This window comes from Vombatus ursinus, unplaced genomic scaffold (genome assembly GCF_900497805.2).
Source record: "Vombatus ursinus unplaced genomic scaffold, bare-nosed wombat genome assembly UNPS02014830.1, whole genome shotgun sequence".
NCBI lineage: Eukaryota > Metazoa > Chordata > Mammalia > Diprotodontia > Vombatidae > Vombatus > Vombatus ursinus.
In genome coordinates this window covers 6,385,311-6,457,399 of record NW_020954608.1, presented here as the reverse complement: position 1 = coordinate 6,457,399, position 72,089 = coordinate 6,385,311, and the positions used below count along the sequence as shown (strand labels likewise).

The window sequence follows — 72,089 nt, the reverse complement described above, 5'->3', positions numbered from 1 at the left end:
TCTCCTTTTGTGGGTTCTGCTGCTCCATGAATTGTTTCATGGCATTATTTAAAGATGTTTGGAGAAGTTTTGGGGAGAGTTTGGGAAAGTTGCTTCCCTTTTCTCCATCTTGGCTCTCCCTTTCTGCTTTTTAAGTTGCTATTTTCTTCAGTATTTTTGTGACTCCTTGATTTTCTTGCATCACTTTTATTTGTTTTTTTTTTCCAATTTTCCCTCTACCTCTATAATTTGATTTTAACAATCCTTTTTGTGCTCTTTTAGAAATTATTTTTGACCTGTTTTCACTATACATTTTTCTTTGAGGCTTTGGATGTAGCTGTTTTGACTTTATTGTCTTCTGAGTTTGTGTTTGATCTTCCCTGTAGCCATAGTAACTTTCTATGGCCAGGTTTCTTTTGTTGTTGTTGTTGTTGTTAGCTCATTTTCTAGCTTATTTCATGGCTTTTAACTTTTTGTTGAAGTTGACCACTGCTCCTGGTGTGGAAGGGGCACTGTCTTAAGCTTCAGAAATTTCATGCTGTCATTTTTTAAGTCACTTCTGGGAGTCTGTAAGTTTTCAGTTCTTCCAAGATGGTAAAATCTAAAGAGGGGTATGATCACTGCTCTTCTGACCTGTACTCTGGAGTGTAAGGGACCATAAGCATTCTTTTCGACCCTAGAATTGTGACCAGGGTCCCTGCTCCTACTAGTCCTTCTAACACTGAGACTGTGACCTGAACCTGCATATGGACAATTCAGCAGTGCCAATGTCAGTAATCTCTTTTCTTCCCAGTTGTCCAAACCCCTTACCCACTATGGTCTGAGACCTCTGGGAGCTACTGATTTTGCAGCCACCTCTAAGGCCTGCTCCTGGTGCCACAGTGTGACCTGTACTGAGCTCCATCCTGATGTGACAGAAATTTTCTGCCAACCTCCTATGTTGTCTCAGGCTGGAAAATTCTTTCATTCTATTCCTTTGTTGGTTCTGCTGCTCCAGAATTCATTGTGAGGTATTATTTTAAAGTTGCTGGTAAGCAAATTTGGGAGAGCTCAGGCTAGTGACTTCCTTTACTCCTCCATCTTCACTATCTGTTTTTATGTTTAATTTTTTTTAAATAATGTGGCCACCATATGAATTGTCGCAAAAATGCCTAGACTAGATCATCTGAACTTTCGAAGACTAAGTAAATATAGTGTGTTATAGTATGAACAGTGATAAACATGAGAAATTTTCCTTTAGGTTGCTTTTCTAACAATAAAGGCCACTAGCAAGTAAAAATCTACTTCCTTTTAGAAAATAAAGGAGAAAGAAATAAAAAATTTTTATTTACTTTTCAAAATATCATCATCATCATTATTTTTGACAATAACTTGCATTTATTTGACATTTAAGATATTTAACACTATACAATATGTTTATAGAGAACATGAAAATATATTCAATATGAAAACAAATGAAAAGTATTTTTACATATTTATATTATGGCCACTTAAGAGCAGAAAGAGAGAGAAAGACAGAGACAGAGGTAGAAACATAGAGAGATGGAGAGATAGACATAGATAGAGACAGAACCAGAGACAGACAAGACAGAAAGATGGAGACCAGAGATGCAGACAAAGAAACAATCAAAGAAATAGAGAATAAGAGGCAGAAGAAGATTCAGAAAGGATTGGTGATAACTATAACCAAATATATGAGGGAAAATGAGACCAAGATAGAATGAAAGACTCTGCCATTCAACACGCCACTGAATTCCCCAGACATTCCCCGACCGGGTCTTTGCTTCATTTAAGTAGGACCAAATTTATACTCAACCTATTTCACAGTACCCTATTTTTATTCCTTTTCGAGTCCTTAACTATATTGTTATTAAGCAGTAACTAGCAACATGTTAATATTTATGTAATTATTTTATTATTGAAGAATGCAAATTCCCTTGCACCATCCTGATTTTTTTTTATTGTCATGATGGATTTTGCAATAATTCCTTGATATATTTGATTTTCCCTATAACCAAGCATAAGATAATAAAAAATGCAAATGGACCTACAAGATAATTTCACCATTCTGGATGTCCCCTTCAATAATGAATTTTGCAACACAACAGTACCTACCTATCTGAAAAGATTCTTGTCTATATGCTTCCATAATTTTGCTAATCATATAATGTGCTGGAGAGGTACTCCACTTTTTCCTGATCTTACAAAAATACCTGTGTGGCCATATGTGGTACCTATTGGTTTTCCCCTCAATCCTGAAACAAACAGACAAAAAATATTTTAAAACCATTGCTCTTTCTATCTAATGTCACATCATAGTCTGGACAATAGTTGTTCTTCCTAAATTTTTATTTTCTCCAAGGAAGGAAGGAAGGACTGCTTATAAAATTTTTCTGAGGCTCAGGTAAGATAATATCTACAAAATGCTTAGCAGAGTACCTGGCACATAGCAGGGACCAGTCACTGTGCTAAGCAATTTATAAATATCTCCTTTAATCCTCACAGAAAGTTTTGATATAAGTACTACTATTATACCAAATTTTGCAGTTATGGAAACTGTGGCAAGCAGAGGTTAAGTCACTTGTCCAAAGTCCCACAGCTAGTTGGTATATGACATTGGATTTGAATTCAGATCTTCCTGACTAGAGGCCCAGTGCTCTATCTATTGCTAGATATCTACTCAAACATTTCATTTCTCACCTGGCTGCACTACTCTGAGAAGTTTCTGACTGACTTCACCATGCTCTAGAAATCTTATTATTGGGATAACCTTATTAACTTGTAAGATCTCATCAGTCTTAGTACTCTACCTCAACACTACCTTCAGCCTTTCTAATTGGAGGGTGGGTCCATGAACTCCATTTAAGGAGAGAACTTACCTCAAACAACTCTTCGTGTCTCTCTTGGCTGTAAAAAATTTTGGGAGTTCTCTGACTGGTTTCTTTACCATACCACTCCTATTACGTATCTTCTCACCCATCCCCCACACTTTTGGACCTCCCTTTGTATATTGTCTTTTCCTATTATATTATAAGTTTCTTGAGGGTAGGGGCTATCCTTTTTCATATTTTTATCCTCAGTGCTTAGCACAGTGCCTGACACAAAGTACTTTCTTAATAACTGTTCACTGATTGGTTTTTAGCATACAAGTAATTTGTTGATTCCATATTCTTTGATAGTGAAGATAATTTGTTATAAAATTTTCCATCTTTCATGTATTAACTTTACCATATCAGACACAACCATAAAGTCTTAGGTCTCTCACTAAGTTTTCTTTAAACCACTTTACCATTTTATTGCTTCCAGAGGTGATACTGCTCATAATATTCCATTACTTTTCTCCTTAGGATATTATACATCCATTCATCTTGTAAACTGGTTTTGTCCTTCACTTGCCATATCACTCTACTTGGTCAGAAAATTGGTAAGTAAAGTTTTTACTGATAATAATACTTTTAATCTCCTTCAAACAGCAATATTATACAGGTTAAACTTCTGTGTGAAATTATAATAATCAATTTCTATGTTATACTTTCTACCCACATCCCCTTTTCCATAATTAACACTTTAGTTAAACTGATTAGGATAATGTTGTTTTGATTGCATACCATACACACAAAAAACATACACAGAAATATATATGTATTTTTTCTTTTTTTAGTCTTTCTTGTAACTTTGTGCTAATTTTGACCTTTGTTCTAACAATCCTGCAGTGTAAGAGGACATGATATTGCTGTTACTATGTATAATGTTCTCCTAGTTCTGCTCACTTCACTTTGTATCAGTTTGTAAAAGTCATCACAGGTTTTTTGACCCAGAAATAATCTTAACAGTGATTTCTTTTAAATATAATCAATTATATCTTTCTGATATTATTCATTGCTCTTTATATTCAGTACCCTCTAATCATTCAGTTTAAGAAAATATTTATTACATAAAGTTGTAAGCTTCTGTATAGTTAACAACTCTTTGGCTTCTTTCATTTTTATTTATGATCCACATTTTCCAGCACATTTTTTTTCTGTTTATGTATTTTCCACCTTTGCAATGAAGTCATCAAGTATAACAGCACAAGTTGATTTAATTCAGAGCCTTATATAGCTCTTCTTCTCTCTTTTGAAGATTATTATTCTTAGAAAAACCTGTTTTTTATGTTGGTGGAGTTGTGAACTGATACAACCATTCTGGAGAGCAATTTGGAACTATGCCTAAAGGGCTATAAAAACTGTGCATAGCTTTTGCCCCAGAAATACCAGTAGTGGGTCTGTATCCCAAAGAAATAAAAACAAGATAAATGACCTATTTGTATAAAAACATTTATAGCAACTCTTTTTGTGGTGGTAAAGAATTGGAAATTGAGGAGACATCCATCAATTGGGGAATGGCTGAAGAAGTTGTGATATGTAAGTATAATGGAATATTGTTGTGCTATGTGAAGTAATGAGCAAGATACCTTCAGAAAACCTGGAAGGTCTTATACGAACTTATACAAAGTGAAATGAGCAGAACCAGGAGAACAGTATAAACAGTACACAGTAACAGCAATATTGTATGGTGATCAACTGTGAATGACTTAGCTATTCTCAGCAATACAGTGATCCAAGACAATTCTAAAGGATTAATGATGAAAAATGCTCACCTCAGAGAAAGAACTGATGGAGTCTGAATGCACATCAAAGCATACTATTTTTCACTTTATTTCTTTTTTCATTTTTTTTGTTTTCTGTGTTTTCTTTCACAACATGACTAATATGGAAATATGTTTAGAATGACAGCATATGTATAATATGTGTCAAATTGCTTATCTCAGAGAGGTGGGAGAGTGGGGATAAAGGGTGAAAATTTGGAACTCAAGATTTTTAACAATTAATGTTAAAATTAGTTTATATATATTTGGGAAAAAATAAAATTAAAAATATTAATCGAATAAGTAACTGCTTCCTTCTCATACCATTGATTATCATGAATATCCTCAATGTATATTTAGATTATTCTTAGAATGTGGATAAAGTGCTTGAGCTAAGTCCAAATCTGGCCTCAGATACTTACTTATCATTGAACAAGTGAACATTCCATGAGAATTGTTCTCAATATATTCATGTAATTTTTATACCTCCTAGTCTTTTTGCAACAAATTTTAATCAATAAGCAGCAATGATTGATTTTTTATGGTGGAATTAACAAAATAATCCCCATGAGCACTGCAACATGAACTGATCAAATGTCCCATGAAATGGTGTTTCTTTTTGTGTTTGGAGATAATAAAACTAATATCACTACCTCCATTATTGGTTTCTCCAAGGAGAACTTATGAGCTACTCTTTCATTTAGCTTCAATTTCCCTGTATTCTATATTTTATACAGAGACTCATTCACTTCTTGGCCTATTAAAGTGATCATGAATAGAGAATGTTAAGATTGATACAATTTAATTCTTCCACATACATTTTCTTCCTTTTGTCAATGAATAAAGATAGCACATCAAGAGTACCAACTACTGTGTTAAAGTATATATGTGGTTTAAAAACTGAGTGATTCTTAGCACCTTCTACCAATTTTTCTGCCACCATCATTGTAGAAGTAGAAGAGGGACTGTGGACTCAGGAACATTTTGTATTCACTTAGAGTCACAGTATCTCACGGCTAAGGAATTCATCAAGAAGTGATAAGACTACTTAGTGATGATGAACCTCTCTCTATTTAGCCAGAGTGCTCCTCAGAAAACAGATAGTCTATTTCTGGGATGGTACTTGAGAGTTTGTTAGCTTGGTAGGACTTGCCCTAGATTATATTTCACTGATGTAGTCTTTGAGAAATGAGAGTCACATCTCCACCTTGACAAGGCAGCCCAACAGAATGAAGGATTTAATTAAGTTGTGATCATGGGGGGAAACTTACAGTTATAACCTATAAAGTAATGATGAGCTTTCAGAATGATAGGAATTCATGGCGTGTGTGTGTGTGTGTGTGTGTGTGTGTGTGTGTTTGGTGGGGAGGGAGGGCATCATTCCTAATATATAATAAATTTAGAAAACAAAATATCCAGGGAATTGAAAAAAATAAGTTCAAGGCTAGATCCCCTCTGAGTTGTATGTTCTTACTTCTTATCTAAGAGAAAATATAATATTAGAATAGGCTATGATGTGTTATATCTATCAATGCCTATAAAAATAGAGATTAATACATTCCCATTCATTTTACTCTCCACTTAAACCCTAATCTGATTGCTCATCACAGCATGGTAGGTTTTGATTGCTATGTTAGCAGAGTCAACTACTACTTAGCTGGGATATCTAAGTCAAAGTCTGTACTCCTGGTGATGGATTATATATCTGGTATCCTTGGAAGAAATGAATTGAGCTGAGATAGACTCATCATCAGATCGGCTAAAGAGTCATGAATTTTTCAGACCGAGCAATTCTCAAATATCATCCATTAATTTGAATGGGGTTTGTAATCTGCATTGGTGAAGAGAACTTCCACAAAATAATAACCAGGCAAGTAATTTTCTCACATCATTTGACAATAAAATTGATGGGGAAAATTAAAAAAAAATAGTTCACAAGTCAAATTTCATACATGCAGGCAGTTATCTATATAGTAAAGTCACATACTCTGAACCTAGTTTAATTTATTCAGAGCACTAGAATTTTAGTTCATTTGTTTCTTCAACAAACATATATCACCTACTATGTGAAAATAAAACTAATGCTTTCATCTGGGTATACAAAAATTCATTTCACATAATCTCTACACTCAATGAGTTTACAAAAGAATACAATATGTGATATGCTGTCATAGAGACAAAGAAAAAAAAAGCCAGATTTAAGTATTCTTAAAAAATACTTGAGAAAAGAGAGACAACTTACATGTGGAGAGGAGCAGTGAAGACTTCATAAAGTGAGTGGCACCTGAGAGAGAGAGATCTATACAATTGCTCTCATGCCCCCAAATCAGAAAGGCAAAAAAAAAAATCATACATTAGCTAAAATCTATACAGTGCTGGGTCTACTTCAGACAACCAGATGGAAAACCACTAGCCACATTTGAGGTTAAGTAGGACTTCCAGATGGTGTAGGTTGTGTTATTTGTAATATTGCTCATAAAAGCTATAATTAACAATTCTACTGCCTGTTTTCATGAAGGTGAGGAATAAAAGAAATTGTAGAGACAAGCTAGGAAGAAAACACGCCAGGAAATGTGAATCCAATAGGTTAGGGCATAAATACCCAGAGGCAGCTGTTGAGAAGACCAAGAGTTGGCTTCGTGTTTGTGCTGCATCCCCTCCTTAGCATCTTGCCTCAGTAGGGGCCAGGCCTGCCTCCCTGAGGCCTCAAAGTCTTCCCTTAGAAAAGGGGAAAGGAGCCTTCAGGGAATGCCCTAACACCCTTTGTGCCAGAGGCTGTCAGAACATGTATATGCCTTCCCTTTGTCATGTCTACCTGTCAGATATCACTTGAGGGGAAAGAAGGGCCTTGGGGCCAAATGATGGAGAGAAGGGGAAGAGACTTTCTCCTTCCCCTCCTTGTTGCTGCTGCTACAAATGCACTATTTATTGTAATGTAAAGTTATTCTGGGGGTGGGGAGGAGGAAGATTAATACATATTGTCATTGTGTCTTAAAAGAAAAAGAAAATACCAGGAGTAGGGGCAGGAAGGGATAGGCCAGGCAGGAACTAATCATCAGTGTACATAGACCTTGGGGACCCTTCATCATGGTCAGTCTACAGAGTTCAATTTTCATCACTCAGGTTCAGCCACATGAACTGAGATGTAGGTAGCCCTTTCTCTCAGAGACTTTGACCCATGCCTCTAGACCTTCCACAATCAGGAGAAGGCAAGAATGGATGTAAACACATCTTGCAAATGATTTGTGGCAGTAGGACAGTTTCCAAGTTGTGCTTATTCCCCTCAATATCAAGATACATGGAAATACTAGTAGTTCTGTGGGTCATTCACTGCTGGAAAAAGAAGAGGACCACAGAAACCATAGAGCAATAGGGGATCTTAATGAAGGGCTAAGCAAAGGAGCTGAAGTACTTGTGTCTTATGGGCAGGTCTATAGGGTAAGACAAGTGGAATACCACAAAGCACAGAAGGACTGGAAAGAGGAAGAAGAGTCTAATTTGAATATTCAGTGGCCCAGCAACAAAACAGTTAACACTCCACCATAGATGTACAGTAATTCACCAGGCACAACTTAAGCTTTGAATAGAAACAAATAAATGAAAACCAGAACACTTGGGTGCCTCACTGAGATTTTTGCTTTTGCCCTATAGATATTCCATGTTCAGATTCACCCTAAATATAAGTGGAGATTTCAAATGGTGTGGGGGAAAGGTGTTACCTAAATACAAAGTACAGGTATTCAATCATTCTCAGAAAAAGGCCAGAGAGCTTTGATTAATCACACTGAATAGCTAAAGTCTTACTGGCAGTCCCATTTTGCATGTGGATTATTTTTTGGGTGAGGCAATCAGGTTAGGCATGTGGATATTTTAAAATATAAGTTATTTATATTAAGTTCCAAGCTGGAGACAAATGTGCTATGTTATGAAGATGAGCTTATGCTTAAACCTTCAATGGTTTTAATGTATTTAATAAATGTTTGTGGAAATAATAGTGTAGCATCTACTCCTCTCTATTGATGCTTCAGAAACTGTCTCTAGTGTCTAAGAAAACAGAGTCTCTGTTCAGTACAGATGTTAATAATTATATTCATGGAAGAAACATATTTTGGAGAACTGTTTAAACTTTAACTTTAGGTAAGATAATAAGAAAATAATAATCAAATTATAAGTACCGTGGAGATCATACTGTGTGCTAGGCACTGAAAATAATAAAGAATAAAATGAAAGTGTTCTTGTCTTCAAGGCCCTTACATTCTCAAAGGGGAGACATTTACATGCAAATTTATACAAAATAAACATGTAAACATAAATTTATATGAAATAAATGCATGACCATTTTGGGGGGAAGGCACCAATAACTTGGAAACACATCATCATAATTAGAGTCTGCTTTTATGACAATAGTATCAATATAGAGCCTTAAGGTTTGCAAACTACTTTGCAAATATTAATTGATTTTATCCTTACCACAGCTCTGGGAAGTCGATGCTATTATTTTTCCCATTTACAAAAGAGGAAACTGAGGCAGACACAGGTTTAATTACTTTCCCAGGGTCATGTAAGTTTATAGTCAGTTTATGAGACCAGTTTCAAACTCAAGTTTTCTGAGCTCCATGTCCAGCAATCTATCCTCAATTCGAAGAATTATCAGAACACAAAAATTAAGGCCATTCTTTACAATCAATCGCATGAGAAAGGAGCAGTCAATTAATCAATCAACAAGCAATCTTTTAAGAATGATATTCTACATTAGTCTGCACTTTTACAAACATGCAATTAAAAGAAAACAAAAATGAATGTAAAGTTCTACTGTGTTATTATTTGTTGACTATGACAAAGAAAAACTATTTTATTCAGTAAGCAAAATGTCACCCCAAAAGCTTTTTTCCAACAAGGTATTTAGAATGCACATGTAAAAATGGCAGAAGATTCTTTGAAAGATATAACAGAGACTTTTTTTTTTTGTAAATATCTGATAGTTAATATCCAGGGAATGGTAAAACAGGAAGATCTGTTTGCTAAAGGTGTTTATGGAGCATGTCTAAAACAAAGTTCAAGAGGAAGAGGAATTTTGTAAAGATGATAAAGTCCCAGGTGCTTTTGTTTGTGGATGGCATTGTCTACATTGCATCAAGATTTGAGAAGTGAGGAGGCAGAGCCAAGATGGCAGAGGGAAAGCAGTGACTTGTTTGAGCTCTCCCCCAAACCTGCCAAATACCTATAAAAAAATGGCTCTAAACAAATTCTAAAGTGTCAGAAAGCACAAAAAGACAGAGTGAAACAAATTTCCAGCCCAAGACAGCCTGGATGGTCGATCAGAAATGCATATCATGCTGGGCAGGGAGAGAAGCACAGTTCAGAATGGGCGCCCAGGCCACAGTGAACTTGAAGCAGGCCTCAGAGGACTGAATCTCAGGCAGCTGTGGTGGTTTCCAGACTTCTCAACCCAGAAGCGCTGAAGACAACTTAGAAGGTTAGTGGGAAAAGTCTGTGACTGCAGTGAAAGAAGGAGGTAGGTCTCAGCTGCAAGTCCTGAACGAGGGCTGCAGCTGCCTCCTGAGCTTCCAGCCCACAGACTGAGGGGGAATCAAGTGGCTGATCAGAGGGGGATTGCAGGGATCTCTTTGCCTGTGCTGAGGCAGGAATCTCTTGCTTTGCCCATGCTTGGATCTGGGTCACAGTTCTGAGGGGCGATCCTGGGCAAGGAGGAATGCTGGTGTGGTAAAACTTCTTGTGGCGGTGGAGAGAAAACACCTCGCCCCTTATCATAGCACCTTGGAAGAACTGAAAATTTACAGGTCCCTAGAAGTAGCTCTGAAAACAGCTGTGCAAACCCCTGAAGATTGGGACAGTACATTCTTCACATTGGAGGCAGACTCTTACCTTAACAAAGAGTTTAAAACTCAAGTAATTGACGGAGATCATGAGCAAACCTCGCAAAAAGAGTCAGACTATATTATCTTACTTTGGTGACAAAGAAAATCAATACAACCAGAAGAAGACAACAAAGTCAAAGCTCCTACATCCAAAGCCTCCAAGAAAAATATGAATCAGTGCCAGACCTTGGAAGAGCTCAAAAAGGATTTTGAGAAGAAAGAAAGACAAGTAGAGGAAAAACTGGGAAGAGGAATGAGAGTGATGCATGAAAATCATAAAAAACAAGTCAACAGCTTGCTAAAGGAGACCCAAAAAAATACTGAAGAAAATAACACCTTAAAATATAGCCTAACCCAAATGGCAAAAGAGGCCCAAAAAGCCAATGAGGAAAAGAATGTCCTAAAAAGCAAAATTGGCCAAATGGAAAAGGAAGTCCAAAAGCTTACTGAAGAAAATACTTCCTTAAAAATTAGAATAGAGCAATTGGAAGCTAATGACTTTATGAGAAATCAAGACACTGTAAAACAAATCCAAGAGAATGAAAAATTAGAAAACAATGTGAAGTATCTCATTGGAAAAACAACTAACCTGGAAAATAGATCCAGGAGAGAGAATTTAAAAATTATTGAACTATCTGAAAGCCATGATCAAAAAAAGAGCCTAGACCTCATCTTTCAAGAAATTATTGAGGAAAACTGCCTTGATATATTAGAACCAAAGGGCAAAATAGAAAATTGAAAGAATCCACTGAACACCTCCTGAAAGAGATCCCCAAAGGAAAACTCCTAGGAATATTGTAGCCAAATTCCAGAGTTCCCAGGTCAAGGAGAAAATATTACAAGCATCCAGAAAGAAATAATTCAAGGATTGTGGAAACACAATCAGGATAACACAAGATTTAGCTGCTTCTACATTAAGGGACCACAGGGCATGGCATATAATATTCCAGAGGGCAAAGGAGATAGGATTACAACCAAGAATCACCAGCAAAACTGAGTATAATTTTTCAGGGTAAAAAAATGGTCATTCAGTGAAAGAGGGGACTTTCAAGCATTCTTAATGAAAAGACCAGGGTTGAATAGAAAATTTGCATTTCAAATACATGACTCAAGTGGAACCTGAAGAGGTGAACAGGAAAGGGAAATCATAAGAGATTTATTAAGGTTGAACTGTTTATATTCCTGCATGGAAAGATATTTGTAACTCATGAGACCTTTGTCAGTATTAGGGTAGTTGAAGGGAAAAAATTTTATATGTGTATATGGATAGATAGATAGATAGAGGGCACAGGGTGAGTTGAAGTTGAAGGGGTGTTGTCTGGAGAATAAAATTAAGGGTTGAGAGAGGATTATACTAGGAGAAGGAGAAAGGGAGAGGTAGAATGGGGCAAATTATCTCACATAAAACAGACAAGAAAAGGCTTTTACAGTGGAGGGGAAACAGGAGAAGGTGAGAGGGAATGAGTGAATCTTATTCTCATAGGTTTTGACTTAAGGAGGGAATAACATACACACTCAATTGGGTATGGAAATCTGTCTTACCCTACAGGATAATAGGGAGGGGAAGGGGACAAAAGACTATGGGGATGATAGAGAGGAAGGCAGATTGGGAAAGGGGGTAATCAGAAGCAAATATTTCTGAGGAGGGACAGGGTCAAAAGAAAGCATAGAATAAATTGGGGGGGTGGGATAGGATTAAGGGAAATAGATAGTTTTTCACAGCATGTCTACTATGGAAGTGTTTTTACATAACTGCACATGTATAACCTATATTGAGCTGCTTGCCTTTTCAATGAGGGTGGGTGGGGAGGGAGGAAGGGAGAAAATTTGGAACCCAAAGTTTTAAAAACACATGCTTAAAAAATGTTTTCACATGCAACTGGGAAATAAGAAATACAGGAAATGGGGTACATAAATCTATCCTGCCCTATAGGAAAATTGAAGGGGAAGGGGATAAGAGAAGGGAGAGATAGAAGGGAAGGCAGACTTGGGGAAGGAGTATTCAGAATGCATGCCATCTTGGGGTGGGTGGAGGGGCAAGGTGGGGTGAAAATTTGGAACTCAAAATCTTGTGGAAGTAAATGTTGAAAACAAAAAATAAATAAATTTGTTATTAAAAAAAGAAAATAAAACAAGAAAACCATGCCAGGAACTAATAAAAAAATTGTTCAAGCAGTTTAATTAATTCTAATTTAAAAAGAAGCAAGCAAGTAACCAAACAAAAACAAATGGTGACTTCAGAAGGATCTAGCAGCTAGAGAACTTATTAATAATTTATTTATAATACTGCTTAAACTTCTTTAAGTTGGAAGAACAGCAATAAGAAATGGTGTGTCTGTGTTTTAACCACGAACTGTGGTGATGAAAGAAGTACTTACAATGGGCAAGATAGTGAATACACTGACTGAAGTACTTAAAATGAGATATGTGTGTATATATATATATATAATATATATGTACATGTATATATGTATACATATTCATATGTATATATATGTACATTTCATATATATGTGTGTGTGTATATATATACATGGAATGTTGTTTTAGTTTTGAAACTCACTTTTTTCATTCAAAGATATTCCAAAGCTATTGCCACATGAATTCGAGATAAGATTAAGATATCTAAAGATGCATTAGACCACAAAACATCCATCCTAGAATATTTTTAATTGTTTACTTATAATATTTCTAGAAATTTTATTCTTGTCACAGGAGCTATGAACCCTTATGTTATTAGTGTACCAAGAAGTAGAATTGTTTTATGATTATGTAAATTTTAACATGGATTTGAAATGTTTCAAAATGATCTTTTATCATACATCATCATAAGTATTAAGAAATATATTGAAGTAATTGAGGTAAACATGCAACAAAGGCCTGTAGACTCATGTCATTTATCTTTACTGAAACCCATGGATTCTAATAAAGGTTGAATGTGGATAAATTAAACTATCAGTCAAATTCATGTTTTATCACATGACTCCATCTCATAAAAATGTTTTTATAATTGAAAAACTTAGAAACATGCATTAAAATCTTATGTGATCAGTGATAAATCATCTATATCAAGTGAGTGGAGCAAAATGATGACATATTGCATGTAGACATATTTTAAAACAACATAAAATTTCTAAGATTTATATGTCAATAAATTCATAAAAAAAAAAAAGGATTTGAGAAGTGAACCAGAATGACGTGCTGGGCCTACCTTTCCTCCTTGCCTTCTCTTCACCTCCTTCCCTATCTTCTGTGCTGCCATAATCCATCCTAGGCACCAGGGGTACCCTTTTCATTTGTCTTCTCTTCACATTCTTCCCTTGACTCCCGTGCCACCTAGGCTCCATGAGACAACTGAGCAGGAATAATGACATAGCTGCTCACACCAGTTGGTTGTGCTGGGATTCACCAACTCTATTTCTATTGGTGAGATGGAAGATCAGGAAGGCCTAAAATTTGCCCTATTTCTATACTCTCCAAAATCTGGAGCTCTATCATTATGTGGGCTGATAGACATTAACCCTGGACTTTACCATCCAGTCTCTCATTGCACTCCTGGACTTATCCAGCTTTTCTATCTTCCCTACAGATGAACTATTTTACAACAGAGTATGAACTCCTTGAAAGTAGGGAATGTATTACTTTTTCTATTCATTTCCTTGGTGCTTGGCATAGTTGTGACCAAGTGTTAAACACTTATGAAATGATTTTTCACTAATTCTTTAATTCTCAGACTAGTGAAGAACTTCCTGAATGAGATACAAATCATTCAAAAGGGCTCTAGTTCTAGGACAGGTATTTTAACATGTGTGTGTGTGTGTGTGTGTGTGTGTGTGTGTGTGTGTGTGTGATGTACTGTATGTGTAACGGACCCTACTGACAGTCTGGGGAAAACTTAGTGTTTTCTCAGAATAATTTCTTTTTTTTTATATAAGAAGAGAAGGAAATCCTAAGTTTCCTTAGTTAGAAATTAATGAAAATAAAGATGAATTCTCCCATCCAAATTCTCAGACATTTTCCTCAAATCAATTCATTGATGGCTTGGGGATTAATGAATCCATGACCAAGATCCTTGGTCTAGGGAATGGTATGAATCATGGATGAACCTTTTTTTGGAGGAAGGATTTGCCAGGAGACACTAGCAAGGATTGCACAGAATGGGCAAGAATGGCTGGCATATTTACATCCAGAAAGTCACATATATATCAAAAAAGGGGGGAGGGGTTCCCTTATATAGGACATTAGAGTTTGCAAAGTGGTTTTATATTTATTAGACTTTTGGGAATGATATATTACATCCCCAAGATGTACTAAGATTTGAAAAACTGAAAAGCATGTGTCTCTGCTGACCTATACATCATGTGTATAATTAAAGAATACACAAATTATTCATCTAGTTATCCATCTCTCTCACCAGATGACCTGATCATCTTTTCTTTTTTTCCAGACATAGATTTCTCCAGTTACCTTTTTGTATACTCTCTTTTGCATAGTTCTTATGTATTGCAAATATGCCCTTCAAATACTTCTCTGGTTTTGTTTTGGTGATCATCACCCCTAATTCTTTAGACACTGTGATATTTTATGAATTTTAACCCTAACCCTTTTTTGAATAACAGGATAATATCACAATAATAAGTAACATTTACTTAGAGTTTCTTGAATTTTTGTAAGGAACTTCATAGAGGTTATGCCATACAATCCCTGTGTATGAAGAACATGTTATAATTATCTCTAATTTCCAGATAAGAAAACTAAGGTTGAGAAAGGTTGTGATTTGCCCAGGGTCACAAAGCTAGGTAGTGTCTGAAGAAGGATTTGAAATCTCATCCTCCTAACTCCAAGTCCTGCATTTTATGTATAGCATCACTTAGATGTCTATTGTTGAAAAAAATAATATATCTTTGCTTAAGGGAAAAGTTGGGGGGGTCACTAAAATTATAATTTCTCAAGTGTGTGAACTCTATCATCAATATGTTCTCAACTAGGTGGTCTTAACTTTGGCTGCCTTGACAAATAATTTTCATTAGAGAAATGAAGACCCAGGACAAGAAAAATTCACCCATTGTCCAGGGAATTCACACATTATTCCAAAGTTAAAATTTAACTTATCCAACTCTTAGATCTACTGGATGGAAAAAGATATTAAAAGTACCATTAAACTTATTTTACAAATTAGGGAATTGAGGTTCAGAAAGAGTAATCAATTTGCCCAAGATGACAAACTTAGAAAGTTCTAAAACCATGCTTCAAATTCAAATCTCTTGAATCAAGGTCAGCAGAGACCCATGCTTTACAATTGTTTAAATCTTAGCATGTCTTGGGGATGTACTATATCATTCCCAAATATCTAATAAATATAAAATCACTTTGGTTCCTGCCACTATACAACACTGCCCTCCCATATTTTCAGTCCTTTTTTGTGAGAGATAAGAATTCTTTTTCAAAGAAATCATACCAGAATTATGAGAATAAAATCATTCTGCCTAGGACTAGGAAAAACAAATAAATTTAGTTTAGTTATGCTAATTTATGTCAGTGTTTGTTCTGAGAAAACAAAGGAACTTTCAAATATGTATATGGACCCCATAGTACCCTGGTAAATTTGTGATAGCACAGGGAGGTAATGGTGTGAGGAAACTTGAGGCTTTCAGAAAAAAAAAATCTAGGGCAAAGAAAATAAGAAAGATTAAGTGGATTGAGATACAGAGAACCTGTTTTGAACCTGGGTTATATGCCAGGAAAGGAAAATGTCTACTTCAGGGAAATTCTGCTGGCAAAATCCCAGGGAGTCATAAAAATTGGAGTTTAGGTGATTGATCTAAAACAGAAAGCAAGGTATATTTCTTTTATCAGAATATCTATGAGAGAGACAAAATTTCACCAGGGACCCAGAAATAAAAATACAGTGCTAAACCATTGGAGATATCTGCAAAAGTCTAATTTACATGGATATTTGTGTCAGACTAAAGTAACTATTGAAATTGAAAAATCATTAGATATTGGGAGATGCCTTCTTCCATTCAGATGTAAAGCAAGGAAATTAAAGGTACCCAGGTACATTCATTTTTCACCCTTTCTTCAAAAGATCTTGTCACTATCACCACAAGTGAGAAAGGTAAATGTATTCATGGAATTATTAATTAGAACTTGGATTTTTTTTCTCCTTGGAAACAATATTTTATCACAAAATAATAGGATCTCAGATTTGGGGGGACTTCAGCGGTTATCTAGCCCAATCAATTAAATTCCAATGCTTTTTAGGATACAATAGTAGTGATGATGATGATGATGATAACTGACAGCAGTTACTTTAATAAAATGTTTTAAATATATTATCTCATTTGATCCCCATACCAATTCTATGAAATAAGTACAATTACTATCATTTTCATTTTACAAATGAAAAAAACTAAGGCTGAGAAAGGTTTAGTGACTTTGCCAATGTCACCAAGCTTATAAATGGGTGAGCCAGGATTGGAATTTAAGCCTTTCTGACAATGCCTCTAGGGTTCTATCCACCATGTAACAAGAAATAACTTAGCTTGAACTCCAATAGCTACATGTGCATATCAAATGTTATAGAAAACATTATTAGAAAGGGAATCAGAGAAGAGAGAATGGAAAGACAATGACCCATATCTCCAATGCCTAATCAACAGCAATATGCTGGGAAATCAACTCAGGGTCTTTATAGGGTCTTTGGCAGCCTTTGAATGAGGAAAAACCTTTTTCTTGGGTGAAGGTGGTAGAATATTTTCCTAATGGAAGCAGGATATTTGTAGTCATTTCTGCCTAAATAGTGCTATGTGATATTTTGGCTATATTGTATGATTGAATGAGTCTTTCAGTTTTCATCTGTTATTATTCAATCAACAAATATTTGTTAAATGACTTCTATATGCCAAGCATTATGTTAGACTTAAAGCTATAATGGGGAAAAAATGAAAAGCCCCTGTCCTCAGGGAATTTATTTTCTATCATAAGATATAAGAAGTTTACATGGAAGTATATACAAAATACATGCAAAATAATACCATCTAGACGTGTACGGATAGGTATGTGCAAAATGTAGAAAAATAAGTATTATGAACATAGCATAAATTAAATGGCAAGGAGTAGAATACAATCTGAACATCAGAAAAACATAAATGCCAAATAAAGTAATATTACAATGGTATTGTTGTATTATGTTTACAGTCATAATATCATACTATTTTGCTAATAGAAATTTTGTAGCACTTATTTTGCTGCTCTAATGAATCTATGATTTCATTAATAATATATATTTTCCCTCCATCAGAGCAGATGGCAACCCACTCTTTCCTTCTCATTCTGTATTTTCTTTTCCATGTCCTACCATAAATCCTCCATGGAGAATCCACCCATTGTGCTGGAATCTGCCTTCAAGGTTGTTTAATATTCCATGAGCACAAATTAACATTCTCACTGCCCATGTCTTATGCTGTACTATATGGAGAATACAATTTTTTAAACAATATAGGTCATAGGTTAAGAAAATAGTCTCTTTATTTCTCTTTCTTATAAAAAAATTATTCTGAAATTAATAAAAAAGTGTGTATGTATGTGTGTGTGCATGAAACCATTCTATATACACTCTCTCATTTTTTTCTCTGCAAGCAGATGGCATCTTCCTTCAAAAGTCCTTTGTAGTTAAATTGGGTGTAGTCAAAATGAGTTAGTCAGTAAAAGTCGTTCTTAAACTAATATTGTTGTTACTGTATATAATGTTCTCTTGATTATGCTCATTTTACTCTTCATTATTTCATGCATGTCTATCCATGTTTTTCTAAGATCATTGATCTCATCATTTCTTAGCACAGTAGTATTCCATCACAATCATATACCATATCTTGTTCAGTCATCCCCCAATTGAAGGACATCCCTGGAATTTCCAGTTCTTTGCCACCACAAACAAAGCTGCTATAAATACCTTAGAACATAAAGGTTCTTTTCTTTTTTCTCTAATCATATTGGGAAACAGACCAGTAATAGTATTACTGGGTCAAAGGGTATAGGTAGTTTAATAACTTTTGGAGCATAATTTCAGTTTGTTCTGCCAAATTGTTAGATCAGTTCACAGTTCCACTAAGTGAATTAGTGGCCCAATTTCTCCACATCCCCTCCAACATTTGTCACTTTCAATCGTTTTAGCCAATCTGATAGATATAAAATGATATCTCAAGGTTGTTTTAATTTATATTTCTCTAATTCATAAGGATTTAGAACATTTTTTCATATGAATATTAATAGTTTTGATTTCTTCATCTAAAAACTGACTGTTCATATCATTTGACCACTTAGCAGTTGGGGAATGACTTGTATTCCTATAGATTTGACAAAGTTCTTCACATATTTTTTATATGACATCTTTATTTGATAAACTGTCTATAAAATTTATTTCCCCAAATTTCTGCTTTCCTTCTGATCTTGGCTACATTTGGTTTATTTGTACAAAACCTTCTGAATTTAATGTAATCAAAATTATCTGTTTTATACCTCACACTTTCTGTCTCTTTTTCATTCATAATTTGTCTATGTGTGTCTTATAGGTAATATATCCCATGTTCTTCAAATTTTCTTGTAATATCGCTCTTCATATCTAGCTCATGTATCCCTTTCGATCTTATCTTGGTAAATGGTATATAAAACCGGTCTATGTCCAATTTCTGCCTTACAGCTTTTCAGTTTTCAGTTTTCCCAACTTTTTTTTAACTAAATAATGAATTTTTATCCCAAACCCTTAAGTTTTTATACTTGTCAAACACAAGGTTACTATATTTATTTGCTGCTATAAATTGTATTCCTCCTCCATTCTACTGATTTACCTTTCTATTTCTTAGCCAATACCAGTTAGTTTTGAAAATTATTGACTTATAATATAATTTAAGACCTGGTACTGCTAAACCTCCTTCCTTTAAAGGTTTTATTTTTTTTTTGGTTCCTTTGATATTCTTGACTTTTTGTCCTTCCAGATGAATTTTGTTACTATTGTTTTCTAATTCAGTAAAGCAATTCTTTGGTAATTTTGTTGGGATGGCATTGAATTTATAGATTAGTTTAGGTAAAATTTTCATTTTTATTATATTGGCCCTGCCTATATTTCTCAAATTGTTTAAATTTGATTTCATTTGTATAAATATTTTTTAAGAATTTTGTATATAGTCCCTGTGTATGATTTTGGCAGGTATACTCCTAGGTGATTTATGCTGCCTGGAGTTATTTTAAGTAGAATATCTTTTGCTATCTCTTCTTGAAGTATTTTGTGTGTGATAAATCTGATGACTTATGTGGATTTACTTTATATCCTGATATGTTGCTAAAATCATTAATTGTTTCAACTAACTTTTTAGTTGAGTCTTTAGGATTTTCCAAGTTTACCATCATAGTGTTTGCAAAAAGAGATAGTTTTATTACTTCATTCCCTATTCTGATTCCTTCTATTTCTTTTTTTTTTCTCTTAGTGCTATTGCTAGAATTTCAATTGGAATATTGAATAATATTTTGATAGTGGGCATCATTATTTGACACCTGATCTTACTGGATATGCTACTAGTTTATCTCCATTACACCTAACACTTACAAAAGGGTTCAGATAAATGCTTTTTTATCAATTTAAGGAAAAGTTATTTATACCTATACTTTCAAATGTTTTTAATAGAAATGAGTTCTGTAATTTATCAAAAGCTTTTTATTCATATATTAATTTAATCATTTGATTTTTTACTTTTATTATTAATATAAACAATTATATTAAGTTTCCTTATGTAAAACCACCCCTGCATTCCTGGTATAAATCCCACTTGGTCATAATGTATAATCTTTGTAATATATTGTTGTAATCCTTTAGCCAGTGTTTTATTTAGGGTTTTTTGCATCCATATTCATTAAGAAAATTGGTCTATAATTTTCTTTCTCTGTTTTTATTCTTCTTGGTTTAGGTATTAGTATCATGTTTGTTTCATAGAAGTAGTTTGGATACCTTTTTGTCCTATTATTCAAAATAATTTATTTAATATTTGAAGTAGTTGATTCTTAAGTGTTTGAAAAAAATTATGATAAATTTATCTTGTCCTGATGCTTTTTTCCCCTTAGGAAGCTCATTTATGGCTTTTTCAATTTCTTTTTCTTAAAGTATTTTACTTTTCCACCAGTTACATGTCAAGAAAAATTTTAGCATCTATTTTTATGAGATTTTGAGTTCCAGATTTTTCTCACTCCCTTCCTCCCCTCCCCTCTTCTGAAAATGGTAGACAGTTTTATATAGTTTATACATGTGCTATCATGTAAAAAATATTTCCATATTAGTCACAGTAGAGAAAGAAGAAAGAGATCAAAAGAAAAAAAGAAAAAAAACAGGAGAAAGAATAAAGCAAATAAAAAAATGCTCTGATCTGCTTTCAGAGTCCATCAGTTCTTTATCTGGATATGGATAGCATTTTCCTTCATGAGTCTTTTGTACTTGTCTTAGATCATTGTGTTGCTGAGAAAAGCTGAGTCATTCATAGCTGTTCATCACAGGATGTTTCTGATACTGTAAACAATGTTTTCCTGGTTCTCTTCATTTCATTTTGCATCAGTTTATACAAGTCTTTCCAGGTTTTTCTGAAATGTGCCTGTTCATCATTTCTTATAGCACAATAGCATTCCATTACATTCACATACCATAGCTTGTTTAGCCATTCCCCAATTGATGGGCATTCCCTCAGTTTCCAACATTTTGCCACCACAAAAAGGACTGCTATAAATTTTTTTGCACATATAGATCTTTTTCCTTTTTTATGATCTCTCTGGAGAACAGACCTAGTAGTGATATTGCTGGATCAAAAAATATGCACAGTTTGGTTACTCTTTGGACATAGTTCCAAATCACAACTCCACCAACAGTGCATTAGTGTCCCAATTTCCCCACAGCTTCACCAGTATTTATCATTTTCCTTTTCTGTCCTATTATCCAATCTGATAGGTATGAAGTGATACCTCAGAGTTGTTTTAATTTGCATTTCTCTAATCAGAAGTAATTTAGAACACTTCTACAAATGCCTACAGATACCCTTGATTTCTTCATCTGAAAACTCTGTTCATATGTTTCAACCATTTATCAATTGGAAAATGCCAATTTATTTTTCTCAAATAGGTCTACTTAGATATTCTATTTCCTCCTCTTAAGCTAACCTAGGTGATTTATACTTTTGTCAATATTCTTCTATTTCACTTAAATTGTTTAATTTATCATCATATAATTGGGCAAAATAACTCCTTATAATCACTTTAATTTCATCTAATAAGTGGTATATGCACTCTTTTCATTTTTAATACTAGTGATTTGGTTTTATTCTTTCTTTTCTAAAATCAAATTAACCACTGGTTTATCTATTTTATTGTTTTTATCGTAAAACCAACTCTTAGTTTATTAATTTATTGTTTTTTCCCACTCTGTTTTATTTATCTCATCTTTAATTTTTAGTGTTTAATTGGGGATTTTTTTAGTTTGTTCCTTTTCTAATTTATTTTTTTAATTGCATACCCAATTCATTGGTCTGCTTTTTCTCTAATTTATTGACATAAGCATTTAGGGATATAAATTTATCTCTGATTACTGCTTTTACTGTTTCCCATAGGTTTTGGTATGTTGGCCTCATTGTCATTCTCTTGAATGAAATTATTGATTGTTTCTATGATTTGTTCTTTAATACACCTATTCTCTAAGATTATGTTGTTTAATCTCCAATGACTTTGCACAGCATCCCCTCACTTAAATCCAATTCACTTGCAAATCATGGCATAATCTTCCTGACAACAACAATAACAAAAACAACATTTCTGTGATCCCTTTGTCTAACTGTGTCTCTGGGAAAATAGATCACCTCTACTTGCTATTTAGTCTCTCATAACCAGGGCCTAGATTATGCTGAGCAGAAACTCAATCAGATTCAAAGACTAATGCAATGAGGTTTTTTTTCTTCCACAATGTACATCTCAAGTAACCCATATGTCTCATCTGAAAACTGGCCCCTTACTGAGCAATCAGTTATTGTTTCTGTGTTATTTTTATTGTTTACAGATACCTGGGAAGTGGGACAACTCCTTTTCTGAAATTAGGGAATTCCATCTGTTTATTCTCCCCCTCCCAACTTGGAAAGTCCCTAATCTTTCATCCAATTAGAAATCAGATGTCCTAATATTGTATTATTTCATTTTAATTAATTGATGTTGTTTGTTTTTAATGTATAAAAATCTGTCTCACCCTGTAATAGAGTCCAGCCCTAAGCTGAGGAAGGGTCTGATCCCTATTTGTTAGGCAATTAGCATACATTGTTTAATAAATTGATATGCTTGGAAGATCAAATCTTTGTTTCCTCAGTCCATTCATCACTCATTCCCTACAATCTCCACATTAGTAATTTTGAATAGAATTTTTTTCATGTCTTGACAAGATTTCATTATAAAAGGAATAAAAACTGATTATTTTCTCAATTTGTTATATAGTTGGCTATTGTTGAAATTATTAATTATTTTTTTCTTAATTTTATTTGAGTTGCTACAGAATTTTCAAGGAAACTATTGTAGCATTCATAAAAAAGTAGTAATTTTCTTTCCTCTTTACTAATACTAAACTTCTCAATTATATTTTATGATATTTTTTCTAGAATTACTATTTCTAAAATTATATTAAATTATAGTAGTAAATAAATCAAAACATCTTTCCTTTACCCTTGATGTTATAATAAAGAACTGTAGTGTTTTACCATTAAAGATAATGCTAGATTTTGGTTTTAGTATGTACAGTTTAACATGTTAAGTATAGATCTATGATTTTTCTATTTTTAGTGTTGCATTTTGTTTAAAAATTCTTATTCAAAATTGATATAAACATAGTTTTTTTGTTAATTTGCAATCAATATGGTATATTCATATTTTAATGATATCAATTCTTAATATAATATTGATACAAACCTTTATTTCTGGTGTAACTGTAACACAATCATTAGATTGAGTTTAAACTCCTTAATACATTCTCATAGTCTCATTTCTAACATAGCATTTAGTATTTCTGCATCAATATTCATTAGCAATATTGGCCTATATTTTTATTCTTTTTTTTCTTATTGATGCTCCCTAATTTAAGTATCAGGACTAGATCTGTTTCATAGAAAGCATTTGGCAGCATGTCATCTTCCCATATTTTATATACAATTTATATAAAATTGTAATATTCCTTTGATGTTTTATAAAATTTAGTTATAAATTCATCTGTTCCCTTTGTTTTCATTTGAAAGTTTATTTATGGCTTATTCAAGTTTGTTTTGTGAGAATACATTATTTATTCATATTTATTTCTTATTTAGATAATCGTCTGTGTCATTTATATATTTGTAACTATTCATCTGTTTCATTTGTTCTAAGGTTTTCTGACATGCAATTGGGAAAATTAGTTTCTAATAATTTCCTTAGTTACCTCTTTATTTGTTCATATTTTTTTTCATTTTATTAAGGCAATTAACTTTTTTCTTAAAAAATCTGATTTGCTAATGGTTTACCTATTTTATTATTTTAAACTCCTTATAATAACTATATGTTTTATATATACATATGTATATGTGTGTGTGTGTGTGTGTGTGTGTGTGTGTGTGTGTGTGTATATATAATCTTTCTTTGTAGCTCAAAACTCAGAAATAAGAGGGTTCCTATCTCTTGAGTAATAACTAAAAAATTATAATATATAAATAGAATTCCATTTTACTGTCCTATGATTAATAGGGGAATTATTTCAGAAGAAACTGGAAAGAATTATATGAACTGATATTAAGTGAAGTAAGCAGAATTAGAATAAATTATATGATAAAAACATTAACAAAATTAAAGAAATTTGAAAGATTCTAGACTTTTAATCAGCATAATGATAAAACATGACTCTGAAGGACTGAAGATAAAATGACACTAATTTCAAGCCTGAGAGATGAATGTCCTCAAAATACAGAATAAGACATATATTTTTATACATAACCAATATGTAAATTTGCTTTGCTAGATGATTGATACTAATTTCAAGGATTTTTCTTTTTTGTTATTTAATTTAAGTGTTTATTTAAAGAGAGATAATAAATGCTGGAAAATAGATTTTTATATGATTTTAAAATCTACTTTTACTTTTCAATTAAACAGGGATTTTTGAATTTTTTTTAATCTCTTCTTTCACTTCCATATTTTTCTATTTTTTGTTGTATATGTGTTTAGTTACAGTTTTATTTGCTATTGTGTGTGGTGTTCAATTCATTGATTTTTTTTCTTTTGTTGCTATTTTTTTTTCGGCTAGGCAATTGAGGTTCAGTGACTTTCCCAAGGTCACGTAGCTAGTAAGTGTTAAGTGTCTGGTCTGAGACCAGTTTTGAACTCAGGTCCTCTTAACTCCAGGGCCAGTGCTCTATCCACTGTACCACCTAGCTGCCCCTGATTTTTTCCTTTTGTTGATGAAATTATTTAGAAATATATTTTCCTCTAAGGACTGCTTTTGATTCATCCCAAAATATTTGTCATGTTTGTTTCATTGTTGTCTTTTTCTTTGGGGAAATGATACATTCCTTTCTCTGATTAGTTCTTTGATTGATCTATCTATGAACTATTTAGTCCATATCATCAAGTATAATTTATTTATTATTGTATTTTATTGTGATTATTAAAGGATGTCCTTAACATTTTTCATTTTCTGCATTTGTTCATGAAATTTTTATGCCCCAGGCCATGGACAGTTTCTGTAAAGGTCCCATACATGTATAGCTGAAATACATACATATTCCTTTGTATTCCCATTTAGTAAACACCAGAGATCTATCTTTCATAACTTTTCTCAAATTTCATTCAAGCCTTTAACGTCTTTCTTACTTATATTTTTTTGATCTAGTTCCAATGGGCATATTGAAGTCTTCAAATATTATAGTTTTGTTCTCAATTTCTTCTTATACTTCAATTGATTTTCCTTTAAGTAATTATGTGATAAGGTAGTGTGTGTGTGTGTGTGTGTGTGTGTAGTGCTACTAATATTTTGAAAATCTACCTAAACTTTGAGCATAATGTAGTTTCTCTGCTTGTGTCTTTAAACGATGTCTATTTTTACATTGCTATCCCTTCTTTTTAGGTTTCTTCTGAATCATAATAAACTCTACCCCAGCCTTTCATTTTAGCTCTGTGCGAATATTATTTTTGAGTATTCATTTCTTGATTTGGTCCCAGTCACATTCATGAAAATGATTGTTAATTGTTTATTTTCCTTTGTCCTATACTTTTATACCACCTCCACCCCCACTTACTCTCCCTCTACACTATTTTAACCAGAAATCAAGTAGGGAAAGAAAAGTAATATTGATTCAGTCTTCTTGTAGGAACCCTGGATCTTCCCATTGATCTTTGTATGTCCCATAAATTTTGTTCTTTGCAGACCATATTGTGCTGTAACCCATAACATTTTACAATGGAGTCTTTTTCATCTTTGATTTGAGCTGAATGGCCTCTGCATTTACTTCCAGTCTGGAGATTTTGTATTTCTCCGAATTGAAAAGCAGTTAATAAAACATACTTCTTTCCTTTTGATAGAGAAATGGTATATTACAGGGGTAGAATGTTGCATAAATTATCTGACATAGTCATTATATTGATTGATTTTGTATAACTGATTTTTCTGTAAGAGAGGAGTTAATTAATCTCCAGGGGGATATATTCAAAAATTCCTCATGTAAAAACAAAAGGAATCAATAAAATTTACTTTTTATAAAGCTGCAAAATCACCCATGAAGGGGTTTTATGTAAGAAGATCTATCTTAGATCATTATTTGTAGGAATATTTTTACACTAATTTAGAATTTAAAAAAATTATCAGACAACAACCTCATTGGTAGAAGTAATGAGATGAGGTCTCTTTTTTTTTGTTTTTGTTTTTGTTTTTGCTTTTGTTTTTTTGGCAAGGCAATTGGGGTTAAGTGACTTACCCAGGGTCACACAGCTAGTAAGTTTTAAGTATCTGGTCTGAGACCAGATTTGAACTCAGTTCCTCCTGACTCCAGGGCCAGTACTCTATCCATTGCACCACCTAGCTGCCTCAAGATGAGTTTTAAGTGTATAGTTCCTATTAGTGCCATTAGTGTTATAAGCTCAAGAGTAGTACTTACAACAGCAAAAATGCAGCACAAACAGCAAGACTGACTTAGCTGACTTTAAACCTGTGGAGGTATTGATATAGACAATCCTTAACATTCTTTAGTTACAGAGGCTGAATAGCAAGCTTTTTTAGAGCATTATAGGTTACCAAGCTTGGAGGTTAGAAAACCTTGCTAATCACCTCAAGACACTCACATTTTAAAGCCAGTATTACATTTCTCATGACAAATGCTGAGAAAGAATCAACATATCTAACCAATAAGTATTCACTGAGCATGTATAATGTGATAAACATTAAAATATAGGGTTTGCATGTGCCCCCAATTCCAAACTTAATTCGTTTGTTAAAACAAGGTTAACACACAAAAAAAGTTTGACTAATACTAAAGTGCTTAATGGCTTGATAAGTACAATAGTAGTTCAAAGAAGGTAAGAAGTAGTATAGGTGGAAATAGTTGTTAAACTACCCTATGGTATTGCTGACCATTGACTGACCCTACATATCAGTAATGGGCAAGTGTTGTCATTAGTGGAATCTTCCTACCTGCAAAGCACATCTCTAACACCTCTTCATATTTATCAAGCCACCAGAGGACACTCTCCAACATACCCTCTGGATCCCAAAGAACTGGCTGCTTGCCTCTCTGCCCTTATCTCTGTCTTTTTTTTTTTTTTTAGGTTGGCCACTCCTTAATCCAAGAGTTTAATGTGGATTTATTGAATCAGACTTTTGACTTAGAGCCTATTTGCATAGGAGAACTCTGTTTGATGCCACGTCCCTAATGCATGCCTATGGAAGTTAACTCTGAAAAAACATAGGTGTATACAATTCTATAATCAAACTATTAGAAAGGAATAAAAACCATCTGCATTAAATCAAGTAGCAAATGTATCTCCTTTCATTCTAGGGGTCCTCTTTGACCAGATAAAAATGCTCTTTGTTTTTTTTTTCAACAGGCTAGCAAAAAATACAAGGATTCCCAAACACTAGTGTGGAGAGCCAGCAGATATCTACCCTTCCCCTTTTCTATACATAGCCAAAGCTCCTAAAGAGTTGGTGACTATCCAGTGGCACTGACTCAAAAACTCAAGGCTCTTCAGTCTGTTTCTGTCTTTTGAGACAAATTCAACTTGGCTCTAATAACAGTTTATACTGGGACTTGGTATTCTCCTCCTGGAGATACCATCTTTATCTCTGCTCTCAGCTCTGTCTCATATACATTCATAACTTGCCCATGAAGCTGACTTCTTCCCAAAGAATTCACAGTCTCCCTATTAAACTGAAAGGATCAGGTGCATTAATAGACACAAAATGTGCCTATTCTTTCAAATTTTTTCTTCATCCTAGTATTTAAATACTTATAAAAAGAAAATTAGTCCAGGGTGTGCAACAGGCTGGCTCTGTGTAAATCATTGTGTGTGTGTGTGTGTGTGTGTGTGTGTGTGTGAACTTCATTCAAGTACACATGCTCCCACCCAAGCTGAAGGTAACTGCCTATATAGTTCCCAAATACCTCTTTCTAAGTGTATGTCCTTCAGTTCTACTCTTCCGTCTTTCTCTTAGCTTAGATTTTTTTTTTGTTCTTCCTTGTAAGACCATGACCTCAATCTATTTCTTGGCCAAACACCTGTTTTCTAGCACTTGTACAACAGGGCAAAGAGAGAAGGGACATAGAGCAAGGAGTGTTAGAGATTGAGAAGGCTTTATAGAAAAAGTGACCATGAGCTAGGCCTTATAAGATTGGTGGGATTTAGTGGGGAAGAATAAAAAAAAACATAACCAGAAAGATGATGGAATGCAGTCAGTAAACCCTGATGAACTCTCCCAACATCCCCTTCCAAAGAACTTTAAAAATAACTCCTCAAATCAAATTATTGAGCAACAGAGACAACAAAAGGCCAGAGTGAAACATTTTTTCAGTCTAAGACTACTTAGGTCAGCAGAAAATGTCTGTGATAGTGAGGTGGGAACTGGCCTAGAGTGTGGCAGAAGCACTAGGGGTGGTCATTGAAGGAGGCTGTGACAGTAGCAGCAACAGCAGTTTCAGAAGCTGTCAGATCCTAGATGGTAAGGGTCAATCACCTGGTCAGAAAGAGATTACCGGGGAGTATTTGCTGGCATCGGGTGCAGCAGTTGCTATTTGGCAGCTATACCCACTTGCAGTTCTGGGTCACAGTTCCAGGGCAGAGATGAGCACTTGTGATCCATGACAAGGGAGCAGGGGGCAAAAGGTAGACTAAGGCTTATAGCTGAAGGGGAGCAGATGTCTTTCCTGAGTAAAGACCAAACCACAGCCTAAGAAAACAATGACTACAACTCTCCCTGGATCACACAAACTTTGAAGCACTGAAAACTCATAGACCCCCAGAACTACCTCTGAAAACAGCTGTAGGAAAGGCCTAGAGCTTACAATACATTCTCAGCAAGAAGTGAGCAGAGCCAAATTTTAACATGAAGTTCAAAGTGAAGAAATAGACTGGAAAAAATCAATAAACAAAAACAAAAACAGAACTTGACCATAAAAACCTACTTTGGTGGCAGGGAAGACTAAGATAATAACTCAGAAGATGACAAAAATGTGAAAACATCTACAATCTAAACCTTAAAAAATTCTGACTTTATCTAAGCCCAACTAGAATTCCTAAAAAGAGTGCTAGAGAAAACATTAAAAAAAAAAAGAAATGAGAGTGATGTAAGAAAATTATAATAAGATAATTAACAGCTTGGTAAAAGAGGCACAAAAATACTGAAGAAAATAGCATCTTAAAAAAAAAACAATATTGGCCTAAAGATGAAAGAGGCACATAAATTTACAAAAGAAAAGAACTTCTCAAAAAGCAAAATAGGTCAAATAGGAAAAAAAGGAGTAAGAAAAGCTCCCATAAAAATAATTCCTTAAAATTTAGAATTTGGCAAGTGGAAACTAATTATTTCATGAGACATCAAAAAACAATCAAAGTCAAAAGAATGAAAAAATAGAAGAAAATGTTTAATATTTTATTGGTAACAACTAGCCTGAGAAATAATTTAAGAATTACTAAACTTTCTGAAATCATTATTAAAAAAAGAGCCTTGACATTATATTTCAAGAAATTATCTAGGAAAACTACCCTGATATCTTACAAACTGAGGGTAAAATATAAATTCACTATCACTTCCTGAAAAAAGATCCCAAAATTAAGACTCCCAGAAATTCTAGACCTACTAAATCAAAGAGAAAATATTGGGAATAGCCAGAAAGAAACCATTCAAATATTCTGGAGCCACAGTCAAGTTCATACAGGATTTACTGCTTCCACATTATAGGAGCAGAGGGATTGGAATATGATATCCCAGAAATCAAAGGAGCTAGGATTAAAACCCAGAATCACACACAAAATCAAAACTGAGTATAATGCTTCAAGGGAAAAATGGACATTTAATGAAATAGAAGACTCTCAAGCATTCCTGATGAAAGACTAGAGATGAATAGAAAATCTGACATTTAAACACAAGACTGAAGGTAAGGATAAAAAAAAGAAAAAAACATGAAAAAGTAATTAAAAGTTACTATATAAAGTTGTTTACATTTTTAAATGGGAAGAAGATACATGTAACTCCTAATAATATTATTAAGTTAGTTATAAGGAGTGTATATAGACAAAGAACTTGAGTGTGAATGTTTATTTTGATATGAGCACAGAAAATAAAATGAAGGGGTGAGATAGAGGGATGCACTGGTAGAAGGAAGAAGGAAGATGTAGAATGGGGAAATTTTTCTCAAATAAAAGAGGCATGCAAGGAAGGGCATTTGTAATAAAGTGGAAAATGTGGGGTGGTGGGCAATGCTTGAACCTCACTCTCATCAGAATTTGTTCAAAGAGGAAATTTGTGTGTATTCATACACATATACACATTCAGTTTAATATTGAAATTTATCTTTCCAAATAAAGAAATAGGAAGATAAGGAGATAAAAGGTGGGGGCAGGATGTGTGTGACAAAAGGGAAGGCGAATTAAGGGAAGCAGTAGAGAGAGAGAGAGAGAGAGAGAGAGAGAGAGAGAGAGAGAGAGAGGGAGAATAACTAGAAAAAAATAGGATTAATAAAATAGCAATCATAATTGTGAATGTGAATGGTATGAACTCACTCATAAAATAGATCTGGGTAGCAGAATGAATTAGAAACAAAAATCCAAGGACATGTTGTTTAGACAGGCTTGAACAAGAAAAATGCAAGTGTGTGCTTGCACCAGCACACATGCACACACACACACACACACACACACACAAATAAAAGAAATGGCTGAAGTAGAATCTAATATGCTTCAGCTGAAGTAAAAAAAAAAGTAGAAGTAGTGATCATGATATCAAACAAAGCAAAAGTAAAAATGTACCCAATAAAAAGAGATGATAGAAACTACATTTTGCTAAAAAGGTGTAGACAATAAAGTAATACATTAAAAAATGTTTCTATGGCAAGTTCCTCTGCTAAAATATCTATTGAACTGCCAAGCATTCAAATTCTACTTCAGAGAGTACAACTTTGATGAATTAACCACATAGTCTGAATGACAAACATACACTTACCTAAAAAAAAACTATTTTATGGAGAACTGGCACAAGGCAAACACTCACATGACAGTCAGAAGAGGAGAAAGAAGGACAATCAAAACATATGGAAGTTCAAGTAAATATACAGAGCAGAAAAGAGTAAGCTGGCTACATGGAATGCTAATGTCAAGAGAAGTGACCATGAAACTCAAAAATCCACATAAACAAGGCAAACGTGACAGCCAACAAAATTATCTGGGCTAAGAAAGAGCCTGCATGTGGAGCCAAGACAGTAGAGTAAAGGCAGGGATTTGCCTGAGTTCTCCCCTAAACCCTTCCAAATACCTTTAAATAATGATTCTAAACAAATTCTAGAGTGTTAGAACCCAGCAAAAGACAAAGTAAATGATTTTCCCACCCAAGACAATTTAGGATGTTGGTAGGAAAGGTCTGTTGCACCAGGGAGAGAGGGGAGCTCAGTCCAAAGCAGATTGAGCCACAGCAAACCAAAAGCATTCCCCAGGGTGACTGAATCAGTGGCAGCAAGGCAGTTTAAAGACCTCTTGCACCACAGATGTTAAGGGGTAGGGCATCAAACAACTGGTCAGAAGGAGATTACAGGGGTCTCTGTAATAGCACTTAGGAAGGACTCTGTTGCTTTGCCAATATTCAAATCTAGGTCACAGTCCAGGGTGAGGAGGAGCACTAGCATACCAAAACTTGCAACTTCAGTGGAGCTATGATACTTTTCATAGTTCCAGGCAAGAAAAGAGTGCTTGTGGTCACTCACAGACCAGAGCACAGACCAGGAGAGTAGTAAACACATCTGTCTTTAGACCATACCACCTAGAAGAGCTGAAAATATACAGGGCATTAGAAGTATCTCTTAAAGGAGCTGCACAAAACCTCTGAAGGTTGAAACAGGGTCCCTTCCATCCTAGAAGCAGAGCCCTACTATAAGAAAGAGTTACAAGTCAAGTAATAGACTTGGAAAATAAGCGAACAACAGGAAAAAAAAATTCTGACCTAAGAAAATCACTATGGTGACAAGAAATATCAAAACACACACTCAAAAGAAGATAACAAAGTCAAAGCTTCTACATCTAAAGCCTCCAAGAAGAAAATACGAGAGTAAAAGGCAGGGACTCTCCTGAACTCTCTCCCAAGTCCCTCTCAATGCTTTTTTTTAAATGACTCTAAACAAATTCTAGAGCAGCAGGACCCATAAAAAGATGGAGTGAAACAAATTATCGGGAAGGTCAGCAGGAAAGGTCTGTTGCATCAGGGTGAGACAGGAACACAATCCAGCACATGCCATGCCAGTGCAGACTGGGCCCCAAAATCATGGAGCAGATCTTAAGATGACTGAATCAGAGGCAGCAGTGGCAGTTTCCAGACCTATGAGCCCATACATGCCAAATACTGCTTAGAAGGTCAGCAGGAAAGGTCTGTTGCACCTAGGTGAGAGTGGAGCAGAGTCCCGTGCAGGCTATGCCAGAATAGCCCTGGCCCCAACAGACCAGGAGCAGACTTTGGGAGCCACTGAATCAGCAGTGGCTGCAGCTGCTTCCAGATCTCTGAACCCTCAGACAGTAAGGGAGATTAACAACTAGTCAGAAGGGGTCTCTTTGCTAGCACTGAGGCAGGACTCTCTTTCTTTGCCCATATTTGGATCCAGATGGCAGTCCTGTGTGGCAGTTCCAGGGCAAGGAGGAGTTCTAGCATAGCAGAGCTCATGGCCACAGTAGAGGGGGGCACCCTTATCCCAGTTCCAGGGCAGAAGAGTGCTTGTAGTCACTCACATACCAGAGGACAAGCCAGAAGAGTAGTAAACACCTCTCCTTAGATAATACCACATTGGAAGAACTGAAAATTTACAGGACCCTAGAGGTATCTTTGAAAACAGCTGCATTGGGCATCTAGGTGGCACAGTGGATAGAGCACTGGCCCTGGATTCAGGAGGAACTGAGTTCAAATCTGGCCTCAGACACATAACACTTGCTAGCTGTGTGATCTTGGGCAAGTCATTTAACCCCATTGCCTAACCAAAACAAAAGAAGATTAAAAAAAAAAGAAAAGAAAACAGTTGCATAAAACCCCTGAAGTTTGGTACAGTGCACCCTCTACCCTGGAAACAGAGCCCTACTTTAACAAAGAGTTAAATGTAAAAAAAAAAAAAAGGCTGAGAAATGAGCAAACAATGGGAAAAAATTGACTATAAAAGTTACTATTGTGACAAGGAAAGTCAAAACACACACGCAAAAGAAGACAACAAACTCAAATCTCCCACATTCAAAGCCTCCAAGAAAAATATGAAATGGTGTCAAATGGGAAGAGCTCAAAAAGGAGTTTGAAATTTAAGTAAAAGGTAGAGAAAACATGAGGAAGAGAAATGAGAGTGGTGTAAGAAAATCAATAAAAATGTGTCAACAGCTTATGTAAAGGAGACACACACACACACACACACACACACACACACATACACACACACGAATACTGAAGAAAATAACACTTTTAAAAAACAGACGAGGCCAAGTGATAAAAGAGATCCAAAAGCCAATGAGGAGAAGAATGCCTTAAAAAGCAGAATTGGCCAAATGGAAAAGGAAGTACAGAGTCTCACTGAAAAAAAAGTCCTTAAAAATTAGAATGGAGCAAATGGAAAATAATGACTTTATGAGAAAAAAAGAAACAATAAAAGAAAACCAAAAGAATTAAAAAAATAGAAGACATTATGAGATATCACATTAGACAAACAACTGACCTGAAAAATAGATCTGGGAGAGAGAATTTTAAAATTATTGGACTATCTGAAAGCCATGATTAAAAAAAAAAAAGAGTCTGGACAACATCTTTCAAGAAATTATCAAGGAAAACTGCCCTGATATTCTAGGACCAGAAGGTGAAATAGAAATTGAAAGAATCCACTGATCACCTCTTGAAAGAGATCCCAAAATGAAAACTGCCAGGAATATTAGAGCCAAATTCCAGACCTCCCAGGTCAAGGAGGAAATATTGCAAGCAGTGAGAAAGAAACAATTCAAGTATCTTGGAGCCACAGTCAGAATAACACAAGATTTAACAGCTTCTACATTAAAAGATAAGAGGGCTTGGAATATGTTATTCCAAAGAGTTAGATTACAAACAAGGATCACCTACCCAACAAAATTCAGTATAAAACTTCAGGGGGGCAGGGATGGACATTGAATGAGATAGTGGGCTTTCAAGCATTCTTGATGAAAAAATCTTAGCTGAATAGAAAACTTAACATTCAAATACAAGACTCAAGAGAAGCCTGAAAAGGCAAACAGGAAAGGGAAATCATAAGAAACTTAATAAGGTTAAATTGTTTACATTCCTTCATGGGAAGATGACACTTGTAGATGAAAATTTTCTCATTTTGGGGGTAGATAGGAGTATATATAAGAGAGGGCACAGGTGTGAGTTGAATCTGAAGGGATGATATCTAAAAAAATAAAATTAAGGTGTGATAGAGTGATGTACTGATGAAAAGGGAAAAAGGTGAGGTAGATTGGGGTAAAATACCTCATAAAAGCTTTTACAGTGGAGGAAAAGAGGGGGGAAGTGAGTGAACTCTATTTTCATCAGAATTGGCTCAAAGAGGAAATAAGGCACACACTCAATTGGGGATAGAAATCTATCTTAGCCTACAAGAAAGTAGGAGAGGAAGAGGATAAGAAAAGAGAGTGATAGAAATGAGGGCAGATTGGGGGAAGGAGTAGTCAGAAGTAAACACCTTTAAGAGGGAACAGGGTGAAAGGAAAGAGAGAATAGAAGAAATGGAGGAAGAATAGGATGGAGAGAAACAGAGTTAGTGATAGTAACTGTGAAAAAAAAATGAATCAAGTTTCTCTGATAAAAGGCTCATTTCTCAAACATACAGAGAACTGAGTTAAATTTATAAAAAACGTTAGCCATTCCACAATTGATGAATGATTAAAATACATGAATAGTTTTCAGATGAAGTAACCAACGCTATATACAGTCATATGAAAAAATGTTATAACCCACTATTGATTGGAGAAATGAAAATTAAAACCATTCTGAGGTACTACCTCAAACCTATTAGATTGACTAGTAGGACGGAAAAAGAAAGTGACAAATGTTGGAGGGGATATGGGAAAAATGGGATATTGATGCATTGTTGATGGAGCTGTGAACTGATTCACCCATTCTGTAGAGGAATTTGGAACTATGCACAAAGGGCTATAAAACCATTCATACTCTTTAACCTAGCAATACCATTACTAGGTCCACATCCCAAAAGAGATAAAAGACCAAAAAGGAAAAGGACAAAAATGTACGAAAATATTTATAGCAACTCTTTTCTTGTGGAAAAGACTTTGTAATAGAGGGGATGCCAATCAATTGGGGAATGGCTGAACAAGTTGTGTTTTGTGATTGGGACGGAATACTATTGTGCTATGGGAAATGAGCAGGATGCTCTCAGAAAAGCCTGGAGAGCTTGCATTAGGTGATGCAAAGTGAAATGTGTTGTGTATACAATAACAACAGTACTGTGGGCTGATAAGCTGTGAATGACTTAGCTATTCTCAGCAATGCAATGATCCAAGACAACTCTGAAGGACTTTGGTTGAAAAATTGCTATCCATCCTCAGAAAAAGATGTGATGGTGTCTGAATACAGATCAAAACATTTTTTTTGCTTTCTTTTTTTTTTTCTTTAGGTTTGTCCTCTCTTTGGTCTATGCTTTCTTTCTTTCACAGCATGACAATTATGGAAATGTTTTGCATGACTATACATGTATGACCTGTTTTGAATTACTTGCCTTCTCAATGATAGGGGGATGGAGAGGAAGGAATGGAGAGAATTTGAAATTCAAAGTTTTAAAAATGAAGGTTAAAATTGTTTTTGCATGTAACTGGGGATAAATAAAATGTTAAATAAAAATTTTAAACAGATAAAAATGTTTATAGCAGCTTTTTTAGTGGTGGCAATGAATTGGAAATTGAGAGGATGTCCATTAATTGGGGAGTGGCTAAACAAGTTGTGATATATGATTGTTATGAAATAGTATTTTGCTATAAGAAATGATGATTAAGATGCTCTAAGAAAAATTAAAAAAGCATGGAAAAACTTACATGAGCTGATGCAAAGTGAAATGAGCAAAACCAGGAGAACACTGTACACATTAATAACAATATTATATGATGATCTACAATGAATCACTCAGCTATTCTCAGCAACACAATAATCCAAGACAATTCTGTAGGACTTATGATGAAAGGTGCTATTTATCTCCAAAGAAATAACTGGTAGAGCCTGAATGTAGACCAAAGATGCTTTTTCTTTACTTTCTTTATATTTCTTGTTTTGTTTTGTTTTTCTTTGGCCTGTGTTTTCTTTGACAGAATAACTTACATGGAAATGTGTTCTGCATGCCAACACATGTATAACCTGTGTATTGCTTTCTCCATTGGGGTTAGGGTGGGGAGGGGGAGAAATAATTTGGAACTCAAAATCTGAAAAACAAAAGAATGTTAAAATTGTTTTTACATGTAATTGGGAAAATAAAGTATTAAATAAGAAAAAAAAATTAACAGGCTGCATGTATAGATTCAACCCTCTTCCCCACAAGTCAGAAACAAGATTTTACTCAATGCTTCTTTCCCATGCAAACTGAAAAACAGTTTGAGAACAAGCAAAAGAAGATAAAATCTTAATTGGTCATTGATAACTGCAATGCCACTAGTTCCATTGCACCCAAGCCAGCTTCGATGAGAACCCATTGTGTGTCCAATAGACACAAAACCATTTTTGCTACAAGTCCATGTTTTAGGAGAAACCCTTGATCTATAGATGTTAAGAATTTCTCTTTCTTCCTTTCTATTTGCTTAATTTGTATGTACTTCTGGACTCCTAGTTATTAAATATGATCCTAGTGACAGTTGGTGCTTATGCCTGTGGACAAAGGTACTTTGATGTTAACCTGGGGAAGGGAAAAAGAAGGGGAATGAACCCAAGGCAAGCTGAAACTTGAATGGGTTGATTGGGATGGTGTAACTTTATTACCAAGTTGGGTGATATGTGTGCACATGATATTGTTCTTCTGAGACTACTTGTCTAAGATAATTAAAAAAAAAAGCTGGTAGTGCAGGAGAGACAGCTGGTGGCTCAATGAAGCCTAACTTGGTCTAGATGCAGGAAGATCTAGCTTCAAATTCAGCCTCAAATACTAGCTATGTGACCTTGGATAAGTCACTTAATCTCTATTTGCCTTGGTTTCCTTAACTATAAAATGGGGGGGAGGGTATTAATAGTACCTTCCTCCCAGAGTTGCTATAAGGATAAATGGAGTAATATTTGTAAAGCATATAACACAGTGCACATAGATCCGACAGATATGCTTATTGTTTATTTTTTGCATCATCCACATGGGAAGGGAACAACTCCTTTACAATCACAGTCAAGTAGTCTCATTTGGTATGAATAACTGTTTGGTGGAAGATAAACACTGGGGCTGGGTAGATTTGGAAGGGCCTTGAATGCTATTGGATAAGGTAAATGGGCATCATTCTATAAATTCCATTCAACAAAATAAACACATAATGGATATAAGTTTATTTCTCTGTACCTCATACAAACTCCATCTCATATTTCAATGCCTTTGCAGTAGCTATCCCTGCCTCCGCTGTCCCATGCCTATAATGAGCTCCCTATTTATTGCTGCTTACTGTCTTTCTCTTTCTTTAAGATGTAGCTCAAACTCCAACTTCTCCAAAAAGTCTTCTCTGATCTTACCTAGTAGTAGTGCCTTACCTTCCAAATGACCTTGTATTTAATTTCTTTGTATATATTTGTATTTATTTTCTTTATATTTATGATTTATATATGTATATAATACACAAATTCATATATATTTATGTGTGTGTGTGTGTGTGTGTGTATGGATGTGGGCTTATTTGGAGGTATATTTGTATATTTACATACTTGATGTCACCCCCATGAGGATGTAAAATAAGATTTGTTTCACATTTTGTTCTTTTACCTCCCTCAACTAGTATACTTCTGGGCATAGTAGCTACTGGATAAAAACATGTTGATTTATTGAAGGACCTGTAAGCTTGGTGCTAGGCATATAAAAAAAAAAACAAAAATGGTAGATCTATGTTATACTAAGACGATGGTGTGTCAGATGTACAGAGATAAGTAAATACAAGGCAAGCTGATGAAATAAAAAGTTCTAAAAATTGAGAAAGTGGGGGCTTTGACTAGGAAGTGACCCTTGACTTAAATTTTCAAGGAAGCTATGAATTCTAAGAGACAGAGGTCAGCAGGACCTACATATAAGGCAGGAAAGAACAGCCCATGTAAAAGTACTACAGGGACTAAAAACAGGATATAATATTCAAGGAGCAGCCAAGAGAATAGCTAGGCTGCCATTAAAGATTCTTGAGTTGAGGGATGATGTCATTAAAGTGAAGTTGGTGTGGTTTGCAGAAGTGTTTAAAGTAAATAGAAGAGAGAGTCAGGGAGACTAGGATCTGTCTATAATATCCCATATATTAGTTAGGTTTTCAGGGCCCTGACTGGGTGAAGATAGAGGGAGTGAAGAAGAGAAAAGCACGCATCTAAGAGAAATGTTGAAGAAGACAAGACTTGGTCACAGATTGGATATAAAGGGGATGAAGGAAAAAGGAAGAGTTGAAGAGTGATAATTGTAACCCCAAACTTTCTAACCTGAGAGAAATGGTGGAACCTCTGACTGATATGGAACACTACAGAGAACAGAAAAGAAGGTTAGAGCTAAAAGTGGTTTTAAGAGATAATGTAGTCCAATCTCTTTGATTTATAGGTGAAGGAACTGAGGTCTAGAGAGTTGATGAGACCAACTAAAGTGTACAGTGCTTCAACTGTAGCATCCCTTATATTATGCCATACTTCCTCTCTTTGATATAATGTAAAAATGTAGAAGCAATAGGTCCAAAAAACCCCATAGGTTGTAAGCCTCACTGGCAAAGAGTAAAATAAGTGCTTTTCAATTGATGAATTTCCTTTAGTACAACCATTTCTTATTTCTAAGTACTGAGGTGTCCCCCTAAGATCCCCTAGGGGTCAGTCTACCATCGTCAACAAAGCATGTAAAATGGCACATTCCATCCAGGGAATGCTCCTTGGAGTGAATTATTGATAGTACTCAAGTGACTCTTGCTGTCTCTAACACTGCCTTTTTATCTTAAAGATAGTACAAAATTCCCAATTGTACAAGGGAATATTTTCTACCTACAGACATGAGCATATAGGTGAACTGTGTGGTTTCTTGTCTCTGGTTATTGGACATTGTTTAAGATTATGTTTGAAAAAATTCAAAATTCTTTTCACTAACCCTCCTCAGCCACAGTTACCTCTTTGTGTTTTGCTTATAGCAGAGAAGTCTTTGGGGATCAGTGTTTGCAAACTGAAAAGGTTAGTCCAACAAATTTATGTGCCTTTAAAAATTATACCTGAAAATATAGCCCGTACATTTTCTTTTTTTTAAAGAACAAGAGTTTTCAGAGGTTTCTATTGCAGAATTATATTTAATTGTGAAAAACAGGATATAATCTGTCTGATAAATTGTAGTGAATTTATGGAAAGGAATACTAAATTTGATTTAAGATGTACAGGTATGAAGAATGCAAAAGCAAATATGAGATTTTTAACATAAAGTCAAAAAGGAGGGAGGCAAAGTGAAGATGGCAGAGTAAAGGCATGGACTTGCCTGAGATCTCTTCCAAATTCCTCCAAATACCTTTAATAATGACCCTAAACAAATACTAGAGCAGCAGAATCCACAAAAAGACAGAGTGAAGCAATTTTCCAGCCCAACACAACTTGGTCAGAGGAATGGTCTCGTGCACCAGGATGAGAAAGGAGCGCAGTCCAGTGCAGGCTGCACCAGCTCAGATCAGGTCCCAACAAACAAGGAGCAGGCACTGGGGGACTGAATCAGTGGCAGCAGTGGCAGTTTCTAGACCTCTCAACCTATTCATGCCAAAGACAACTTAGAAGGTCACCAGGAAAGCTCTGTCACAAATGGCTGAAAGTGGAGCACACTCCAGGCAAGCCATGCCAGCAAAGCCCTGACCCCAGTAAACCAAGAGTAGGCCTTGGGAGCCACTGAATTAGCAGCAGTAGTGGCTGCTCCCAGAGCTCTCAGTCCACAGATGGTAAGGGATTGGAACAATTGGTCATACAGAGATTACAGGGGTCTCTTTGATAGCACTGAGGCAGGACACTTTTGCTTTGTTCATACTCAGATAGGCATCACAGTCCTGGGTGGCAATCCTTGGGAAAGGAGTAGCACTAGAACAATAGTTTGTGGCCACGGTGAATTGGGCACCCTCTTCACAGTTCCAGGCAAGACAAGAGTACCTGTGGTCACTCACAAACCACAGAACATAGGCCAAGAGAGAACTAAACACTTCTCCTTACATCCCTATTGTGCAGGTCCCTAGAAATATCAATTAAAATGGCTACAGAAAACCTGTGAATCTTGGGAAAGGGTACCCTCCACCCTGGAAGCAGAGGCCTACTTAATTTTTAAAATTTATTTATTTTTAGTTTTCAACATTCACTTCCATAAAATTTCAAGTTCCAATTTTTCTCCCCATTTCTCCCCTCCTTTCACCCCAAGATGCCACGCAGTTTGATACAGACTACCTATACATTCATATTAAACCTATGTTCACATTAGTCATGTTGTAAAGAAGAATTAGAACCAATGGAAGAAAACACAAGAAAGAATAAAAAAAAAAAGGGAGAGAGAGAGTGCAATTTGATCTGCATTTAGACTCCATAGTTCTTTTTCTGGATGTGGGCAGAATTTTCCATCATGAGTCCTTTGGAGTCGTCTTGGATCTTTGCATTGCTAAGAAGAGATAAGTCTATCAAACTTAGTCACTGCATATTGTAGCTGTTTCTGTGTACAATGTTCTCTTGGTTCTGCTTGCTTCACTCAGCATCAGTTCATTCAAGCCTTTCCAGGTTTTTCTGAAGTCTGCCTGTTCATAATTTCTTATAGCACAATAGTATTCCATTACATTCATATACCACAACTTGTTCTGCCAATACCCAACTGATGGGCATCTTCTCAATTTCCAGTTCTTTGCCACCACCTACAGAACTGCTACAAATATTTTTTTGTTCATGTAGGTCCTTTTCTCATTTCTATGATCTCTTTCGGATATAGACCTAGAAATAGTATTGTTGGGTCAAAGGCTACGCACATTTTTATATGCCTTTGGGCATAGTTCCAAATTAGGTCCCTACTTCAACAAAGAGTTAAAAGACAAGTAATAGACTAAGAAAATAAACAAACAATAACAACAATAACAAAAAAAACCTAATTCTGACCATAGAAATTTACTATGGTGACAAGGAAGATCAAAACACACTCAGAAGATGACAAAGTCAAAGCTCCTACAGCCAAAGCCTCCAAGAAAAATACAAATTGGTCTCAGGCCATGGAAAAACTCAAAAAGGATTTTGAAAATCAAGCAAGAGACATAGAAGAGAAATTGGGAAGAGACATGAGAGTGATGCAAGAAAATCATTAAGAATGAGTCAAGAGCTTAGTAAAGAAGACACAAAAAAAAAAATACTGAAGAAAATAATACTTTAGAAAACAGACTAAGCCAAATGGTAAAAGATGTATAAAAAGGCAATGAGGAGAAGAATGCCTTAAAAAGCAGAATTGGCCAAATGGGAAAAAAAGGAATAAAAATTCACTGAAGGAAAAAAAAAAACTCCTTAAAAAGTAGAATTGGCCAAGTGGAAAAGGAAGTCCAAAAGCTCACTGAAGAAAATAATTCCTTAAAAATTAAAAGGGAGCTAGTGGAAACTAATGACTTTATGAGAAATCAAGAAACAATAAAAGAAAACCAAAAGAAGGAAAAATATAAGGCAGTGTAAAATATTTCATTGGATAAACAATTGACCTGGAAAATAGATCCAGGAGGGATAATTTAAAAATTGTTGGACAACCTGAAAGTCATGATCAAAAAGAGCCTACAGAACATCTTTCAAGAAATTATCAAGGAAAACTGCCCTGATATTCTAAAATCAGAGGGTAAAACAAATTGAAAGAATCCAGTGATCTTCTCTTGAAAGAAATCCCAAAATGAAAATTGCCAAGAATTGTAGTCAAATTCCAGACCTCCCAGGTCAAGGAGGATATATTGCAAGCAGCCAGAAAGAAACAATTCAAGTATCATGGAGCCACAGTCAGGATAACACAAGATTTAACAATTTCTATATTAAGGAATCACAGGGTTTGGAATATGATATTCCAGAAGGCACAGACATTAGGATTACAACCAAGAATAACCTACCCAGCAAAACTGAGTATAATACTTCAGGGGAAAAAATGTGCATTCAATGAAATGCTTTCAAGCATTCTTGATGAAAAGACCAGAGCTGAATAGAATATTTGACTTTTAAATGCAAGCCTCACAATAAGTATAAACAGGTAAAAAGGAAAGGGAAATCATAAGGGACTTAAGGTTAAACCATATACATTCCTACATGGTAAGGTGATGCTTGTAAATCATAAGAACTTTTCCATTATTGGGGCAGTTAGAAGGAATATATATCAACAGAGGTCATAGGTGTGAGTTGAATAGGAAGGGATGATCTCTAAAAAAAATAAAATTAAGGGGTGAGAGAGTAATGTACTGGGAAAATGGAAAGGGAGAGGTAGAATGGGGGTAAATTATTTCACATAAAAGAGGCAAGAAAAAGCTTTTATTTATTTTTTAAAAGTTGCAATAAGTACAATTTTATTTGTATATTTGTTAAGTTTTAGTATCTTATTTTTACATAATTTTATTATTTTAGCTGTGCACTTGATTTATTTCAAATATCCTGGAATTGGAAGCCAGATTCAGGTAATTCAAATGCTTTTATGAGTATTTCATACTGTTTAGAACCAAACACAGTCTGCAGCATTATGGGAAAGACCATCTTTCTACAGACAAGTTGAGAGACTGTGATACAGTAGGTCCAAATATTTCCTCTCTGTGGTAGTGGAACTGAGTTGTACCTGGCTGCCAGAGCACCATTTATTGGCATAGCCAAAACAACAGAATAGAGACCCCTGATTATGAGACCAACCATTCCACTTCTTATAACAGTACAGGCTTCACAGCTTAGATCACCTGAACTAAAAGGTAAATTTACAACACTTTTGTAAGTTATGTAGGTTGACAAAAATGGGAGAATAGCCGTTGGTAAAGCTGATATTATGTGAGCATGTGTTACATTTAAGATGCTTTGGGGGAAAAATTGCTATTAGGTCACAAAAACCTGCATTTAGTCCAACTTATGCTGATCCATTTATAAGTAAATTCTAATCTGCTTCTGGAAGCTGTTTCACTTTTCTGGCTGTGGTTTCATTGATTCTTAATCTTCTTTCCATATTTTCTTGATTATTTTCCATCTTGAAGCATAATGCTCTAATCTAGCAGTGGAGATGTTGTGGAGCAGCGTCCACTGCAGCTCACACTCACCACAATGTGGGCAGTCTGGGTGCCACCATGTTTGTCCTTCACTAGACTTTTACGTAGCCATGGGAACAAGGAAAAGCTTTTAAAGTAAGAGGGAAGATGATGGAGGTGAGAGGACGTTAATAAATCTTACTCTCATCAGAATTGGCTCAAAGAAGGAATAACATACACATTTAATTGGGGAAAGAAATATATCTTACCCTACAGGAAAGTAGGAAGGCAAAGGAATAAGATGAGGGGTGGGGGTGGTAGAAGGTAGGGCAGATTGGTGGAGGGTGTAATCAGAAACAAAACACTTTTGGGGAGGGATAGGGTGAAAGGAGAGAAAGAATAGAATAAATGGGGAGTGAAATAAGATGGAGGGAAATTCATTTAGCAATAGTAACTGTGAAAAAAATTTGAAGAAAGCTTCTCTGATAATGACCTCATTTCTCAAACATATAGAGAGATGAGTCAATTTATAAAAATGAAAACCATTCCCCAATGGCTAAATGATCAAAAGATATAAACGGGGGAGCCAAGATGGCAAAGTAAGCAGTGAATCACTGTTGATATGACATAGTCACCTCTGAACAACAAGAATAATAGCACCCCAGAACAAATCCTGGAACAGTGGAGCCAGCAGAAAGATGAGGTGGAGCAGTCTTTTAGCCTGGGAAACTTGGAGGATCAGCAAGAAAGGTCTACCTCACTTGTATAAAAAGAGGAGCACATTCCAGGACAGGAAGCATCCCAGCAAAGTTGCATTAAGCTCCACCTCAGCAAACCAGCAGGACATCTTGAGCCTTAGTGTAGTGGAGCAGGCAAATGCCAACACCAGGACACCCTCCATGTGCCTTAGCTTAGCCAGGAGAACCAGCAAACTCCAACCAGGAGAACCAGCAAACTCCAACCAGGAGAACCAGCAAACTCCAGCCAGGAGACAGCAAACTCCAGCCCAGAGAACCACCACATGTTTCAGCACAGCCCAGAGTGGGAAGGCATCATCTAGAAGGTGGACCTCCAGGTACTTCAATGTAGTTCAGGGCAAACAAGCATCATTCTCCAGCGACCAGACATCCACATGCTTCAGTGTAGCCCTGGGGAAAAAATTGAGCATGATGTTTCAGAGTAAAGATAGACATTTGATGAAAGAGGGGACTTTCAGTCAGTCCTGATGAAAAGACCAGAGCTGAACAGAAAATTTGATCTTCAAATACAAGATTCAAGAGAAACATAAAAAGGCAAACAGGAAAGAAAAAAACAAGCATATTATTCAATAAAGTTGAACTTTATTTATAGTGAAGAGGATACATGTAACTTTTGATAACTGTCTTTTTTATGGAATTTAGAAGGGCTAAAAATACAAAGATAGTGTGGGAATAAATTGACTTCAATATGATGATAAAAATATAATGAATTAAGGCATAAAAAAAGGATTGTTCTGCTAGAAGAGGAAAGGAGGAGTCAAGAAAGGGAAAATTATATCATATGAAGAGGAACAAAGACCTATTACAGTAGAGGGAAAGAAGGGAGAGGGGCAAGCATTGTTTCAACCTTACTGTCATTGGATTTGTCCCCAAGAGGGAATAACATACACATTCAGTTGGTTATAGAAATATTAGTTTATAGGGAAATAGAAGGAGAAAGGGAAAAGAAAAAAGAGTGGAGTGGATAGAGGGGAGGACAAAAGGGAGGGAAGAATTAATAGGTGAAAGGGGAAAAAGGGATGGGGCTGATAGAATGGAGGGCCGATTGAGGGAGGCTGTGGTCAGAAGCAAAACACTGGTGAGAAGGGAAAAGGTGAAAGAAGAAAAGGGGCAGCTAGGTGGCACAATGGATAGAGCACTAGCCCTGGAGTCAGGAGGACCTGAGTTCAAATCTGGTCTCAGACACATAACACTTACTAGCTGTGTTACCCTGGGCAAGTCACTTAACCCCATTGCCTAGCCAAAAACAACAACAACAACAACAAAAACAACAAAAAACAAAAACAAAAAAAAAGAAGAGAGAAAAGTACAAATGGGGAGGATAGGATGGAGAGAAAGACACAGTTAGTAATCATAACTGTGAATGTGAGTGGGATGGAGTCTCCCATAAAATGGAAGCAAATAGCAGAGTGGATTAAAAGCCATAATCTTACAGTATGTTGTTTGCAAGAAACACATTTGAAGCAGAGATATACAAAAAAAATAAATATAAAAACCTAGAACTGAGTATATTATGCTTCAGCTGAAGTTTAAAAAAAAAGCAGGGGTAGCAATCCTGATCTCAGCAAAGCAAAAGCAAAAATAGATCTAATTAAAAGAGTAAAGGAAGGAAACTACATCTTGCTAAAAAGTGCTATAGCTAATGAAGTAATATCAATACTAAACATAAATGGCCCAAGTGGTATAGTATCCAAAATCTTAGAGAGGTGAGTTACAGAAAGAAATAAACAGCAAAACTTTACTAGTGGGGGACCTCAACCTTCCCCTCACAGAACAAGATAAATTTAACCAAAAAAATAAACAATAAAGAAGTTAAGGTGAATAGAATTTTAGAAAAGTTAGACATAGCAGACCTCTGGAGAAAATTGAATGGGGATAATAAGGAATGTATCTTTTGAAGAGCGGTACATGACTCCTACACAAAAGTTGACCATGTACTAGGGCATAAAAACCTCTTAATCCAATGCAGAAAGGCAGAAGTATTAAATGCATCCTTTTCAGATCATGATTCAATAAAAATTATGTGAAATAAAGGGCCATGGAAAGATAGATTAAAAATTAATTAGAAACTGTATAATCTAATCCTAAAAAATGAATGGGTCAAACAACAATTCATAGAAACAGTAAATAACTTCATCAGAGAGAATGACCATAATGAGACAACATACCAAATGTATGGGATGCAGCCAAAGCAGTTCTTGGGGAAATTTTTATATCTATAAATGCTTACATGAATAAAATAGAGAAAGTGGAGATCAATGAATTGGGCATGCAAATAAAAAAGCTAGAAACATTACAAATTAAAAATCCCCAATTCAACACTAAATTAATAATTCTGAAAATCAAAGGAGAAATTAATAAAATTGAAAGTAAGAAAACTGTTGAACTAATAAATGAAACAGAGCTGGTTTTTCTGAAAAAAAAAATGATAAAATAGATAAACCTTTTGTTAATTTGATTGAAAAAAAAGAAAGAAAAAACCAAATAACCAGTATCAAAATGTACATGGTGAATTCACCACCAATGAAGAGGACATTAATACAATAGTCAGGAGTGATTTTGCCCAACTGCATGCAAATAAATCTGACACTAAGTGAAATGGATGAATATTTGCAAATATATATATATATATATATATACATATATACATATATATATATACACACACATATATATATATATATATATACATAAATTGCCCTGACAAACAGAAGAGGAAATAAAGTGCTTAAATAACACCATGTCAGAAAAAGAAATTGAACAAGCCATCTGAACTCCCTAAGAAAAAATAGGCAGGGCCAGATGACTACCAAGTGAATTCCACCAAACATTTAAAGAATGATTAATTCCAATACTATATAGCCTATTTGGAAAAATAGATAAAGAAAGAGTCTCACCAAATTCTTTTTATGATACAAATATGGTGCTGATACCTAGACGAGGAAGAGCCAAAGCAGAGTAAGAAAATTATAGACCAATTTCCTTAATGAATATAGATGCCAGAATTTTAAATAAAATATTAGTAAAGAGATTACAGCAACTTATCATGAGGATAATACACTATGACCAGTTGGGATTTATACCAGGAAAAAGGGCTGGTTTAATATTAGGAAAACTTATCAGCAAAATTGACCGTATCAGTAACAAAATTAACAGAAATGATATGATTATCTCAATTGATGCAAAAAAAGCTTTTGAAGAAATACAGCACAAATTCCTGTTAAAAACACCAGACAGCATAGGAATAGAGTTTTCCTTAAAATGATAAATAGCAGCTATCTAAAACCATCAACAAACATTATATGTAATGGGGATAACCTAGAAGCATTTCTAATGAGAACAGAGGTGAAACAAGGATGTCCATTATCACCACTGTTATTCAATATTGTACTAAAAATGTTAGCTTTAACAATAAGAGGAGAAAAAATAAATTAAAGAATTAGGATAGGCAATGAAGAAACAAAGCTATCACTCTTTGCAGATGCTATGATGATATACTTAGAGAATCCTAGAGAATCACCTAAAAAAATTACTTGAAATAATTAACAACTTTAGCAGAGTTGCAGCATATAAAATAAACCCACATAAATTATCAACATTTCTATATATTGCTAACAAAGCCCAACAGCAAGAGATAGAAAGAGAAATTCCACTTAAAATTACTATAGACCATATAAAATATTCGGGAGTCTACCTGCCAAGACAAACCCTGGAATTATATGAACACAATTACAAAACACTTTTCAGAGAAATAAAGTCAGATCTAAATATTGGAAAAAATATTAGTTGCTCATGGGTAGTCTGAGCTAATATAATAAAAATGACAATTCTACCTAAAGTAATTTACTTATTCAGTGCCATACCATTGAAACTACCAAACATTATTTTGTAGAAGTAGAAAAAAAAATAACAATATTCACCTGGAAGAACAAAATGTCTAGAATATCAGAGGAATTAATGAAACAACATGCAAGGGAAGGTGGCCTAGTTGTACCAGATCTAAAACTGTATTAACACATTTACAGCACATTGTGAGATAATCAACTTGGATAGACTTAGCTTTTCTCAGCAATACAATGATCCAAGACAATTTGAAAAGACTCATGGTGGAAAATTCTATCCATATCCAGAGAAAGAAATATGGAGTCTGAATTAAGATTGAGGCATGCTGTTTTCTGAATGTTGAAAACTAAAAATAAATTGATTAATTAAAAAAATAGATATGAATAATTTTCAGATGAAGTAATCAAAGTCATATTAAAATATACTCTAATTCACTATTGATTGGAGAAATACAAATTATAACAATTCTGAGTACAGAAATCAAACAAAGGGAGGTGGAGCTATAAAGCACATTGCTGCTTTTTGGTAGATATTTTGGGGGTTTTGCTTAGTAATGAGTCCATTTCCAAGCTTAGGCATTAAGTTAATGTGATTGGGTAAATATCCAAACACAGGTTTGTGTACTAGTCACATGTGCTGGACACTGTGTCCGTGTTATGGCTGTTACTGAACACATTATCTGAGTTATGATTCAGTGTCTGAATTATGATTTCAACAGGTCACCATGTCTGGGCTTTCACCTTTTGCACAGTTTTAAGCCTCATACCTGTTATATTGGCGTATAGGTAAGAAAAAGAAAATGACACATGTTGGAGGGGATGCAGGAAAAGGAGAACATTAATGCATTGTTGGTGGAGTTGTGTCAACCATTCTGTAGAGCAATTTGCAACTATGTCCAAAGGGCTATAAAACCATGCATAACCTTGGACCTAGCAATACCCTTCTAGGTCTATAGCCCAAAAGAAAAACAAAACAAAACAAAAAAAAGAGGAAAAGGACCTGTATATACAAAAATATTTATAGCAGTTCTTTTCTGGGGGTAAAGAATATGAAATTGAGGGGATGCCCTTCAATTGAGGAATGGCTGAATAAATTATGATATGTGATTATGTTGGAATACTGTTATACTATAAGAAATGATGAGCAGGATGGTCTCAGTAAAACCTGGAAAGACTTACATGAGTTGATGTGAAGTGAAATGTACTATGTATAGAGTAACAGTAAAATTGTAAGATGATCAGCTGTGAATGATTTAGCTATTCTTATCAACACAATGATCCAGGACAACTATGAGGCACTTATGATGAAAAATGCTGTCCATCCCCAGAGAAAGAACTGATGATGTCTTAATATACTTTTTTTTCTTTTTTGTACTTTCTTTATTTTTCTTGAGGTTTTATTTCCCCCATACCTTTTTTTTCACAACATTACCATAATGGAAATGTTTTTCATGACTTCACATGTATAACCTAAATTGAATTGCTTGCATTCTCAATGAGGGGGGAGAGGAAAGGAGGAAGAGAGAGAATTTGGAGCTCAAATTTTTAAAAAAGAACGTTAAAAATTGTTCTTACATGTAACTGGGGAAAATAAAATACTAAATAAAAGAAAAATAAATACATAAAATAAAAAAGGACACAAAATAATTTTTAAAATTCTAAAAGATAGGAGGAGAATGTCGTATAGACTGACTACAGCAGTTTGAGAGGAAAAGTGAATGACGTCTCATCATCCGAATCAAATTTGGCTTTCTCTCCTAGCAGGGCACTTGAATTTCAATATGCTGACCTCAGATGTTTCCCCCAGACCCTTCAGACCTTTTTTTAACTCCTTGATCTCTGCTCCCAATATGAAACTGGTCCTTTCCTAGCCATACCTGATAATTAGTGACCTCTTTCTTATACTTTGATAGTCTTTCATTTTAGGAAACGTAACTCAAATAAATCTACTAACTGATATATATGTATATATATATATATACACACACATACCTATATGTGTACATACTGATCTGTATACATACACATATGTTTATACATACATATATACTTGTACATACATATATACTTGTACACACACACGCACATTTCCCATACATTGCCTTTATGTTTGAGATATGTTGCATCTGGGATCCCTAATGTAATCTTGTTAGCTATTCTCAACATCTTGATATTTAAGCAGGATAATTACTTATCTCAAGCCCTGAATTAAATTTTTCCAATGTATTTTCAAAACAAATTGGTCATTTCTGGAAATGACCTTTTATTCCCAAGACATTAAGCCTTCCATTGTATTAAAAAAAATAAGCAAAAATTCCACTGATCGTACTAGGTAATTATGTGGTCCCTTTTGGGGAAAAGTTATAAAACACAGTAAGAAGTGAAAGCCATAACTCAAAACTGTGCGAAAGGTGAAAGCCCAGACATGGTGACCTGTTAAAATCATAATTCAGACACTGAATCATAACTCAGATAATGCGTCCAGTAACAGCCATAACACAGACACAGTGTCCAGCACATGTGACCAGTACACAAACCTGTGTTTGGATATTTACCCAATCGCATTAACTTAATGCCTAAGCTTGGAAAGGGACTCATTACTAAGCAAAACCCCCAAAATATCTACCAAAAAGCAGCAATGTGCTTTATAGCTCCACCTCCCTTTGTTTGATTTCTGTAAATATCACTGGGCTTTCCTGGGGTATACGTGGGGATCCCACCAGCAATCTGGTCACTGCCCCAAACTGATGATTTATCAAAGTCTTGGCAAGGATTCATCATTCTGTTCCAGTGTAAGTAACCCGATTGATCAAACTACTATCTATAATCAATAAGGAGCACCTAGCCTCTTCCTTCAGAATTGAATTTGAGCTTGAATATCCCTGTGCAGGGGAATTCTGGATCTTACAGTAGTGTATACATTTTGTCCCAGTAATTCACTTCCTTACTCTCTTAAGTGGAACGGTATATTTCTTTATCTATTATCTGGGAGCAATTAAAAAATATATGTGTCAATTAGCCTCTCTTTTAGTAAGGTTTTCATTTATATGTATTCTTTCACCTATCCAAGCTTAATGGGGCAGGTGAAACCCTGTGTTGCATGTTACACATAGAACATAACTGAATTGTTGGAGAGAATACTAACAGGAGGGTTGATGTGATGGTCAGAGTTGATACAGAAACACATTGTTGTTCCAGACACCCTTTTAGGGGCAAATAGATATAACCTTAGTCCTATATCCCCTCTTGGAGTTAGGAAGGTAAAGAGTAAACCTAATCCATGGCCCTTTACCATCTTCTCTCAAGGGAGAAATAGCAATCTCCTTTGAAGAGAAGCCAAATTGCAGAGATACCTATACATATCACTAGAGAGTTGCATTTAAGTAACTCATGAGGCTAGGTGTATCTTATATGGAATAAACACATATCTTATATGTGTTTTGTAGTTGTTGCAAATATTGTTTCGGTTCTGCTTATTTAATTCTGAATCAGTTCATATCATTTTCCTTATTTTCAGAATTCCTTATATTTTCATTTCCTATTACATGATAATAATTGCTCATAATCATAAAACACAGGAGAAAAACCAAGGAGATTGATTCTGGATGTATAAAGTTGACAGATCAGGGCTAGACTGTAGTTGAATCTTGTACCAAGATGCTGCAGTAGATTTCTAAACTAGCCATGGGGAATAGACTGAGGAATAAAAGGGAGAATGGCTCCTTCTTCATCCTGCTATCCCATTTTCAGGAGTGATACATTCACCATCCTCCAGTAAGGTTTCCTTCTGATTTTTTCCACAATCCATCTGTTTCAGAAATATAGAAGATTGGATCTATTTGTGTGGGGAGAAGGGAGAGAACAAGCTGGGAATAGTTCTATTATGCAGGTTTCCCTGCTTTTTTTAGGTTGTATTCAATCTCAAAAGCTTTACTTTCGTATTTGTGGATCTTGCATGGTCTGTAAATACCTTTTGCTTGTTTGGGCTATGATTTACTGTCCAAAACAGCCCACAATGGACATTCAAAAAGTAACAAAGTGTCTCAGAGTCAAACTTCTCAAGCAGGTTTCAGGGAAATTTTTGTTCGTTACACAAACGTTATATAAATATCTAATGTCATTATTTCCCCTTTGTTGTTATATTGCAATTTTTTGTGCCTTTTTATTATTCCCCAATTTTTTTTTCTGGCTTCGCCAAATTTTAGTTAAAGGATGATTTCCTATTCTCAGAAACTGACAAATTTCCCCAATTTCTTCTCTTTCCCTCATTCCCTTGTCTTGTTCCACCTATCTACGATTTTGGAAAGATAATTCAACTTTGATATATGTTTTTCAGTATGGGTATGAGATTTTTCATTCCTATACTACACCATATTAGATGGTTGCTCTGACAATAGAGTATTTATAGATCCATCCATCTTATGCTTGTACTTCCCAGGCAACATCCTGTTTCTTCTTGCTGTATTATCTCCTTGACTGCTTCTAGATCTGGTGTGGTATTTGCCTATTCTACATGTCCAAGGACAATTGGTTTTGTTTCTAGTCCTATGTAATTCCCTCAAAATGAATCTTTCTGGTTACCCAATATTCCACATGATTCAGGATTTTTTTCTTCAGTAGTATTTTTTCTAATTACATATAAAGATAGTTTTCATCATTCATTTTTGTAAAAGTTTAGGTTCCAAATTTTTCTCCCTTCCTCCCTCCCCCTCAAGACAGCAAGCAATCTTATATAGGTTATCCATATACAATCACATTAAACATATTTCCATATTAGTCATGTTATGAAAGAAGAATCAGAACAAAAGGGAAAAACCACAAGAAAGAAAAAAAAACAACAGCAACAAACAAGAAGTGAAAATAATATGCTTCAATCTGCATTCAGACTCCATAGTTCTTTCTCTGGATGTGTTTAGCATTTTCTATCATTAAACTTTTGGAATTGTCTTGGATCATTGCATTGCTGAGAAGAGCTAAGTCTATCACAGTTGATCATTGCACAATATTGCTGTTGCTGTGGTCAGTGTTCTCCTGGTACTGATCACTTCAATCACCATCAGCTCATGCAAATCTTTCCAGGCTTTTTTTTTCCTGAAATCTACCTGCTCATTTTTCTCATAGAACACAAGTGTTCCATTGTATTCATATATCACCACCTGTTCAGCCATTCTCAAATTGATGGAATCCTTTCAATTTCCAATTCCTTGCCACTACAAAAAGAGCCGTTATTAATATTTTTGTTCATGTGGGTCCTTCCCCAACACCCCCCCCACTTTTTTTGGATCTTTTTGGGATACAGACCTAGTAGTGGTATTGCTGGATCAAACAGTATGCGTAGTTTATAGCCCTTTAGGTATACTTCCAAATTGGTTTCCAGAATGCTTGGATCAGTTCACAACTCCACCATCAATACATTAGTGTTCCAATTTTCCTGCATCTTCTCCAACATTTATCATTTTTCTTTTCTGTCATATTAGCCAATCCGATATGTGAGATGGTACGTCAGAGTTGTTTTAATTTCATTTCTCTAATGAATAGTGATTTAGAGCATTTTTTCATATGACTATAGATAGCTTTAATTTTTTCATCTGAAAACTGCCTGTTCATATCCTTTGACCATTTGTCAATAGGGGAATGACTTGTGTTCTTATAAATTTGACTCAGAGAAGAAATAAGGCCTTTATCAGAAACACTTGCAGTAAAAATTGATTCCCAGCTTTCTGCTTTCCTTCTATTCTTGGATGCATTGGTTTTGTTTCTACAAAACCTTTTTAATTTAATGTAATCAAAAGTATCTATTTTGTGTTTCATAATTTTCCCTCTCTCTTGTTTGGTCACAATTTCTTCCCTTCTCCTTAGATCTGACAGGTAAACTGTTCCTTGCTCTCCTAATTTGCTTATGGTATCACATTTTATGTTTAAATTGTGTGCCCATTTCAACCTTATTTTGGTATATGGTGTAAGATGTTGGTCCATGCCTAGTTTCTGCCGTAGTATTTTCCAGTTTTCCCAGAAATTTTTCTTAAATAGTGAGTTCTTATTCCAATAGCTGGAGTCTTTGGGTTTATCAAACAGTAGATTAGGATAATCCTTGACTACTGTGTCTTGTGTAATTAACCTATTCCACTGACCCACCATTCTATTTCTTAACCAGTACCAAATAGTTTTGATGATTGCTGCTTTATATTACAGTTTTAGATGTTATGGCTATGAGATATCTTGTAATAAGATATTTTTTAAGCACTTTAAAAACCACAAAGTGCTAAGACTATCATCATTACTGTATAGAGATGGGAGAACCTTGGGGTCTATTTTTCAACGTCCTCAGTTTATAATTGAGGAAACTTAGCCACATGGATATTAAGTGACTAGCCTACAGTCACAGAGATAGTAAGTTGTCAGAGACAAGATTTTTACTCAGGTGTTCTGGCTCCAGAACTAGTGTTCTTTCCATAGTAATATATATCTGGCATTAGCATGAAGGATGAATTAGGAGGACAGAATAGAAATAAGAAAATAGTTTTTCAGATGAATGGTAATTTGTTACTGTGAGTGTGGTCTGTTGAGGGTGGTAGAGAGCTGGGGGCATTTAGGAGAGATATTCTAGAACTTGAAATGACAGGAATTGGTAACTAATTGTATATAAGCAGTGAAGGAATAATTTTGAAAATGTAATGTTGATGGATCACTGGTCAAACCACAAAATAAACAAAAAAAAATTAAGGTACAACATTTTGGGAGTGGGGATATTTTTATGAGACAGAAGATAAGTAGAACAGTGAATATCCAAAAAAAAAAAAAAGAGTAAACTGTGGCTGAATTATGGTCAGGTGGGAAAGGAGGAAAAGAAAAGACATGGCTATTGGATTTTTCCATAAGACCTCACAGAAAATAGCTGAAGGCTCATACTATTTGCTTTGGGGAGTTAACAGGAATTTGCTATTTGTAGGTCAAATGCACATGGATAAGTTACGTCAAATATCACGATAAAAGGTTAAGAAGGCCCCAGGAAAAGGCATAAAGAAATCCTTGCTCAGGGACTAGCATTAATGGAAGCACCAGAATAATGAAAAGGTAAAATACAAGAAGTTACTACCTGATATCTAACAAGAGGCTTTATTTACAGTGAGTAATCAGGAGGAGACACAGTACTTACACATAACTTTCCTTTCCCTTATCCCAAACTTAAAAATGTAAGTGCCTTCAGCATCAATTCCATTCATGAACTAGAATGGGAGGCATTTTCTCCACATAGCCCTCCTGCATTCCTCCTGCAGCAGTTCTTCTGCTTTCTGTTAACGAATTTAACAAAATTTTGCATTTTTAAAGAAATATATATTTGATTTCATAGGTGTTGAGTACTCCCAGTGAAGAAACTCCATCCATTAATACAGATAAGCAATTTCTCTGCAACTTCCCATCTTAGAGATCTTCTTGAAGCACAGAGAGATTGAAATTATTTCAGCAAGGTCATTCAGCCAGTATGAGTTAGGTAGGACTTGAACCCTGACACTTGATTCTGAAGCCAGCTTTCTATCTATTATCTGCACAAGTCTGTTGTCGTTACCAAGGAACAAAGTAGATAGACACCACTGATGCAGAGAAGTCATGAGGGGACCATATCAATGATGCAAACACCACTGTCTTCACATTTATCATAGCACTGATCCCTTTCTAAGATTGTGCTGAAGAGGGACAAGGGAATGATATATCCATGTACTTCCTAGGTGTAGAGGCCTCCTTCACCATTTACCCTTTTGAGAAAGTTTATTATCAAGCCCCTCGGTCCTGGCAACCAACTGTGTTAAAGAGGAATTGCGAAAGGTAAATTCAATTATATTTAACAAATGTTTATTAGGCACCTCCTATGTTAATTATTTCTCAGTCTTTTGGCTAAGATCATGTTTAATATCTGATATGTCTTCTATCCTTTTATAAAGTTATGGGAAACTTGGTGGTGCAGTGTTTAGAGGGCCAGGCCTGGAGTGAGGAAGATTCATTTCTCTGAGTTCAAATCTGATCTCAGACACTTCCTAGCTGTGTGACCCTGGGCAAGCCATGTAACCTTGTTTGCCTCAGTTTCCTCATCTGTAAATGGCAGATGTAAATGGCAAACCACACTGGTATCTTTGCCATGAAAACTCCAAATGGCACCACAAGTAGTCAGACACAACTGAAACAACTGAACAGCAACAAAAACAACACGTCCAAAGCTCTATTTTAGATTCGAATAAATAAAAGACAAAAATAAAATGGCCCTTGCCCTTAGGGACCTTACCTTCTAAGGGAGAGAGAAAAAAAATTCAGATAATTATGTGATTTGAGGGGGAAAATGTCATTAAATGGAGTCACCATGAAGATCTGCAAAAAAAGAAGGAAATATTTAAGCTGAGCCTTTAAGTAAGATGAGTATTTTGAGAGACAGAACTGAACTAGCGGTTCATTCTAAACATGAGACACAACTTGTACAAATGCAGAGGGGAGAGATGGGATGTCAAATCCAGAGAACAGTTATCCATCCAGCTATGCCTAGACAGGACAAGAAGGGTAGTGGTATAAAAGTCTGGAGAGATAGGCCGAGTCAGATTGCAAAAGGATTTAGATGAACTTTGAGGAATTTTTGCTTACTTCTGGAGGCAGTATAGAATCACTGAAAGAAGGCTTTGGAATAGATAAACGATATTATCAAAACTGTGCCTTAAGAAGATTGTTCTGGTTGCTGGTGGAGGACAGATCAGAGAGGGAGAGATTGAAAGTAGGACAGTCAATAAGGACGATAGTTCAGGCTAGATCAAGAAGAAGAAAGGTCACCATGAGAGTGGAGGGAAGGAATAGTCGCAACATACGAGAGGCACTGGAGAAGCTGAATACACCATCAATTTAGAACTTCAAGGGAAGTCAAGAACTTTGAAGTGGAAGCCCTTCACTTTACAAATGAAGAAACTAAGGCCACGAGAGCATAAGAGACTTGCCCAAGGTCATACCGAGACTAATAAGGAGAGGCAGATTTTGGACCTCAGGCTTCTGACTCTAAATAGATTGATATTTCCACTCTACAATACTGTCCCTCAATACGTGGCAATGGATTGGCTGCTGAGGCATAGTATGGGAGCAGTAAGTATATGTGGTTACCATTTCTATAACACTTTCATTTCCTTTTTTATCACTGCAGTAATCCCTTGCAACAAATTGTCATGCAAGTATTATTATCATCATTTTTATAAACAAGGAAAAAGAAATTCATAGAGGTTAAGTGATTTCTTCAAGGCAACACAGCCAATGAGTAGTAGAACTCATATTTGATCTCAGCTATCCAGTCTCCAGGGTCAGTTTTCATTTCACTATATGCCTAATGGCATGAGTTAACTAACCTCTTAAAGACCAAGATGACCCTGTATTGCCAAAAGGCTTCTTGAAGTGCTAGACAGCCTGGTAGGCACTCAATACTTACTTGTTGAATTGATTTGAGTAGAATAGCACAGAAGCTTTTCTCTGCTACTTATTAGTAGAGGACTTTCATAGTCAAGTTTTAAGTGCTTCTTCTCAGGAGTACCAAATTCATTTCAGAAACATAAAACGGGAAATTTTTAACTTAAAACCCTACAAAATAAACAGTTGCACTATTTGAAGCACATTTAGAGTCTGTCAGAGAACTTGAAAACATTTGTAACATGCTGACACCATTCCAAAAATATTTTCCCTTATATTTTCAGTTCTATGTCTTTCATCCATATCTTCCTTTTATGTATGAGTGATTCAAATGTGGGTTTGTAAGCACTAGTAAGTCAAAAAAAAGAGTATGGGATATTTTTGAAACCCTTCTTGACCCATCATTAAGAAGAAATCAGATTTCACAAAACATGTGTAACCTTAACTATACATTAAAATAGAATCAAAACATCTAACTCCACTTTCAATTTTATAAATATGACTTTTCTCTCCATGTGGAACAGTTTGCATTTATCAAATTTGTAATATCCCAGAGAAGTTTACCCTTCATTTTAGCAATATCTAGAAGCACTTCTCTAGCATAAAGATTTTAACATGGTATCCTGTTTTGGCAAAAAAAAAAGTTAGCTTTTGTTGTTGCTGTTGTTATTTTTTAAGAATATATATGACACCACTGTAACTGTCAAATAACTCATGATTTAACATATCTAAACTAAAATAGTGTGTAATGCATAGTCTTTTGTGTAATTCATTGTGCTTATGAGGCAGTCTGGCGTGCTAGGTAGCACATGCTGACCCTGGGCATAAGAAAATCTGGATTCAAATCCTACTAAAGATTGCTACTGATGTGTGACCCTGGACAAGTCACTTGTCTTCTCTTAGCCTGTTTCCTTATTTGTAAGATGGGGATAAAAATAACTATATCATTTACCTCACATGAGGGTCAAATGAGATAATGTGTTTAGAGAATTCTACAATTCTTAAAACCTGAAATAAATGTAGGTTATTATTAGTCTATCTATAGCTTATGGATCCGTGGCAACACAAGTGCTGGTTAGGGGTAGAGTCAGCTCATTGGCACCTTAACAGAATATTGTCTCAAGTGCCAAAGTTTCACCATCAATTCTCATCTCATTGAAACCTTCAAAATGCCATATTGTACTTTGGTCTGTGGCTGAGAATGCTTTTCCTTGCCTCTTGCCTGGCTTCTTGTATTTGGGCCAAGGGTGAATTCTGACCAGTCCTCACATGACATCTTGTTTATTTTCTATCAACATCACTCACAACCCACTTTTTTTTTCTTCAGGAAAGATCTTTTATCTCGGAAATAAGATTACCAGCTATAGCTGTACCATTTTTTTTTAACTTGGATTGGATCTTCTCTTGAGGGTGGGCTCACAAGAAGAGTAATTCACTTTTTGGATTGCTGTCCCTACCCAGAGTTTATGCTGGGAAAATCTCACAATACAAATCATGCTTAGGTTTTCACAAATATGCGTAGTAGGGTCCTTACCTTCCATAAAAGCTCCCAAGGTAATTAATAGATATTAAGTAGAAGACAGTCTTTATTTCAATATACAGAAAATGTAAGAGATTCAAAGGACTCACAAAAGTCCATAAAGAGATGTAACACATATAATAGCATGCATAGTATCCTAAAAAAAATCAACTAAAATGTTATCATCTCTAGTGATGTGCTGACTTTCTTCTGAATTAGTATCTTTCTCACAGGACATTAAAATGATTCATATTATTCCCTGTGATTTTGGATTTGATATATATTTTGGACCTGTTACACGGGCAACCCATTTTCTATGGCCAATACTGTCTAATTAACGCACTTGCTAACTCACTGCTATTGCAGGAGATTTCCAACTCTTGATCTCTTGCATTTCCCATCCCATGACAGAACTTCACTCATGAAGCAATCCCTAAGACCTTCTTTGAACAAGAAATCTCCTTTTCAGATAGAAAGGATCATGAGGTCAAGGAAATCAAAATTTTCTCTCTTCTACATCAGTGATGTCAAATTCAAAAAGAATCAGATCCCAGTGGGCTGCATATTGACTTAGAAATCAAAAAATTAACATGATGTATGTTATCTTATATTTTAATTTATTTTGTTTAGTATTTCCCATTTCCATTTTAATCTGGTTTAGCAGCATTTTTTCAGGCCTAATGTGGCAGATGGACAGTGAATTTGACTCCTCTACTGATAAGTTTAGGTTCAGGAACATATTTCACACATCCTCTCTTAGAATATTTGTTTTTGCTTTTTGCTAGTCAATGGGGTTAAGTGACTTGCCCAGGGTCACACAGCTAGTGAGTGTCAAGTGTCTGAGGCTGGATTTGAACTCAGGTCCTCCTTACTCCAGGAGCAGTGCTCTATCCACTGCATCACCTAGCTGCCCCTTGGATAGAGTTTTAAAAACCATTGCATATCATCTCTTCTAGCATATTTACTTTATAGATGAAGAAAATGGTTACACTAATAATAAGTGAGTAGGATCAAGATTTGGAGCATCCTCAAATTTGATCTCATACAATTGTTGTATATGATGTAACTTTTTAGCCTATTTGATGGATCATTTGTTTGGTACTTCATACACTAAAGATAACCCAATCCCCATCCTTTGCCATGTGAAGTCAATTTTTATGTCACTATGTTTATTATACTACTTTTTATAGAACGATGTAAAATATACTACATGAAATGTTATACATTAAGACTTTCCAAAAAGCCAAGTGTAATTCATCACGTCCTGATGGCCTTACCTTGATAGAAAATAATGCAGTGGAAAGAGCGTAGGAATCCTAGAACCTCTGTTCAAATCCTTATTCTACTATTTACAACCTTGGTGACCTGGGGAAGATCACTTAACCATCCTGGACTTCTTTTTCTTCAATGGTAAAATGAAGGGTTGGACTAGGTAGCCTCTAGGCTCTCTCTTTTGTCTTAATCTATTGGTTTCATAACTCTTAATAGTCCAGTCTCCTCTCCATACTGAAATAAAACAGATTTAGTGGAGATTCAGGTGCATTTGAATAGTACTAGAAAAGTGCCTGGCATATAGTAAATGCTTAACAAATGATTTTTGACTAGTATCTTTAAATATTTTAAAAGACTTTATATTTACACTGTACTTTATCGAAGGATTTCCACTATCTCTTCTAATAAATGAGAGATGTATCGCAGTGTTGTTAGGAGATCTACCCTCAATGGAATAAAATTGGAAGTTATTGAGGTTTTGACCTATTTTATTTATTGTATAGCATGACACCAATTATATTCATTATCCCACTTGAGTCTCACAAAACCTTGTGAGGCAGGGCAGGTTTACTCCCATTTCACAGATGCAAAAAGCAAGGCCCAGAAATCTTAAATAATTGACTCAAGTTACTCGGCATGGTGAGAACTAGAAGACTGGTACTTGTAAATCTGGTTCAGTATTCTTCCCACCATAATACCAGTATAATATACGAAGTTTTCTACCTAAAGACAGTGTCATGTAACCCAGAAGGTGTATTCCTAAAGTGGATACTTCAGGCCATAGAAGGGAAGGGAGATCTCATGTAAAATGGAAGCTATATAAGCCTCAGGTAAAGAAATTAAGGCCAGCTTTGAGGTTTATTCTCAAGTAGCTCCAGGCAGGGTTTTGAAGAAGTTACCATGTAGAAATGAAAGGACATGGTTTAGGGATGGATTTTAAACAAGGAAATGCATTTTGTTTATGTTTCTGAAATGCCACCCTACACCTTAGAGAGCACAATTTTAAAAGATTTTTTTTAAAAAATCCATGAAAAGCAGTTTTTCTCTCATAGAGGATTTATGGCATTTGTTTTCAGTTCTAGGAGACAAACTATTGGAAAACAAATCCAAAAATATCCAGGATTGTGGAGGCAAGAGTGGAAGAAGGAAGATTACTCAAATATTAAGTTTAAAGCCTATTTAAAAAAAAAGGATGTAAAAGCATTTAACTCTAAAGCTTATTGTTCAAAGAAAATAAAGGATAGATACCTTGTTTCAGATCAAATATTAAGTAGAGTTTTACAGAGATATGGAAATTTTAAGAGGCCAATCCTAAACTGCAGTAATTTTGTAGTTAATATCTAGGTTGTATTCTAATTTTTCAGTTATTTTATAGGTATGTGTGTTGGCAATGTGAGGGTGGGGCACAGTACAATTTTAAAGAACTCTGAAACAGTCAGTAAAAAGAGAGACAGCTGGAAACCTACAATTAACAACAGGTAGACCGGGATCCAAATTCACTTTCGTGCATTTATTAGCTGTGTGACCATGGGCAAATCATAACCTCAGTGGGCCTTAGTTTCCTCATCTGTAAAATTAAGGGACTTGACTTGATTTCCTCTAATCTAAATCTCTTATACTTCTAAATGTATGATTACGTAGTTATTTGTGGCAGCAGCAGCATCAGGACCACGACCACCACCACATCTCCTAGCATTTATATGGTACCTTAAGGTTTAGAATTCTTGTTGTTATTCAGTCATTTTTCAGCTGTGTCTACCTCTTCTTGACCCCATTTGGGGTTTTTATGGCAAAGATACTGGAGTGGTTTGCCATTTCCTTCTCCAGCTCATTTTACAGATGAGGAAACTGAGGCAAACAGGATTAAATGTCTTGCCCAGGGTTACACAGCTAAGGCCAGATTTGAACTCAGTTATTATGAGTCTTTGTGACTTCAGGCTCAGCACTCTTCCAGGGGTGGGGAACCTGCAACCTCGAGGCCACATGTGGCCCTCAAGGGCCTCATGTACTGCCCTTTGAATCCAAACTTCACAGAACAAACCCTCTTAATAAAAGGATTTGTTCTGTAAAATTTAGATTCAATCAAATGGCCACACCCAAGGACCTAGAAGGCCTCATGTGGCCTCTAGGCTCCACGTTCCCCACCCCTGCTCTAGCCAATGTGTCATCTAGCTGCTCTAAGGTTTGCAAAGCACTTGACAAATATTATCTCATTTTATCCTGGCAATAACCTTGGAAGATAGGTGATATTATTATCCCCATTTAAAAAATGAGAAAATCAGGGTTAAGAGAAATTAAGACCAAGTGAATTAGTAAGGGTACCAAAGAAAGGATCCAGGATTAGGTTTGAAATTGGTCTTTCTGACTCCAGGTTTAGTCCTCTAACAACTGAACCAACTAGCTGCTTTTCTGTATCGTCATTTCTTCCTGCCCACTTTCTTTACAATGAGCTATACAAGTCAATAGTCTGGGAAGTACAATATATTTTATCTCCACCACTAAAAACTATCCCCTTGTCTGTACTCATATAGTCACCACCTTTGATCAGGCCCTCTTGACCTAGAACTTGGACTATTACAATCAGTTAGTCAGTCAATTTGCAGACATCCACTTAACATCTTCTATGTGCCAGGCACTATGTTTAGCACAAGAGCAAAATACATTCACTGCCTTCAAAGAGTTCAAAATCTAATGGGAGAAGACAACATATCAAAAGATGCTGAAGCGGGGGTGGGGGGGGAAGGATAGGACCTGACTCAGGGATGTTCAGAGGAGTGTGGCTTATTGGAAAAGAATGAGATAGCCACCCTGGGTCTTCTCCTTAAATTGAGGATCTGGTGGGACCGCTTCAATGATCACCCTGCACCCATCGTAAACAGAGGGACGAAAGGGTTCCAGAGGAAGGAAGCAATGAGGAGGTGGGAGTTTCAGGGGTGGTAGAATCTTTCAATCACAAGCCAGAAGAGTACAGCAAGAGGGATGGGGCAGTGATGGAAATAGATAAAAATCTCCTAATTAAATCTTGCTGCCTCCAATTTCTCCCCTCTGTCAACCCATCCTCCATAGAGCTGCCAAATTAACATTCTGAAAGCATGCATCTGACCATTTCTCTCACATGCCCAAGAGGCTTTAGAAACTCCCTATTGCTTCTTGGATTAAAAAAATAAACTCCAGCTTCTTCATAAAATAAATTTCACAGATGCAAAAACCAAGGCCCAGAAATCTCAAATAAATGACTCAAGTCATGTGGCATGATGAGCACTATAAGACTGGTACTTGTAGTCTGGTTCAGTATTCTTCCCACCATAATATCAGTATGGTATAGAAAGTTTTCTACCTAGAGACAATGTGACATAACTCAGAAGGTATATTCCTGAAGTGGATATTTCAGGCCATGAAAGGGAAGGGAAATCTCATGTAAAATGGAAGCTATTTAGGCCTCAGGTAAAGAGATTAAGGCCGGCTGTGGGGTTTATTTTTTTTTTTAATCCAAAACACAAAAACACACACACACAACTTCTATGATATTAAAACCCTTCATAATATGACTCCAATCTATCTTTCCAGATTAATTTCACATTATGCAGTATCAGTATTCTAGATTCTATCCAAACCAGACTATTAGATAGTATCTGCATACAATGCTTTATCTCTTACCTCTGTAGCTTTTCAGAAGCTTTCCCTCATGCCTGAAATATTCTTTTTCATTTCATCTTGGAATGGATAACTTTATTCAAAACTTAGCCTAAGTGCTACCTCCTACAAAAATCTTTTCATCTCTTCTTCAATGACTAGAACCTCATACTTCCAAATACCTTGTATACATTTTGTGTTTAGGGCAAGATATGGACTTTACGTAGCTAGCCAAACAAAAAGAGATGAATAAATGAAAAGTGATCCACTTCTCTAAGGAAAGACACTAATACTCTACTATGAAATTAACAAATAAATACAATCATTTCAATTATGTAGTTGGAGTTGCCAGAGAAGGGATGAATCTTATTTGCATTGGAAGAACTTTTTTTTTCTTTTCTCATGAAAAATGAATGATCAGAAAAGGAGGTGGTTCAGTCATAGAGTGCTAGCAAGAAATAATAGATGGATAACCCCATGTTGGATTGGGGTACATACTGAGGTACATGGGGTACCCATGGAATGTTAATGGGTGAACAGTTGCACTTCAGTGAAAAGACAGACTAGGAAAAGGCATGTAGATGACCCCTTCCAGTTCTAAATAATATGATCATATAGTCTCTCCAGAACTCCAGTTCTTCATTACCATCTATATATTGGACATTGAAAATTTAAATTCCAACAGGTATCTCAGACTCAGCATGTTCTAAACAGAATTTAGTATCTTTCTCCCCAAACCCACACCTCCAAACTTCCATATTACTGTTGAGGGCAACAACATTCTTTCATTCAATCAGGTTTATAACCTTGATGTCATCCTTTATAATTTTCTCTTGCTTACCCCATGTATCCAATAAGTTACAGCTGGAGTATTAGATAGGGCTCTAGACCTGGTCTCAGGGAGACCTTAGTTCAAATCCAGACTCTGACACTGTGTTATCATGGGCAAGTCACTTAACCTCTGCATGCTTCAGTTTCCTCACCTGTAAAGTTGGGATAATAATAGAACCTTCAATGTGTTTTTGTGAGGATAAAATGAGATAATATTTATAAAGTTGTTTGCAGACTTTAAAGTACTAAAGAAATGCTAGCCATTGTAATTTCTATTTTTTTTTTCACCTTTCTTATATATGTACTTTTTAATCTAATCACATAGCCATTATCCTGGTTCAGGACCTAATCACCTCTCAACCTATTTTAATGGTTCTCTAATTGTACTTGCTGCTTTAGGTCTTTCCCTACTACAATTCACCCTCCAAAGTTTGCCAAAATGATTTTTCTAGTGAGTAGATCTAGTCATGTCATAGCCCCTACTAAATAAGCTCCATTGGCTATCTGCTAACTGTGTACTTATATATAAGCTTCTCTGTTTAACATTAAAAGGTCTTCACAACCTGTGTCCTTCCTATTTTTCCTGTATTATAACACATTTCTCCCCTCTACACACTCTGTAGATCAGTCATACTGACCTATTTGCTATTCCTCATGCATGATACTCCATCAGCAGTCTCCATGCCTTTGCCCTAGCTGTCCCCTATGCCTAGAATGCTATCCCTCCTAAACTGCACCTCTTAGAATTCCTGCATTTTAGATTTAACTCAAGTACTCCCTCCCGGGCATTTCTTAATCCTTCAATTGCTACTTCCTTCTCTTTTAAAGGGGTACCTTTAGTCTACTTTGTACTTATATTGCACATGGCAATTTTTGTATATGTTATCAACCAACAAACATTTATCAAATGCTTGTTATGTGCCAAGACCAAAACTATAAGCACTAGGGATACAAAAATGAGGCAAAATAAAGTCCTTGACTTCAAGGGGCTCACAATCTAATGCTATTTCCCTCATTAGGAAACATTGACAATCTTGGTTTTTCCCTTTCTCTAACTCTAGGCCTTATGTATCAGGAAATGGATACACCATGAGTCAACTGGTATAAAAATTCTGAAACAGAGAAGATGATATTTTGGAGTTTCTCAAACTGAGAGTGAAATAACAATGAGAATAAAAGTTTCTTGAAGGCACGGACTGTTTTTGTTTTATATTTGTATGCTGAGTTTAACAAAGTACCTAGAATATAGTAAGGACTTAAGTAATGTTTGTTGATTGACTCCCTAGGTTCAGGAGCTTTGTTTAGATAGGCAATACAGAGTAAGTCAGAGACAGGTTTGTGTTTTAATCCTCTTCAGGATCACCCCAGATTTTATGGACTCCCATCACTACTTAGGCAATTGATAGAATTTAGTGCATGACTTGGTACACCGTGAGACTTGATCTATTCCATTTTGTTTCAAGGGTATTTGAAACTTCCTAAATTACTTTTTTTCTCAGAGTTTGTAAGTTTATTGGCAAAGAACTGATCAAGTGTTGTTTTGTATGTAATTCAATTTGGCCTTTAAAATAACTTAATAATGAAATGGTGGGTCTACTTCTTTCAAACATTTTGATGTATCAGCCAGGTAATTGACTATTTACTATCATCTATAATGCTGGGCAAAAAATCTCAAACCATTATGCCTTTTGGGGGGTTGCTTCAGTCTATAAGCTTCACTAGAAAGAACCTAAGCAAACTACCACACATTAACATCAGTAACAATTCAACAAGATTGTCCAAATCTGTCATCTTTCTAAGTCTAACTTCATAATGAAGTTATTAAGATGATGTTAGGCCAGTAGAAAAATAAAACAAAGTAGATAGAATTAAATTCTAAATCCCACCTTCATTATTGTGACACTGATATCTTATGAAAATTTACATTTAAAGTAAAAACAGCATCCTGATGGTTAGGAAAGGGTAAATAAAAAAAACAAAAACAATTATAACCAACAGCATCTATGTGTTGTACTACCTACCATTCATAGGTGTGGGGATCTACCAGGGAGAAGAAATTGTTTTGCAACATAGTCTGTCTGAGATATGAGGCCAAATTATATCCTCTGAAAGTGAGGGAGGGCTGATGATTAATATACAGTCTCACACCTGTTACTTTTCTTACTGAAATGGAAAGGATGACATTCTGCCCCTTGTCATCTACATGTCCTTTTGACATTTCCCATAGTTGGGTAGTTCATTCTTGAAAAGTGGGCAAGGTACCAAACTATTCTCCTTTTCAATGCCTACCCTCAGTTTTACAAAACTTAAGGAGGTCTCTTTTGCTACGTTTTCCTCTGAGATTAAGCATTCTCTACAGAATGGAGGTGTATACATATGATTTAGGGTTTCTGTGAGGAATACTTCAGCAGTGTTGATCTCCATCAAAGTAAGAATATCCAGTTTGCATGTGCTTCCTGCTTTTTGACAAACTTATCTGCAGATACTCAGAGTTCAGCTATTCACGTATCTCATGTTTCTTTAATCAAGGTCTGGATCTCATCTGCTGTAAGGATTTTATCTGAGGCATGACTTAACAACAATTTGATAAGTTCCATGTAGTAAGGACTAGGTATTGGGGGTAAATATTTCCTCTTTTTTCTCTTGATCTCATATCTCATCCTATTTTTCAACATCCATCCATTCAGAAGGAATCACTTAACACTTTGGTCTCTGTTTTAGGTTATCAGCCAAAGAGATACTTCCACAGATAAACTGGGATTGTTGTTGTTTTTCAGTGGTTTGGCTTTTCATGACCCCATGGGCCATAGTACTCAAGATCCTTGTAACCCCTGCTATCTACCAAAGTCTGTCCAAGCTCATGTTTGAAAGAAAGACTAAATTGTCCTAGACTCACGTGATGAGGTAGATTTTTTGCCAGGCTGAAATTGGAGATGATGGTGATTAGCTCCTTCTGAGTCAGTAATTTCACATCCACTGAGTCCATGGACTCAGCCCACAGTCTTCTTGGCCACCTCTTATACAGCATGACTGAACCCTGTGGTCAGAGGCCAAGATGGAACCCTCTTCTTTCCATTGACTTTTGGTGGATATACCAGAACAGATGATGCCTAAAGATCACCCAAATTCTTCAAAGAGTAAGTGTTTAGACACTGTAGAGGACTCTTGGTAGCTTTAGCACTTATAGTGGCTGCTTTGAAGTTTCATAGCAGCTCCTGAAGTAGGTTCAGAGTTCATTGCAATCAGTTAATGCAATTTCATTCACAAAGCCTGGCAGATTTACAGGTGGTGGCAGGAATGTAAGATTAATTTTGCTACTCCATCTATGCCTTCAAATGTGACTGAAGCCTAAGTAATTCAATTCCCATTAGTAATTTGTTTCCTTTCATCATTTCTCAACACCTGCCTTTCTACTAATTCATCCTTCTGCTTTATAAATTTTGGGCTCTTGAAATTTTGAAAAAAGGAAAACTACCTTCTTTTTATTCATTTGTGTAAGACGGCAGCTTGAGGAACATCCACAATAGCCTTTCCATTTCCTTCAACCTAAAACCAACAAATCTGAGGGAAGATGAGTGTAATATGGTCATGGGATTTCAGTCTGCTTTCCAGTTACCCCAACATTTTTGTCACATGTTGTTATTACCCCAGAAACTTGGTCTTGGGGTTTCTTGGATCTTAGACATTCCTAGGAAAAGACCAGAGCACAGAGCAGAAGAGCAGTGACTACTTAGAATGAAGTAGCCAAAGTTATCCATAGCTATATGAAAAATGTTCTACCTCACTATTGATTGGAGAAATGTAAATTAAAAAAATTCTGAAGTGTCACCTCAAGCCTATTAGATTGGCTATAAGGACAGAAAAGGTAAATGACAAATGTTGGAGGGGATGTGGGGAATCATACATTGTTGGTGGAATTGTGAACTGGTTCAATCATTCTGTAGAGTAATTTGGAAATATGCCAAAACGACTATAAAACCATGCATACTCTTTGTCCTAGCAATACCACTACTAGGTCTGTATCCCAAAAGAGATTTAAAAAAAGGAAAAAGATCTATATATACAAAAATATTTATAGCAGCTCCTTTCTGGGGGCAAAGGATATGAAATTGAGGGTATGTCCATCAATTGGGGAATGGCTGAACAAATTGTGCTATGCGATTATGATGGAATATTATTGTGTTATAAGAAATGGTGAGCAAGAAACTCTCAGAAAAACCCGGAAAGATTTACATGAACTGATACAAAGTGAAATTTACTGTGTGCAAAGTAACAGCAATATTGTAAAATGATCAGCTATGAGTGACTTAGCTATCCTCTGCAATACATTGATCCAAGACAACTCTGAAGGACTTATGATGAAAAATGCTCTCCATCCCCAGAGATGGAACTGATAGTGTCTGAATACAGTTTGAAACACATTTTTTAACTTTATTTTTCTTGAGTTTTTTTTCTGTATTTTCTTTCATAACATGACTATTATGGTATTGAATTGCTTGCCTTCTTAATCTGGGGGGTGGAGAGGGAAGAAGAACATGGAACTCAAAGTTTTAAAAACAAATGTTAAAAATTGTTTTTACATGAAACTGCTGAAAAATAAAAGACTAAAAAAAATTAAAAAAGAAAAAAATTCCAAAATGAAAATTCCCAGAAATATAGCCAAAGTCCAGGGCTACCAGTTTAAGGAGAAAATATTGCAAACAAGCAGAAAAATATAATTCAAATATCATGGAAATATAATGGAAGGAAATATTCAATTAGTATTCATAACTGCAAATATAAAGGAGATGAACTCACCCATAAAACAGAAACAGATAACAGAATGGATTAGAAATCAGAATCCAACAATATATTGTTTTTCAAGAAACACACATGAAGCATAGAGACACACATGGAATTAAAATAAGTAGAATCCATTAACCTTTGCACTCAGACAAAGCAAAAGTAATAATATTTCTAATTAAAAGAGGTAAGCAGCATAACCACACCTTGCTAAAAGACACCATAGAAAACAAACTAAACATATATGCACCGAAAGGCAAAACATCCAAAATCTTAAAGGAAAAGTTTAATGATTTACAAGAGGAAATCATAAAACAATACCAGTGAGTAACCTCAATGGTCACCTATTAGAACATGATAAATGTAACCATAAAATAAATATGTCAGAAGTTAATGAGATTAGTAGAATTTTAGAAAAGTTAGATAGAATTGACCTATTTAGAAGGTTTACATGGCACCTTCACAAAAATTGACCATGTATTAAGGCATAAAAAGCACACCAAGAAAAAAAAAAGTAATATTAAATTAAGTATTTTCACACCGTAACAAAATTAAAATTACCTTCAACAAAGACCTTGGAAACATAGATTAAAATTAATAAGAAACTAAATATAATCCTTAAAAATGAATGGGTTAAAGAAAAATAATTTCATTAAAGAGAATGACAACAATTAGCCTAAATATGAAAATTTGTGGGATTCATCCAAAGCAATACTTAAGGGAAATTTAATATCTCTAAACACATATCAATGAAATAAAGAAAGAGAAGATCAATGAAGTGGACATTCAAAAAAATTTTTTCAAAAGAAAACTAGAAAAAGAACAAATTTAAAATTACTAATTAATTATCAAAATGGAAATCCTGAAAAATCAAAAGAGAGATTAATAAAATTGAAAGTAAGAAAACTATTGAATTAATAAAGTGTTGAGCTGATTTTGTGAAAATAAAAAATAAAACAAAATGTTGATTAATTTTATTAAAAACATAAGAAAACCAAATTACTATTACCAAAAATGAAAAGAATGAATTCAGCAAGCAATGAAGATGACACTAAAGCCATTATTATGAGTTGGTTTTCCCAATTATATGTCAATAAATCTGACAATCTAAGTGAAATGGATGGATATCTTTACAAGAATTTAAATTGTCCTTTTTAACAAATGAAGAGATAAAATACTTAACCCTGTCTTAGAAAAAGAAATTGAACAAGCCATCAATGAGCTCTCTAAGAAAAATTCCCCAGGATCACATGGATTCACAAAAGAATTCTACTAAACATTTAAGGAACAATTAATCCCAAACTCATATAAACTTTTTGGAAAAAAAAAAATTAGGTAAAGAAGAAGTGTGACTAATGAAAAACCCTGAGACAGTTCCTGGGCAATTAATAATCAATTCGCTAATCAGGCTAGCCAGCAATCAATAAATTGACGTTCAATGGTTTCTCTTGGGAACTAAAGAGTACCAATGAGGACAATGAATACCTTTGTAAAAGACTGTGCCTGACAAGTGAAAAATCAACCCTGATTGGTGGATATTTAATGAGGAGTTGGGCTAGAAGTCTTCAGCTGCTCACACTGAGAACAAGACTTGATTGTGAGACTCAGCTTCCTCAAGCAATCTGGACTAGGGAAGCCATCTCCATCCATACCACTCTAGTTGGTTTTCTTCTTCATGAGCTTGGTCACCCAAAACTTTAATGGAGAGGTACAAGGGCAGGAGATCTTTTCCTCAAGGTAAGAAGTCCACTAGATTGGGTTCTGCTTACACTTTGAACAGAAGTAAGGTCTCCTAATAAGGTGGGGTTCCATCCAATATTGACATGTTTCCTTGGAGGGCTAGGACAACTTTATTAATCAGTCATGTCCTTCAGAGATAGATTTTTACAGAGACTTTTTTTTAGAGACTGACTTTACTTTATTTATTTGCTTTTTTTAAAAAAACCTTTTATTTTTGTTTAAAGTAATTTTTTGAAACCTTCAGATGCAAATATGAAATCCACACTTCTCTTTGGAAAGAATTAATCTATCTCTATATGTCCTGTTCTCACATATTATTTTTAATATTTGTTGTTTTCATATACAAAAAACCATACTTCATACCATTATGTATTTACAAATCATAGCTCTTGGTATAGATATCATGCTACAAAGACAATGATACAGTGTGAGGTCAATTATCAAAAGTTTTCTAAACAAAAGTACAATCTTGAAATTTATCACAGATCCAGTTCGTTTTGAAAATAATGATTTTTAGGAAGCGAAGAATAGTTAAAATTAGTCTTCATTAAATGTTCAAAGTTGTTCAACATCTCTTTACAAATAAAAGGGCACAAAACATTGATTAAAACTAGCTAGGAGGGAATATGTCAGCAA

The 72,089-nt window shown here is 35.2% G+C and overlaps 2 pseudogenes; both read right to left on the bottom strand.

Annotated features, from left to right (window-relative positions):
* Positions 1-43,066: 43,066 nt before the first annotated feature.
* Positions 43,067-43,649, bottom strand: LOC114025445 (annotated as a pseudogene).
* A 16-nt stretch (positions 43,650-43,665) lies between these two features.
* Positions 43,666-67,917, bottom strand: LOC114025444 (annotated as a pseudogene).
* Between the last annotated feature and the right edge of the window lie 4,172 nt (positions 67,918-72,089).